Source organism: Xiphophorus maculatus, chromosome 20 (genome assembly GCF_002775205.1).
Source record: "Xiphophorus maculatus strain JP 163 A chromosome 20, X_maculatus-5.0-male, whole genome shotgun sequence".
Classification (NCBI taxonomy): Eukaryota; Metazoa; Chordata; class Actinopteri; order Cyprinodontiformes; family Poeciliidae; genus Xiphophorus; species Xiphophorus maculatus.
Genome location: NC_036462.1, coordinates 4791415 through 4849629, shown reverse-complemented (window position 1 = coordinate 4849629; position 58215 = coordinate 4791415). Strand labels below are relative to the sequence as shown.

At 39.5% G+C, this 58215-nt stretch overlaps 6 protein-coding genes and 1 long non-coding RNA gene across 7 annotated transcripts; 3 read left to right on the top strand and 4 right to left on the bottom strand.

Annotated features, from left to right (window-relative positions):
* Window positions 1-5768: 5768 nt before the first annotated feature.
* On the top strand, window positions 5769-8445 carry LOC102229378 (nuclear factor 7, brain-like). The gene is made up of 2 exons (XM_023353490.1): window positions 5769-5947; window positions 6040-8445. The coding sequence occupies exon 2, from the start codon at window positions 6057-6059 to the stop codon at window positions 7440-7442; it is 1386 nt and encodes a 461-aa protein (XP_023209258.1). The 5' UTR covers window positions 5769-5947; window positions 6040-6056; the 3' UTR covers window positions 7443-8445.
* A 170-nt stretch (window positions 8446-8615) lies between these two features.
* Window positions 8616-12204, bottom strand: LOC102227379. The gene is made up of 3 exons (XR_312852.3): window positions 12088-12204; window positions 9346-9454; window positions 8616-9276 (listed from the first exon to the last, which is right to left on the bottom strand). It is a non-coding gene; the product is annotated as an uncharacterized LOC102227379 (long non-coding RNA).
* A 1375-nt stretch (window positions 12205-13579) lies between these two features.
* On the top strand, window positions 13580-20709 carry eif6 (eukaryotic translation initiation factor 6). Its single transcript, XM_005813575.3, has 7 exons — window positions 13580-13656; window positions 13759-13932; window positions 15497-15582; window positions 15659-15834; window positions 17070-17246; window positions 17323-17507; window positions 20375-20709. The coding sequence occupies exons 2-7, from the start codon at window positions 13826-13828 to the stop codon at window positions 20382-20384; spliced, it is 741 nt and encodes a 246-aa protein (XP_005813632.1). The 5' UTR covers window positions 13580-13656; window positions 13759-13825; the 3' UTR covers window positions 20385-20709.
* A 365-nt stretch (window positions 20710-21074) lies between these two features.
* map1lc3a (microtubule associated protein 1 light chain 3 alpha) lies at window positions 21075-26312 on the bottom strand. Its single transcript, XM_005813576.2, has 4 exons — window positions 26158-26312; window positions 24727-24782; window positions 23103-23209; window positions 21075-22211 (listed from the first exon to the last, which is right to left on the bottom strand). The coding sequence occupies exons 1-4, from the start codon at window positions 26195-26197 to the stop codon at window positions 22049-22051; spliced, it is 366 nt and encodes a 121-aa protein (XP_005813633.1). The 5' UTR covers window positions 26198-26312; the 3' UTR covers window positions 21075-22048.
* A 392-nt stretch (window positions 26313-26704) lies between these two features.
* LOC102228081 (dynein light chain roadblock-type 1-like) lies at window positions 26705-30060 on the bottom strand. The gene is made up of 4 exons (XM_005813577.2): window positions 29817-30060; window positions 29528-29603; window positions 28298-28465; window positions 26705-28211 (listed from the first exon to the last, which is right to left on the bottom strand). The coding sequence occupies exons 1-4, from the start codon at window positions 29817-29819 to the stop codon at window positions 28168-28170; spliced, it is 291 nt and encodes a 96-aa protein (XP_005813634.1). The 5' UTR covers window positions 29820-30060; the 3' UTR covers window positions 26705-28167.
* Window positions 30061-30634: 574 nt separating this feature from the next.
* LOC102228332 (dynein light chain roadblock-type 1) lies at window positions 30635-34446 on the bottom strand. Its single transcript, XM_005813578.3, has 4 exons — window positions 34341-34446; window positions 31889-31964; window positions 31437-31604; window positions 30635-31078 (listed from the first exon to the last, which is right to left on the bottom strand). Exons 1-4 carry the CDS (start codon window positions 34341-34343, stop codon window positions 31035-31037), a joined length of 291 nt encoding a protein of 96 aa, XP_005813635.1. The 5' UTR covers window positions 34344-34446; the 3' UTR covers window positions 30635-31034.
* Window positions 34447-35968: 1522 nt separating this feature from the next.
* ippk (inositol-pentakisphosphate 2-kinase) lies at window positions 35969-56247 on the top strand. Its single transcript, XM_014474336.2, has 14 exons — window positions 35969-36203; window positions 43383-43442; window positions 44555-44650; window positions 45391-45457; window positions 45537-45655; window positions 46560-46649; window positions 47312-47370; window positions 47480-47552; window positions 47707-47859; window positions 47938-48058; window positions 49551-49686; window positions 49772-49874; window positions 52368-52459; window positions 53597-56247. The coding sequence occupies exons 1-14, from the start codon at window positions 36123-36125 to the stop codon at window positions 53835-53837; spliced, it is 1491 nt and encodes a 496-aa protein (XP_014329822.1). The 5' UTR covers window positions 35969-36122; the 3' UTR covers window positions 53838-56247.
* Window positions 56248-58215: the final 1968 nt, after the last annotated feature.

The following is a 58215-nucleotide window of genomic DNA, read 5'->3' as shown; positions in this document are numbered from 1 at the left end:
GCATCACTTAACCTATGTTGATGCTTCACTCACATCAGCATGCTGAATTCTTGAAAATAAAAGATTGAAAAGGAATAAAGTACCCTGTACCTTATAACATGACATAATGGAACAAACCACAAAAATAATTTTTATTTATTTATTTACTTTTTTATTTATTTAATGTATGTTTATTTATATATAACACTTTCTGCATGAGTTTATTTATAAAGCACATTTACAACAACCTCTGCTAACCAAAATGCTTCACAATCATTACAACTTCACAGGTACATAAATAAAAAAACGAAATAAAATTAAGATTGATAAAAATATTAATAAATAATAATTAAATTGGCAGCACAATACCAAGAAAATAATAATACAATAATAGAAATAAAAACCAAGATGTACTTAATTCCAATTGCAGCAATTACCCAAAAACGCAAATCAATTAATTATTAATTTTTCCCTGTTTTTTTTCTACACAATTTCCTGTTTGGATTTTGGACCCAGTTTTTTCCCAGTTTCATCTTTACGGGTTTATTTGGTTTTAAATTCATGAGTTGCTGAAGGCTTTTTTAAGTGTCAATGCAGGAGTTTGTTATTGATGCGCCATTTATTCACACTGCTGATTTATTCATTCTCCTCTGTTTGCTTTATGGTTCCTACATCTGCAGCTTCTAGTAATATTAACTTGCATTTAGCCATTAACCATTTGGTTTTGTATAAAACCAAATGCAGGTTTTTTTGTCCAAAGCTGCATTTCGTTTCTCTCTGGAAACAATAACAATAGTTCCAGATCTGGACTAAAAGAATCATTCCTGCATGTTAAAACCTCAACCAAACCATCAAACATGACAGGAAGTTGTTTTTCAATTTTAACTCACTGCCGATAAATTAAAAAAAACTTACTGGCAGGCTTTTATTGATAATACACATAATAGCATCTATAAAAAATGTAATTATTTCTAGCTAAACAATACGGTAGCTTCTACATTTATTACTTTATGTTTTGTGCTTTTTTGCTGATAAATAAGCTTCTGAATACACATAGACTTGATAACATTTGTGCCATTCTGCGTCTGCAAACTTCAGGAGGAATTTGATGATCAAAGCGTTCATGGATCCTGGAGCTGTTTGAACAGGAAGTAAAGGTGCTAGTGTGTTAGCATGTTAGCATGCAAGCGTCATCTCAATGAGAACAATTTTAATCCAAACGTTTGATTCTTTTTGGTGGTTTTCATTTAAAATGTTTGGCAATTTACGTCAGCAGCAGATTCTTTTTTTCACCTTTAAAATGATTCATTTTGACCGTGTTGCTGCTCCAGATGCAGCTGAGTTCCAGTTCTTTCCTGAAATCAGACACTCTCAGGGTGCTCTGGTGTTTTCTAACTCAGCTGGGGTTGCAGAGGCAGCGAATTTCAGAAAAGCAGATTTAAGGCGTTATGTAACGCCGCAGCATCACTGCAGTTTGAACTATAAGGCATGCTTTATTTAAACGCCCAAGCTGTTGATATAAATGGTGTTACCTCTCTGAGGTGATACACACTGAGGATAATTGGTCTCCCAGAGAGATTTTAGGAGTTCACTGCTTTCCATTTCTGGTTTGAAATCTCCACTAACAGTCCTGAACTTTGCTGTTTTCTTTGAGTCATAAAGAATTTTTACCTCAGAAAATGATCTGGTTCATCCCCCTTCATGAGAGGCTGTTAAACCCTGATCTGTTCTTCTTTCACCAACATCACTGCTCTGCTGGGATTTCAGGTATTCCAGCTTTTCTCAGCCTCTTTTGCTTCAGATCTGCTCAGAGTTCTGCAGAACCGTTTGACCAAACTAAGAAAAATCTGTTTTTTATTGGAAAAAACATGCAGTTTTTAGCTTTTCTTTGCTCTCTGAAGAGTCAGTGGGTGATGAAGGTTTTGAAGGAAATCAGAAATCATCTTTTTTTTTTCTTTGATTTGACACATTTTCAAAAATAAATCCAATATTCTAGTGTTGATCATCATTATTGATCCTTTTCAACTCCAAACCCAAAAAGTTACATAGAAGGCAAAAAAATATTTATTATATTTAGAAAAGTAGTCAAATCATAATGATGATGAACTATTAAAGAAAATTAAAAATAATTTTATAATAGCACAAGATTAATTATAAATTCAAGATGATTTGTAGCAGGGATTAAATTTCCTCACTATAAAATTTATTTATAACATGACATAGAATAATATTTCTATCTTTATTATTACTACTCAGTGTCTTAATTCAATTATCTGTTTTTATTCTGAATATTATGTGATTCAGTTTGTCGTAAAAATACTAGACATCTTTATTTTGCATTAATTTAGCCAAACTTATTACTACTTACGTGTTGCTTCCTGTTCTTTTTCTCTTCTGTCATCAGATTCAACTCTTAGCCTGCAGCCATCAGTCTAATGAATTCCAGCTAGCCTCATTAGCTCTTAGCTTGCTAGCCTTTCCAGCTAATGTTTACAACCTCCAAGGTTTCCAAAGACATTTTTGCCAAAATTAAACAAAATTTGTCATGAAAATGAAAATTTGTGCAGATATTTACATCAAACATCAGACATCTGAATTTTTTAGGCAGTTTAAATATTTGCAAGAAAGAAAAGTTTCTAATTTCTGGATTATGAATGTGTTCATAACTTTGTACAAGCTGCACAAATAGAAAAATACAAAATATTCATACCCCTTGAACTTTTTTCCCACTTTGGGCCTTTATAACAGCCACCAACTTCGATTTATTTTGTGGGCCACACAAAATGCTCCATAACAGTTTACATTAATTCATAGATAAAAATCTGAAAAGTGCAGCCTGTATCTGTTTTCAGTTAATCCTTTGTTGGCAGCAGCTCCAGCTGTACAAGAAAAAAGTCAGACTCTGGTCCCGATTCTTGATCTGGTGGTTTTCCAGTGTTCTCCTCACAACGCCTGACACGTTGTGGGAGCGTCGCTTCTGTTCCTGGTTGTGCAGAAAACTTTTTTTTTGTAGGTTTAAACTATATAAAGTGCAGCTTAAATTGCAGTGACCTTTAGAGTTGTGAGAGCTAAGATGACACTTTCCATAATGGCTAATAATAATAATAATAAACCTCATTGAGATCTACAATCGCTTTTTAAAGATGGACATGGCAAAATAGCATCACCGTTTTTTGGGGGGGTTAAATAATCGGCTGAGAAAAAATAAATATTCATTCATCTGATTCATGCTTTTTTATCTTTAGGCAGAAAATATTGGAGTTTGTACATATTTACTGAGATTTACAGAAAAGCAGATTACTGTGTATTTCAGCAAATGTCTGTTTGTGGAAAATAAAGAAAAGTACTTGAAGAAAATATTCTGTAGTGACTGCATTGTTCATGTAATGGACATAATAGAGAAAATATGTATAAATGAGATTTTTGTAAGTAGTATATAAGCTTTGTGGGTTTTTCAGGAAGAACTGGGCCAAATTGCTGGTTCTGGATGGTTGTATTGGGCAGATAACAGACACTCCCATGTGACCAGAGTCCAGTCATTTTGACCTCAGTCTCCTGACGTTCTGGAAAGTTCAACTCACAAAGCTGAAAGCAAATAGTTCAAAACAACAGCAAGCAACTGAAAAACTGATTATTTTCTAGATTTTACTCAGCTCATTCAGAGAAAACTATGATTTAATGCAATAAAAGCAAACATGGAAAGACATGGATTAACAAAAGGCTGCACAGATGTTTGCATGATTAAATTTTATTGCGGTGGGGGGCCTGCCACGTTGAGCGAGGAACCCGATACGACTGCTTGCAGTTCTAGTTTACTTGAACTTCTTTTCTTTTTGGAAATTGGAGAGGTACGCTTCGTTTGAATTTTTAGTTTACATGAAATGAACAAGATTAATATTTTCAAACAGAATGAGGATAAACTTTTTAAAAAGGTGCAAAAAGAGATTTACTAACAAAACAGATGTTCAAACTGAAAAGAGATCAAGTTTAATCATTAGTTGAATTATTTTTGTCAACTTCCTCCACAGTCAGTTTTTCTGATGAATGCAAGCTAATCTGCCGGAAAACCCAGAGTTGGTTTTTAACCTGTTGTTGCCTTTAGTTTTTATTCCTGTCTTTGATTATTAAGACGCAGAAAAACATTTCAGATGTTCAGACTTTTTACTGCTGATTCATCTGAAAAATTTAGAAAAATTCAGTTGAATTTTCTTAAAAAATATTTTTCTGTAAATAATGTTTGACGTTTGTTTGTTTCTTTAACAATGGATTGATTATAAAATAAAAATTAGCTAAACAAAATCTGATCTCAATTTTTGACTCAAAATAATGAAGCATTTTTGAAATCCTGTTTCATCTCAAGTTCTGTAAATACAAAAAATATGTTTTTGAAAATCTTTTTAGTATTATTTCTGTCATTTGCTGCATTTGTCAGATGAACAACCATGTTTCTGTTTCCAATTTATGGTTTATTTTTGAAGGATTTTATTCTGAACAATGAAAACGGTTTCTATCTCTCTTTGAGTTTGTTCGGCACCGATTCTGTACCGACACCACCATGTTCTAAAAAATGTCAATAAAAGACTTCATCACTTAAAATGAAAACCTGTGACTTTGGGTGACTGGATTTAGCTCCTCAATATGAAATAGTTTTACTTTTTTATTTTACCTGCTGAACGGTAACATGTTGTTTCAATATATCTACTCAGTAGGACCACTGTAGTCTTGACTTATTGTAATTAGAAAGGACAGTTAATGTTATTAAATTCTGACATAAACAACACAAAAGCTACAGCTAACAAAAAAATCTATAAAACCAGAACAAAATCATAACTTTAAAGTTCTGTTTAATTTCTTTAAAGGTGATTAAAAAGAAACAAAAACATTAAAATAAGTTAAGAAACTTGCTAAAATTCTGATAAAATCATAAAGAAAATGTGTAGACAAATAAGAAGAAGTGCTGTTACAGGGTTAGGAGTGTGTGACTATGTTATGGTTTTACATCTTGGTCTCCACCAGAGGCAGTTGACCCAGTAGCCAGAGATGTGAAGGGCGGAGCCAGCAGGTGTGTTCCTGATCACCTGTTGAACTTGTTCCAAGCCTCTATGCTCCCTGGCAGAACCATCGTCCCTCCAGCGTGTCCTGGTCTTTCTCTGAGTTTCCTCCCTGGAGGCGTCCATCCTAACCAGATGTTGATCCACCTTAAACTGGCTCTTCTGTGTGGAAGAGCAGTAGCTCTAGTCTGTCCTGGATGACCAAGCTCCAATCTGTAAGGGAGAGTCCAGCCACCCTGCAGAGGAAACTGCAATCATAAACTGTGGCTTTCAGCTCTCTATTCACCACAACACTCCAGTAAGGCGCCCTCTTTTCCCCACGCGCAGCACCAATCTGCCTGTTGGACTAAAAAATGAAAGTATTTTCTATATATCAAACTATTATTAGTGGTGTTTTCCACAGATCAAAATTCCTTGAACTATGTTGTTTTTTGGTGACTGAATGATGGCAACAACTTCTCAGAGGTTCTAACAGCTTATATGTATCAATTTCTGTAGCTTTTTGTTTTGTTTTAAATATTTATTGTTTTCATTTATAGATCAAGCCAACCAGCTCTATAATGAGAGATCACAAAAAAGTAAAAAGAATGGAATGAATGAGAATCCAGTTGACAAAGTTCAGTCACTTTATACCTCCATCTTTATTACAGGTTTATTCTGATCTGTGCAGAGAAAAATAAAACCTGTTAATCAGTGAGTTTTATGGCAGCTCAAAGGTTGAATTCTGGACTCTACATTAACACAACCTCAAACACACCTGAACTAAAGCAGGAATCAGTTTGTGATTGTTGGTTCCTGCAGAGAGACGATCAGATTCACCTTCAGACCAAACTAGCAGCTTCCTCTCAGTGAGTCCAGCTGCAGGACAGAAAAGTGGAAACCTCCAACTCTGCTGCTTCAAGCTGCTCACACTGGAGGTGAGTTGGACCAAGAACACTCAGAGTCACTTTGAGGGAAGTTAGTAGAGGAGGGAGGGAGCCGTGACTGACTGGATCTTCTGTGTTTTCAGCTTCACTCAGAGACAAAATGGCTTCCAGATCAGAGGAGGATCTCTGCTGTCCGGTCTGTAAAGACATCTTTAAGGATCCGGTTGTTCTGTCATGTAGCCACAGCTTCTGTAAGGAATGTCTGAAGAACTGGTGGAGAGAGAAACCAGCAAGAGAGTGTCCAGTTTGTAAGAGGAAATCTTCAAAGATGGAACCACCTTGTAATCTGGTTCTGGAGAGACTCTGTGAATCATTCCTACAACAGAAAGACCAAAAACTTTCAGAAAGTCTCTGCAGTCTGCACTCTGAGAAACTCAAACTCTTCTGTCTGAACCACCAACACCCAGTGTGTCTTGTATGCAGAGATTCAGAAAAACACATCAACCACAGATTCAGACCCATCGATGAAGCTGCTCAGCAACACAGAGAGAATCTGAAAACATCTCTGGAACTATTAAAGAAGAAACTGGAGCTGAAGAAGAAAGTTAAAGAGGAGTTTGATCAGACAGCAGAACACATGAAGGTCCAGGCCCGACACACAGAGAGGCAGATTGTTGAGCAGTTTAAGAAGCTTCATCAGTTCCTAGCAGAGGAAGAGGAGGCCAGGCTGGCTGCACTGAGGGAGGAAGAGGAGCAGAAGAGAGGGATGATGAAGGAGAAGATGGAGGCTCTGAGCAGAGAGATAGCAGCTCTTTCAGACACAGTCAGAGCCACAGAGGAGGAGCTGAGAGCTGAAGACGTCTCATTCCTGCACAACTACAAGGCTGCAGTGGAAAGAGTCCAGCGCTGCCCCCTGCTGGAGGATCCACAGCTGCCCTCAGGAGCGCTGATAGACCAGGCCAAACATCTGGGCAACCTGGCCTTCAACATCTGGAGCAACATGATGACCATGGTGTCTTACACCCCCATCGTCCTGGATCCAAACACGGCGAATCCGATATTAATCCTGTCTGAAGATCTGACTGGTGTGACTGTAGGACAGGAACAGCAGCTTCCTCATAATCCAGAGAGATTTGATCACTGGTGGTCTGTCCTGAGCTCTCAGGGTTTTAACTCAGGGAACCACCGCTGGGATGTTGATGTTGGAGACAGTAGAGCCTGGATGCTTGGTGTTTTACCACAGTCAGTCCAGAGGAAAGGAGAGATTCTGTCTGGACGGTTGGCTATACAGTTCTATAAGGGTAAATACATAGCACGTTCTCCAGCAGCTCCCCTCATAGATCTATCTGTCCAGAAAAATATCCAGAGGATCAGAGTGAATCTGGACTATGACAGAGGAAAGCTGTGGTTCACTGATCTAGATACTAACACACACATTCACATCTTCACACACACCTTCACTGACAGGATGTTTCCATACATCATCACTGCAGATAAAGTAAAAATCCTGCCGATGAAGATCTCAGTGGTCAAATACAAGCTATGATGTTCTCAGCATGAAGAACACAAAGTCTAATGAAACCTGATTGGTCAGGATGCAGGTGTGCTGATCCTGAACAGGTGAGGACAGTGGAAAGCTCTGCTGATGGAAACAAACTTAGATCCAAACATCCAGACTGATGGATGAAGTTTTGTTTTCTTAAAAGAAGAACTCTGCTTCCGCTCAGCTCTTTAGGTTTCATCAGGTTTAACTCTGGACTTTGATTAGGCCATTGCAGCACCTTGATTCTGCTCCCTCAGAGATACACTATATTGCCAAAAGTGATTCACATATAAGCTTCAGTGACATCCCATTCCTAATCCATAGGGTTCAATATGACACTGGTCCACCCTTCATCAGCTTCAGTCTACAAGGTTTAGGAGTGTTTATAGGGATTTTTGATCATTCTTCCAGAAGTGCATTTGTAAGGTCACTTACTGATGTTGGACGAGAAGGCCTGGCTCTCAGTCTCTAATTCATCCCAAAGAGTTCTATCGGGTTGAGGTCAGGACTCTTAGAAATTTTCACAATACACTTTTGTGATAATTTTGATATTTTTTATTCTTTACCTAAAAATTAAAAGCATTAATAAACTATTACTATAACTATTAAAAACTAGCAAACACACTCTAAAAACTAATTAATGCCAACTGAATTCTGCCACAGAGATACGTTGAGCTTGGTGAACCTACATCCCGTTTTCTGCCTCTGACAGGTTTTCCTCCAGGATTGTCCTGATTTAGCTCCATCCATCTTCCTACAGCATGATGCTGCCGCTACCATCATGCTGGTAGGGTAGTGTGTTCAGAGTGATGTTTAATTTTGCATGTAAATCAAACACGATAAAGGTAAAAGTGAAATGACATCTGGAGAAAATCAGATTTTCCTTGACTAACCCAGGAATATATATTTGTCAACCAGTACTTACTTTGATGGAGACATTTAAATTTACATTTAAATATGCACTCTGCATGTATTTCATGCACATGCTATGGAATGCATTGCCACCCGTTACCTTATGTTTTCTCATTTTTGACTGTTTTTCATGTTGGAAATCTATAAAATCAATAAAAATATTTACTATAAAGGTTTTCAATTTTTTTTATTTGTATTTTTATTCAAAGCAATATTTATTCAATAAATGCAAAGAATTTATTGATCCAATGTGAAACACTGTAAATCAACCTCAGAAATCCATTATTATCTTTTCATTTTAATCTTTATCATCAGAGCATCAGTTTAAATCCAGAGGAATCATCACCAGCTGTTGCATCTTTTCTGCTGAAGCTGCAGAGAAACTGAAGCATTTCAGTGGAAGCACGGATGAAGAACTCTGACTCGACCAAAACTTCTCCTGATCATTGATTAAAAAAAAAGAAAACTTAACAGCAGCAGCCATGTTTCTACCTTCAGCCATTAGAGCGCTGCTACAAATGTACAAATTCTGATTTCAGCTTTTGCAGGATCAAGCCTGATGCAGCGATGAAGGTAATCAGATTAATTTTCGAGAGATAATAAGAAGGTGACTCCATGAATCCTCCTCTATCCAACAGAACCTCAGGTTCTGACCTCATCATGCAACCTCTCTGCTCTTCCTGCAGTAAACTAACAGATCCAAAGCCATAAATGACACCTGGATGGTTTTTCAGCAGATTTATGATTAAACCTGGGAACTAAAGACCAAACTTCCTGAAGGTTTGCTTCTGGAATGTTTCACCCATCTTCTTCCAGTAGTCCCAGTCTGCACCAGTTCAATACCAGTTAGTGCACGAGATCATGAAGCACATGTTGTCCACCAGCCTGTTTCCGATCCTGCACTGGGGCAGCTCACCTGACAACTCTGAGGAGAAGAACAACATTAATTCATCAGAAATAAACGTCTGAATTTTTCACATTTCTCTGTTTCTACCTTCAGCAGATTCAGCATCCTCAGGCTTCTTATGTTCTTCAGCTCCTCCTCTTCGCTCCTCATCCTCCTTCTCATGACTCTGACCTCCTCCCATCGTCAATTTTCAGACCTGAGCAGAAAACCAGTTAATGCTTGGACTTTTATTCTGAAAATCCAGCAGATTGCTGCCCCCTACTGGAGCCACGAGTCACGCAGGTGACACAAGGAAGTCAAGAGTTAACTTCCTGTTTCCACCAACAGTTTGGTTTCCACTGCCATCCATCCCATAATAAGCTCTATGTAGCTGCCAAAACCAATTTTACATGAACTCAAACTGTTTTATTCTGACTGAAACACAGATTAGAAACTTTATGTAGAATATTTCATTAAAGTTAAATGCTCTGTGTGGGGGGGAGGGGTGTGTGTGTGTGTGTGTGTGTGTGTGTGTGTGTGTGTGTGTGTGTGTGTGTGTGTGTGTGTGGGTGGGTGTGGGTGTGTGTGTGTGTGTGCGTGCGTGCCTTGTCTTCATAAGTCACATATACTTGAAAATATTGTGTGTATCTCTGGGTCCCACAATTCACTTTGACATGAAATAACTGAGATATTATAGTCCCCATAAGTCACATAAAAATCTGATTTGATCAAAATTCTAGCTAAGATTTGTCCTATTTTTGTCATACGTCTTTATGTTTCATGAAAGCGCGTGTGTGTGTGTGTGTGTGTGTGTGTGTGTGTGTGTGTGTGTGTGTGTGTGTGTGTGTGCGTGTGCATGTGTGTGCGTGTGTGTGTAGGTGTGTGTGTAGGTGTGTGTGTAGGTGTAGGTGTGTGAACAGAGATGGACGGTGGGGATAGACAGGAAGTGGACAAGACGTCCTCTCCTCTCCTGGCTATCAGGTCGTCTTTGATCAGATCGGAGGAAGCAGATGATCGGGTCACCTTCCTCTTCTCAACACCGTCTCACAGTGGGAGGAAATGCATGCTGGGAAATTAAAATCACTCTTCCTCCCTCCCGAACAGAATTTTTATGCTCTGCTGTTAGCTGTATTTATATTTATGTTACAGTGGAAAAACTCAGAGAAGGTCACTAATCATTATCTCCAAGTCAAGTTTCTAAATAATCAACATTTTATCAGCAAATCTCCAACATCCAGGTCACCTCTGACCTTTAACCTTCACTGCAGAACATTCTCTCCTCCTTTCACGATGGATTAAACTGAACATCTTCTCTAACTTCAGAATTGCTTCAGTCATGACCTTCATCATCGTCCAGTCTCCTCCTCCTCCTCATTGTCTGATTAGATCAGATCGGTCTAAAAATAGCTCTATCCTCTCAGGTCCTGATGTTGTCTGTCCTCATCCATCCAGAACTGCACCATGTCTGAGACCCAGATTCAGCAGCAGGCTAGTTCTGCAAAACCACAGATGGCTGCCAGGTTTCGCTAAATGGGCAGTATCATGTAAAATCTACCTTTTTAGCTTTAAATTATGTCATAATGTTTTATCCCTCATCAAAAACCTACCCAGAGTGTTGACTTAATTATTTCCTACCCTTAAATCTCCTTTTCAACCATTCAGCTGGGCTAAATGCCTAGGTGGACCTAGCCCCGCCTTAGAGCCACAGCTCCTCCCACACTCAGCTCCTTCAGACTAGCCAGCAGCAATTAGCAAACACCTGGTGGAAACAAGCATTTGGTGAGCTCATTATAGGAGCTACTTCTTAGAGCAACGCTGGTGAAAACAATAAACGAGTAGCCATGTTGTGACAACTTCCTGAAGGTGGAGTTTCAGAAAGAGCAAGAGTTTTTAAAGAGACAGACCCAATTTCAAGGCATTAAATCACAAAGTCTAATTTTTTTAAGTCATATTCAGTATGTATAACAACTGCAGGTAACACAGTAACATGACTCTGCTATAAAATGGCACTGTATGCCTGGAAAACACATAATACTGCACATTTAAATATGTGCAGAGGGAAGAGATGAACAAGAAGAACCAGAAAACCCAACAGAAAAACAGGCGAGAGATGAAACCGACCCAAACCAAGTTGTTCTGATCCGAAAACAAAGTCAGAGAGAGTTTTAGGTAATAAAACCGAGGCAGAGGCACCCTGCAGGACATAATTTAGATTAATCATCTGTGAGCACTAATAATACTATTGATCTGGTGACAGACTGGTGACCCATCCAGGTGACCCCACCTGGCACCAGCAGCCCCCCCCCCCCCCCCCCCCCCCCCCCCCCCCGACAGCCCTCAGGGTGTGCAGAAAATGGATGGATGGTGACAGCAGTAAATGAACCCCATCCTGTTTGGACCTCCATATCTCAGCCATCCTTCCATCAGAGCCATCATTCAGAGTCAAACTGGGTCACAGGAACCTGGATTTTACCCGATCCAGTTACTATTCTAATCCAGTTTTTCCACAATCCCAGTTTAACTGGAGATTTTTCCAGATTTCCCCCTGAATGTTCAGTTAAGAGTGATGATGATGGTTCTGACCTGGCAGCAAGTCTGGGTTGTTTTTCATTCATGCATGTTTCAGTGGCTGCATGAAATCTAGAGAAATGCGGGACGGTTTGCCGGTTGGAATGACCTCTGACCTCTTCATCAGTGCAGCCAGCCTGAACTTGACAGCTAAACTAAACCTTAACTGCTTTATTCTGAGGCTGTTTATCTGTTCTCTAGTGCGGGTTGCCCCCGCTGCTGCCCCCTACAGGACAGCCGGATCTGGGATCTGATCTGGAACAGAAATGAACGTCTTCCCACCTAATCGGCGCCTGGGGATCCGGGGAGGTCCGTGTCTCTGTCTGACGGCGGTTCCGATCAGTTTCCGATGTTTCCAGGCAGAGAATCTGCTCCGACGTGTCAGCTGAGAGGGCGGCTGCAGAGATCCTAGAGTGAGAGGAAGCATCACTCCGAGGCGTATACTAACATCTCTAGGAGTCTGAGCCAGATGCGTTCAGAACCAGATGGACGATAAAGTCATTGCGATAAAGTAATATTGTTGTTTTGAGACCATTTTCAAGCAATATAATGGCATTGGCATAATATCAATAAACTTTAAATTCTAGTGATCATTTAATACTGAAACTGGGAGACATTTTAAATATCCAAAATAAATAAATAACAAAAACAAGAAATGAACAAAATTACTCTTAAAACGAAAAGAACAATGAAATCGTCTGTTGATTTAATGATTATTACGTGTCTGTCCCCCCGGTCAGCATTACTAGTCAGAGTGATGCCTCTTACGCTCTTCTACTGGTCTTTATTGCACCGAAGTGAAAAACAACAGGGCACCTTACGTCAGTGGAAGAGCCCTCTGTGATTGGCTGAGAGCGAGCAGCGTGAAGCTGGTTGCTATTCAACTTATTAAACAAGAGGAGCCGCTCTGATTGGATTTATGGATTCACTCACTGATTGTTTAGAAAATACAGTCTGGAAATGTGAGAGCAACACCTGCTGGAGACAAACAGGAGCACAGGAACCAATAAAGTAATTTTAAAGTGTGAATCAGTCAGGAACTGGAAAACCAACTGGACAAACAGATGACAGTTAGCAGATAAGCATCTGGAAAGTCTGATGTGGATGTAGTTTGGTTTCCATGGAGACCAGTGATAGAGGCATGCAGTAGAAGTGTGCAATCTGCATGTTTTGGTATCAATCTGATGCAAAGTAAGTGCAAAATCAATATATAAATTCAGTAGTTTATAACATGACAAACAGAGACAGTAGAAAAACAAAACAAATTTTTCCTAAAAAAAAAAAAAAGCAATATAAATATATAGAGAGTTTTAGATCAACTTAAAACAGATTTTTTTTCTTTGACAGATTTGAGAAATTACAATGTAAAAATAAAATTACATTTCAAGAAGGAATCTGAAACTAATCGGCCCAATGCTGACAATGACTTGGTATCGATGTTATCGCTACAATCCTGGAAAATGCATATAAAAAATAAAGAATATAAAAAATAATATAACAAATAACTAGAACAATATACATGTTTTAAAATAGAATAATTAAAATTACTTTACATTTGTAAGTGATGTAATGAAAGCAATAATGAAATTAATATATGCAAATTAAAAATACAAAACACAAGGATTCTCCGGAAACAAATGGGCAAAAATTACTCGGAAATAAAACTATAGATAAATAAAAAGGAGACAAATATGAAAATCTGAACCTTTAAAGAATAAAATAAAGAATATCTCTGTGTTTTATAACGGACATACCAAATATTTGACTCGTAGCACATAAATAGTTCGACGCACCATACGCGCTACGTCACTACGGGAACCCCGAAGCGGAAGTCAACACGTGGGGTTGAAGGTAGGAGCCGCCGCGAGCTAGCTTAAGGTTCATATTAGTTCCCAGAGCGCGTGAGGCTGCTGGATCACCTGATAATAACTTTAATTTCTGCTCCTGTTTAAGAAAAGAACGGTTTTGTTTCTCCTGGAGCTGAACGTTCTCCTTCTCCCTCCTCCTCCTCCTCTTCATCATGGCTGTCAGAGCCTCCTTCGAGAAGAACAACGAGATCGGCTGCTTCGCCAAACTCACCAACACCTACTGCCTCGTGGCCATCGGAGGCTCCGAAAACTTCTACAGGTGGGTCCCCACCTGCCGCGCACGCGCTTCGGTTCTGACAGCAGTCAAACATCTGGGCGAAGCGGCTAATCCCGGAGTTCTGACTGGGAGGCAACAACAGACTAGCACCAACCAGCAGCGGTACCAGGTGACCCAGCTGGGCTGAACCAGAGCAGAACCCAGTTCTTCGAGCTGTCTGGGTCAGAACTAGACTGGATCAGAACTCCTGCTAACATCCAGAACCTTTGGCCCCGTTCAAAACTATGATGAGAGGCTAACTAGCCTCATTCAATTCAGTTTGTTTACATAGCGTCAATTAATAAATGTCATCTCGATGCACTTGAGCAATAAAAGTTTGTATGCATGTGGTGACAGTGGAGAGGAAAACTGAACAAGGAGTACGGTACTCTCTCGTTCACCCAGGGCCTGGAGCTGGCCCCTGGGTGGGCCGGTCTCCTGCAACTTTTTATAAACTAATTATAAGTAACTGAATCTCTACTTCAACACACCTGAGTAAAATAATGAGGTCATTAGCAGGACTCTGACTGCACTTAGGAGGTGATTCAGCTGTTGGATTAAAGTGTGTTGGACCAGGGAGACGTCTAAGACACCACATTGCAGGACACCGGCCCTCGAGGACCAGGATTGCCCACCCCTGATCTGGTTGAAAGTAAAAAGTCCTCCAGGAAGGAATCACAGGCACATCAGAAAAGTAACTGAGAGAAAACAAAGGGTGAACAGCAAATTATGGAAATCGGAGAGTAGTAGAAGAAGAAAATGAGAAGTGGTCAGTTTGTCCTCCAGCAGATAAGCCACATAGACGGATCGGAGAATTGTTTTTCTGGACTGGATCTAAAATTAATAAATTCATTTCACAATAAAATTTATTTACTGTGAAAACAATAAAAGTGACAATTAAACTTCAAGTGAAACAGAACTATGACTCTTCAAAAACATCCAAATATGAGTTTTCAGGCATCTGGTTTTATGGTCTGATTTTTATTGCTAAACTGCAGACGGAAGCTGTATTTAATAATAATTTCTAACTTTTATTAATATTTATTGATTCATTGGAGAAAACAGTAAAAGTAACGATCTTGATGATGATGCTGGGTTTTATTAGAAGTTTTTTATGAAAAAAGTTCCGGTCCAGATCTGAGTTTTCCTGCAGGAGGAAATGGCTCTAACTGGACGATTCGGAAGCTCCTATTGGTCCAAAGAGCAGCCAATCAGAACTCATGGTGGTAGCTCTGCTAGTTTGCAAAATGGCTACAGCAAAAGTTTGGAGAAAACACCAGAGATGGCTAATTGTTCAATAATTAACGTTTTTAAAATGGTTTCTTGCATTGAGTATTCACTACTGAATCAGTGTTTAATCACAATAATATACGTTTTGAGTTCTTCACCTAAAAATTAACCTGAGTATAAAAAAATTAAAACTACTACTATAACTAATAAAAACTAGCAAACACTCTCTTATAAACTAATTATAAGTAACTGAATTAGAAAACAAAAAGTCAGAATGAAATAAAACTAAACTATAATGAAAACGTAGAACTGCTGTAACCCTGGTTTGTGTTTTCAGCGTGTTTGAAGGCGAGCTGTCAGAAACCATCCCCGTGGTTCACGCCTCCATCGCCGGATGTCGGATCATCGGCAGGATGTGTGTCGGTGAGTGGAGCCTCTTCCTCGTTACAGTTCCCTGGTCTGCTAACGAGCCTCTCCTCTTCCTCCTTGTCTTCATCAGGGAACCGCCATGGCCTGCTGGTGCCCAACAACACGACTGACCAGGAGCTGCAGCACATCAGGAACTCCCTGCCGGACGCCGTGCGGATCCAGCGGGTCGAGGAGCGGCTGTCTGCGCTGGGCAACGTGGTGGCCTGCAATGACTACGTGGCGCTGGTCCACCCGGACCTGGACCGGGTGAGAGCCGGTCCTCGGGAGTAGGGCTTGACAATATGACCACAAACCGTACCAAGATATAAGGGTTCTTATCAGTTAGGATCAATAATTATTGATTAGTTTTTGGTCTTAAATATCTGAATTGCTGCCAGACTGGTGACGTAATCTTTCCTGTTCCACAGTTTTCACTCCACACTGTTGGCTTTTATTTTTAAGCAGTTATGAGGCGAAACATGAAACTGCTGCTGCGCAACTTACTCAACAGGTTGTTGCTAGGTAAAGGGTGCTAGTTACCTAGCACCCTTTGGTGGCTAGGTAACCACAGAGTGAGTGAGAGAGTTAGTTGATTCCTCCAAACGCTAACCCTGCTTTGAGAGGGTTAGTGGCTAAAGTCTTTCCTCTGCCTACATTCCCCAGAATGCTGTGCAATTCTAGATCGGAGTTCACTGAAATTATACATAGTCCCCGTAAATCTGAACAGAAAGTTTTCAATGCCACTGAACCGCCATCTTGGTAGGCAAGCGCAGCATGAAGCGTAGATGAACCCAACAAAAAGAAACGTATTACCAATGTGCAAGAGAAAGACATAGCAATAAAAACTCTGCTGTATGTAGATCTGTCACAATAACAAATTCTTCTGGATGATCATTTGTCCCAGAAGTTAACATGGTCTCTTATTAGACCATGTTTAAATAAATATAATGGTAATGGCATAATAATGCAACAACCCATTCTCAAAACTTAATAAACTTTAAATTCTAATGAACATTGAACTCTGGAACTGGAAGACAATTTAAATACCCAAAATAAAATAAACAAAACAACCAAACAAATAAAATAAATTATTAAGTCTCTGTAAACAAAATTACCCTCAAATAAATGGCTAGTTGAGACCAAAGCACCAGGCTGAAGACTTTATCGTCCTGTTTTTGGTAGAAAGAGAAAAACGCTAAGTCATGCAAATGAAAGTTATTGATATTGTTGTATTTTATCATGTGATTGATTTATTGCTTATTGTGACAGGCCAAGCTGTATGAGAGAGAGAATGAGATTTAGTTACGGTTACCTACCAAGATGTCCTCCAGCTACAAAGTTCCCGGTAGTACGATGTCACATGAGAACTATGTATTGAATGTTATATCAGACGTATTATCTGTCGATATTGATCATGTTTCTATGGCAATATATATTTTTATTGATTTATTGCCCAGCCCTACTGATGAGTTACTCCTCCATGTTGTCCTCCTCTACCTCAGGAAACGGAGGAGATCCTGGCCGACACGCTGAAGGTGGAGGTGTTCCGTCAGACGGTGGCTGAGCAGGTTCTGGTCGGGTCCTACTGTGCCTTCAGCAACCAGGGCGGCCTGGTCCACCCCAAGACGTCCATCGAGGACCAGGATGAGCTGTCGTCCCTGCTGCAGGTCCCCCTGGTGGTGAGTCCCAGTCCGCTGGCCCGGTTCTGGGCTCAGTGGAACCAGAGCCGCTAGTAACAGTGGGTTTGGTGTGCAGGCCGGCACAGTGAACCGGGGCAGCGAGGTGATCGCGGCGGGGATGGTGGTCAACGACTGGTGCGCGTTCTGCGGCCTGGACACCACGAGCACGGAGCTGTCCGTCATCGAGAGCGTGTTCCGGCTCAGCGAGGCGGCGCAGGCGTCCGCCATCGCCACCAGCATGAGGGACTCGCTCATCGACAGGTCAGGCCATCCACACTTATCAGATTCTTGTTTTTAATATAGATCAACTTCGTGTTCCTTTTATTGCAATAAATCTCAGTAAAAACATTGAAGATTGGAGCAAAATGTTGAAGTTTAAACTTGGGACTTTAACATGTTAAAATTTTATGCAGAATTCTTGGCATTTTATATTTTCAGTCAACAATACAAAGTTACAACTTCAAAAAGTAGAAATACCGTCTTTTTTTTTCTCATATACCAACTTAGAACAGTTTGGGGGAGTAAGGGTAAAATAAAACACTGATATAAACATCTGTATTATTTAGACTGGAGTGTCCAAACGTTTTGCAACAAGAGTCACAACTCTGAAATTAAAAGCAGCTGCAGGCTGCAAATATAAATTAATTCATTTTGATATAAAAAAGCAAAACCAATTCTATTGTTTAAAAACATATTTTAAAACCTACTAATTTATAGATCATTTTTATATTCTAGGCTATAAGAACGCAATATAAATTCCTCTTTTTCTTTTAAAAACCTCTTATTTAGCAAAGTGTGGCCCAATTTTACTTTTGACTAAATATCAAAGTAAAATGAAAGGAAAAATGTGGTTTATAAAAGATGAATAGTTTGTGTTGTTTAAGTTTTTCATTTTAGGATTATTCAAATTTATCTGCCGTTTCTTCACTTTCATTTGTTTTAAGCCTTTCACCATCAGTGTGACGAAATAAAACTGTGCTATTCTTGAATTATGGACAAGGGCCACAGATAATGATTTTAAGGGCCATATTTTGGGGTGAGAAACACGCATACCAAAAAGCACAAATAGGCTGATTAATACAACATCTCTACAAAATCTGGCCCCATAAATGAATAAAAAATTTTCTTAAAATGGATGGAAAAGGTAATAGACCCTTTTCATAGTGACGTCAGACAATGGCCGCCATAACTCAAAACTGGGTATCTTTACTTCCGGTGTGATTTTGCCTTGGGAACCAAGCTGAAAACTTCCCGCATTCTCATAATCTTAAGGATATAATAAAAGGTAAGTTTAATAATAACAGCATTTAAGTGTTAGATAGCTGTTACTAATCATTGTAAAGTCACCATTCTCTATCTGTGTGTAAAATAAACAGCCTCCGATCGGAGAGTAAACCACCTAGCAGCAGCTTTAGCCACATTTAGGAAAAATATACTCTCTGTCAGCGCTGTAACGTTTAGAGGTTCACTTTCTGTGTTTTATAAAACAGTGTTTACGTGCTAGATAACCGTTAAGTTTAGAAAAAACAAGACAAAAGCCACAAATAACAGTTGGGCTTGACGATATTTCTGTTTTTCCAGCAACAAAATGCGCATCTCCATGCACTGTTCATGTTTCTGTCACTGCTAACTGTCACAGAGTCTCTCCCAAAGACGCAAAGAAGGAATAAAAATAAATACACAAGAAAATATTAATGTGCAATGATTTGGATAAATAACTTTAATCTGATTACTGGATTTGAAATACGAACTCGTTAGATTATTCGTTACCGAAAAAGTGGTCCGATTAAAGACATTACAAAGCAGCGGCGGCACCGGACATCTCTGCTTATAACAAACAAATCCCTATTTTATGGGATGAGTGGCAACTCCAGTCTATAATTTAATAATCTGATCAAGATTAGAGCCTAAAACGTTATAGTTCAAAAACAGTAAAAAGTTCTGGTTAAGGAACAGTTATGTCACGTAGTTAGCTAGCTAACAAAATTCACTAATGCTAAGCTAACGGTTACGCAAAACAAAAATACCTACCTTCATAGTCAAACAGGTATTGTTCGGTGAAGAATTTGTAGCCTTTGTCTAATTTAGATTTTTTTGTCAGAGAGAACTGGTTTGCAAATCGTGATATATCTTCAAATCTTATTTTAGGCAAATGTTTTAGAGACTGTGTAAACTCCATGCTCCGGTGATCTGTCTGATCAACATATGCTGTCAGATTTATACATCTCTCTCTCTCTCTCTCTCTCTATATATATATATATATATATATATATATATATATATATATATATATATATATGAAATAGACAACTTTATCATTACTTACTATGTACACCGGAACTAAGGATACACAGCTTCGAGCCAAAACGGAAGTTGTGTGACGTCATGTGAAAAGGGTCTATTGCTTGTATATCTTATTTACAATGTCTATCCAGTCTGAAAGTGTGGAAGCAGTAAACGTCTTGCAGGTTAATGTAAAAATTGTAAATAAATATTTATCAAAGAAAAAACAACACATGTCTGACTTCCGAATACATAAATACTTACAATGAAGAATATCTTCCCACGTATGAAGCATAAAGTCCATTTGGAGCCGTTTATTTTCTCTGCCTAAATTCTTGGTTCCCATGGTTACCAGAGAAGTTTACACCAAAGCTAGTTTGCTGCTAAGAGCTCTCACTCTGTCTTTTTTTTTGTTGCAAATACGACAGACAGTAACACAGATGTCACACTGTTATTAAATTTCAAATCTAAACTTTATCCATTCTTAGCATAAATTTAGTCATACAATTTGCTAACTATGAACTTATTTACATTGGACCAAATGCCAACACTTTTTCACCAATCTGATGGCTGGAGAACAGATTAAAATTTGTTGTTGTGTTCATATCTATTTAATCAATAATTTAGCGGCAAGATGTTTGAATTGAAAACGTTGCTTATTTTGTTGATTAAAATGCAACCTCCACATGCTGAAACTGTGATCTGCTCCACCTACATCCCAAACAGTCTGGCTACAGCTGAGGATCTCCTGTTTCCAGACTCAAACAGCCATGTTTTCTACTATAACCAGCTGGATTATTCTGGTTTATTCATATTTAAGTCTTTGATTTCCTGTTTCCCCTCAGCATGGCGTAAGAAGCTGCTGCCTCAGTTTGCTGCCATCACGAAGCTCCGCCCCCTAAAGCAGCTGGACCTCATTCAGAAACATCTCCGCCTTTTTTCAACCACATTAACCAGATCAGAGACGTTGGAGCCTCCAGTCAGGAGGAGGCCACCTTGATGAGCCGAGACTCATTCAGATGAATCGGTCTGCAGGTTTCTAAGCTGATTGGACCTGGATCCACTTTCTGATTCTGTCGGCTCTGCAGGAGGAACAAAGTGCAGAAAGCTGTGTTTCTGTCAGGAGACACTCAATATGTTGGATGTTTTATGTGTAAAATAAAACTGACTGCTCTCTTTTCGTCTGACTGAGTGTCCTTTATTGCATTTTAATCAAATGTTTTGGAAGAATGACTATAAACTGGCTTGTTTTCAGACTAAAGTTATTTTGGTTTTCTTGCATGAAACAATTTCATTTGAATAAAATTAATCCGTTTTCAAGCAAACACAGATTCATGCATTAAATTTTGTGCTAAAATTAATTGCACATTTCCAGCAAAAATTTGTCAATATTGGGCTTAGGTGATACTAACGCCCACCTGCAGGTGGCAGTATTTCTCTGCTCTAGGTTTTAAGTGATCCAAGACTGTCAAATTTGGTGGCGCCATCTGCTGACCATAGCAGGATCTGCAGTTTTGTGTAAAAATTAAACCTCCAAACATTACATAGCTTTCTATGTTTTTATTTATTTACTGGCAAACGCTCTGAGTCAACTCGCAGCAATGCATCTATGTACACCAGCTGAAAACAGCGACACCTGGTGGAAGCCTAGAGAAAAACACGGTGATACAGGTTGATTATATGACGCACACTTTGCTTTACATACATATGTTAATGTTTTTGGTTTGAAAAAAAAAACATCTAATAAAAACTTTAATAGTTAAAAGAAAACAATTATTTATGGCATAAAATCTGTTAACATTTCTATAAAAAAGTGAAAACATGCAGGGTTTGTAGTGCAGAACCAAACGTTTTCTATAAATTCCTGCTAAAGAAGGCAGACTGGGAGAAGTACAAAAAAAAATGATTACAAACAACCTAAAAGAAACGAGCCTCATTTTACTGATTTATGTGCAAAACAAAAAGCTCATTCAGTTCCTACATTAAACCGATTTCTCTGTTGAACGTTGTAGTGTTTCTACTGACCAGCAGGAGGCGCCGCCCTCCTGACCTCTAACAGTGGCTCCTTCTCCTCCTCCCTGAAGCTGCAGCGTCACTCTGCTCTGAACACTAGGAACTACGTCCGGCCCTGAATGCAGCGCGAGGCTTTCGCTGCTCCTGGGAATCTACGGCGCTAGAAGCTGGGATGTTGTGCTTACGGCTGAGTGAGGGCGGAAATATTGCACATCGGGGTCAAAGGTTAAGCTCCATGTTGGCTGTAAATAAAACTAAGAGTTCAGTTAAAAGGGGTTGAAATGAGCCAGAAATGCATGTTTAGTGTTTGAGACGACACCTTTACATTCTCTAACGTGATTGGTCAGTTTGTGGTCTTTCAAAATAAGAGCTCTCTGCCTGTGTGTGGAGAAACAGCAGAGCGCACTCTGCAGCCGTCTGCAGCTTGTGTTGAATGAACTGAATAAACTAAAGAGTCTGAAGGTGGAGAGGACATCCCATCCTCCTCGTCCTCCTCCTCTTCCTCCCTAGCAGCCGAAGGTCTCCTGCGAGGCGTACACCATGTAGAGGAAGCCGTCCTCGTCCCGCTCCTGCTCGTAGATCTCAGAGATGGGGGTGGACACGGACACCATGCTGTGCTGGTTGACCAGCAGGAAGAAGGCCTGGGTGGGGTTCAGCTGCAGCCGACGCCTGGCGGGGAGGAAGAGGAGGAGGAAGAGGTTGAACTTCATCACTTCATAATGATGCTAACTTCCTGCAGCTTCACAGTAAACAACCAGACTGAATCCAAACCTTCATTATTTAATGACAAAGCAATTTAAAGGCAGAAGACGCTGAAAATCCTGAGCAGGGAGTTGAAAAGTAAGGAAAGTATTTTTTAATAATCATCTTCAACTGTGACTCAGTAGCTGCGTTTCCAACTGTCATACAAGGGGCAGTATTCTGTGCTTTCCAGGTATTTTATAGAACAAGAAAGTAACTATGTTACCTAAAAATGCTGAATATAACAAATATATTAATATATATTCTTGATTTAGTGCCTTGAAATTAGACCTCTGTCACATTCAGAGGTGGAACAAATTTGGATTGTTTGGCAGTAAACAGATCATAGTTTGGACTTTCAAACTGCTTGAAAATAGTAAAAAAAAAGTCAGGTTGGGTTGGTGAGGTGTGAATGCTAAGCTAACTCTGGTCCTCTAAACCTTGATCTGGGTTCGGTTGAAGCGAACTCCAACCGCTAAAATCTGACGCCTCCATTTTTGTTTCCATTTAGTGAAGAAGGAAGTTGCGCTCAGCGTCTTCAGAGGTTTTTGTATCGTTTCCTTCAGTGGTTCTTGGTGCAGCGCCCCCACAGGTCAGGAGGGGAACAACTTTTTCAATTACTTTGAAATGTTCGACAGTGCAGTGACGTTTTCTCTACTTTCCGTTTTGCTATGCCGGAGTTCAGTGTTTTCATCATCAATCTTTAATTTCACTAAAGTAAATGAATCCATGTTTGACTAAAACAGTTTCTGTGCACCAGGACAATAAAAACCAGCTGAGTTTTAATCTCAGTGTTCTGGAGCAGCAGACGATGTTTACCTGATGATCTTCACCAGCTCACTCATGTTGACGTGATCAGGAACCAGGAACTTGGTCTTGTCCAGAACAGGAAGTTGTTTCTCCCCCTTGTACCGCTCGATGATCACCTACAGGGGGTGAACAGGAGCAGGAAAGATCCTGACAATTCAATCCATCCAGGCAAATATTCACAGCAACTTTAAATAACACTTCTTGCCCATCAGTAGAGATTATAAGAAAAGCTTCTGGTCTGAATTATAGAAGCAGTTTTTTGCTTATTAAATCTGTAAATAAAGAAAATAAATGTTCGTCATAAAATAAGGCAAAAAAAAAGTTTTTACCAAAGTTTTTTCTCCTTTAAATTGACAGATTTGATAAAATTTATCCTGTATAATTAACTGAAAACCAAATATGAGGATGACATTTTTTCAAATTACTCCTTAACCAAAAGGAGAGACTGGATCGATGGATTTACTTTTTTTTCCTCTCCACTGTCGCCACATGCGTGTTCAGTCAGAGGCACCGCTGTACCGTCAACGACTCAATACTCTGCTGGGTTCCAGTAGATAGGAACATTTTAATTGTAATAATTAATTAAACTTGAAATTTACTTATCTTTTTTCACCTCAAGACATTATTTGTGAATCATTGCTTAAGAAATATACATATCAATTTCTTTTTAAACAATAAATAATCTAAAACATCGATTAACATATGAAAGGCTCCGCCATTTCTGCTGGACTGAACATCAATACAGTGTAGGACTAATTAAACAATTAATAACTGGATGGAAAAAAGTGCTTAATAGGACATTTATTCACAGAAAGTGAACCAGGTGAAGCTAAACCTGCAACTAGAGGAGTTCTGGGTAGAACAGATTTACAGATAATTCCTTTTTTATCGCATAATCAAGTATCTATGTTACCTTCAGTTGTTATAAAAATACCAAATATAAAAAATATGATTTAAAAGAAATTTGATTTCGGAATTTAATGCCGTGAAATTGGGAGTCTGTCTCTTTAAGAAGCTCCTGCTCTTTCAGGAAGTCATCCCATCATGGCTCCTCTATTAACCCTTTAACGTTTTTACCAGCGTTGCTCTGAGCAGCAGCTCCTACAATGAGCTCAGCAGTTCCACCAGGTCTTTGCTGATTGCTCCTGGAGCTGCACCTCTAAGGCGGGGCTAGGTCCAACCGAGCGCTTTGCACAGCTGAATGGTTGCCATGGCAATTAAAGAAGTTCTCAAACATATATGAAAGAATCAAAGCAACACTGCAGGTCTGTTTTTGATGAGAAAATAACATAACATGATGTAAAGCTAAAAAAGTTGATTTTACACGATACTGCCCGTTTAAATGCTGAATGTTTTTATTTTTGTGCAGTTTTTGCTTCATTACTGCTCTGACTGTTTTGTTCTTTCAGTAAATGGACTTTTTATGGTCTATTTATGCCACTTAATGGTTTATTGATTACTAATTTAGTGTCAGCTCTACTTATGTCCTGCGTTTTCAGCCTAGCTTAAAATGAGGAGTTTGACTCCCTGCTGCTGAATCAGACGGATGCAAACGGACACTTCAAGGTTCTGTTCTGATTCCGATCAGACGGCCCGATTCAGGATCAATTCGAGAGGCGAGATGAGGACTTACGGGAATCTTGTTGGGATGCTGCTCCCGGATCTGCTGCACCTCTTTGCACCGATCGGCTGCGGATGGAAAGCAGGAGGGGTCAAACCGAGGTTCTGAGCCCAGTAGAACCATTAGAAACATTTCAGTCAGAACCAGCTGCTTCCTCCTCAGAACTCATCAAACCAGTCAGAAAAAACTTAATACCCAATGCCCCAAAAACACATCAGGCTAGGGTCAAAGGTCAGGAAAACTCTGGAATCTGAATGGGCTCTTTGTTCTGGTTCCACTGCAGTAGATTCAGGTGGGTCGGATCAGAACCATCAGATTAATATGAATAGACAATACATCTGATAGAATATTAAATAATTTCACTGAACTCAATTTCCCAGAACCGCAAAGCATTCTGGGAGATGTAGGCAGAGGAACCCTTCCCACTGCTTGATGGGATAAAATCAGGATAAATTCTGGGTTTATTTTCTAAATTATTAAAACCAGGATGAAAAATAACAAAAAGTGGAAAAATAAACAAGGAATTAAACTTAGAAATAAATTTTAAAAAAGATTGTTTAAATAAAACTAATAAAACTTGAATTAAGTGAAGAACAAAAAATCTGAATAAAATTGGGACCAAACTACATTAAACCGTAAAAGTGAACACACACATTAAACCGAGCCGTTCTGACCCGACCCGGTCTGTGGACGCTGCCAGGTCCAGTTTTAAACCCAGATGGGATCATTTAATTTTATCCCAGCAAGTAAACAAACCGCCTGGACTCTGGACCGGAACCTGGATCAGCTGTCCAGCCTCCATGTTCCTGTCAGCTGATAAAACAAAACAAAACACAAAAACAAATTAGCATCCTGAACACAGACACTGAGGCGGTTCTGCTGGGTTCTGAGTCCCGTTCAAGTCCGACTCTAAAACCAGAGTCTAGCTGACCTTTAACCCTTGCAGTTCCTCCGGTTCTGCTGTTTTCCTCTGGATCAGGCCCATTATGCAAGTATGAGAGTCTGGGCTCCTCCCAATCCGAACTGGGCCCCTCCACCAGAATCGGATTACAGCCGGACCACAGAACACGCGTGACGGGATCAAGTTTCAGCACATGTTTTTCCCCTCCCCAGTAAACACTGAGCGGAACCAGTGGTCCAGTTGTTTTAGCCTCTCTGGTTCTGGTGGTACCGCTGGGTCCGGGCCTGGTGTCATACTGACCCAGATGGCTGTTAGCCTTCAAACCGAACCTTAAAGCACCAGAACCCATTTATATTCTCTTGTGCTTTACGCTTAAAACGGTTCTGGTGGTTCATTTGGACCTCCGGGGGGGCTTTACGCTGAGTCCCCGCTCAGCCTGGAGCCTCTAACGGCCACAGCAACGCATCCCCCCCGGCCTCCAGGCTCCCACCACCGGGCTCGGGCCCGCCGGCCGGGCTCCGGGCTCCGGGCCGCCGTCTTACCGAAGGTCCTCCGCTGCTTGAAGGGTCTGTCGGACGGCATGGCTGCTGCAGATGGGTCCGAAAGAAGGGGCTGTAGCTCGGCGTCCGCTGCTCTCCGAGGTCCGTCTGCGGATCAGCGGCTGCTCCGGACAAACAAAGCCTGGAAAGTTGTGATGTCATCAGTGGCTCTTAAAGGGGACGTGCATCTTTTATTCCTGGAGGATGAGGTGAAGTCCAGCTGCTGCCCAAGCTTTTCTGGGGCCATAAAGTAGATTTTCACTTGGGGTCCCCAACCCAGTACATAGATCTCATGTCAAGTCACACTTATGTGAATTTGTAATTGACAGTTGCTATGACAACAACAAAGCCACAAGCTTAGAATTAGCTTTAGCCTCGTGTCTGTCTAACTTATAAACTATACAAGTACATTACATCTATTACTCAATTAGTTTTTGAGTACTCCACCCTCGTCTATGTAATACTAAGGTAAATGTCAGTGAAATTTACTGTAGTACCTACTGCGGAACTAGCAAAATTATCTTAGCTAATGTAGCTTTTATCTGCAAGCTAAGACAGATATGTAGCCTATATACACTTGCTCTGCCAGTCGGCAGAACCTTGTAATCCACACAAAAAGTTTGTGTGTCCTTTACAAATACTTTTAAACACTGATTGTTTCAGGCTGCGAAGCTCACCATTTGTGTGAACTATATCATGGTAGGAGATCAGAGGCAGCTTGACATATGACATATTTCCCTTATCCGTACAACATGGGTCAATCACAATAGCAGCCATTTTGTTCATGTTTTGTTCTTTTTCTCGCATATTGGTTAAGAGTGTTCACATATTTTCTTTTTGTTGGTCTGGAAGCCATGGGTCCGCTATGCTTTGTGCTATAGCAGAGCTTTAATTCCAGCTAGTGGTTCAGACTAATTGGAATTACATATAGATATGTTACACTTAACTGTTTACATCCAGAAACTTTGCAGACACTTTGCAAAACAAAGAGGATTCTTTTACTTCCCCTCCATAGATGAACGGCCACTGTAGAACAAACCCATTAACAAAATGAAACCTGGAGATTATTAATTTAGTGCAGCGCACCACAGCAAAGAGAAAAATAACGCAGAAAAACTTTTGACGATTAACTGAAAACCACTCTAAATAATAGAAATGCTAGACTGGACTTAGGTATATACAAAGAAAGTTCTGGAAGAACATCATCTGGGAGGCAAGCGGTTGCTCCACTATCTCATAGGCTCTTCAACCAACTTACATGTTTATGGCTGCAATTTACTTTTTTCCTTCCAAAAATCTCCAAGTTATGCAGTAGAATATGAGATTTTGTGTGGTGCATCTTATAGAACTATTGTCAGATTAATGATATCAATGGCTGTTGAAATATATCCAGTGATGCATAATGTCCAATTTACTGGATAACCAGTTATCTTTTTCTCTATATTTAAAGCTGATATTTATAAAATATATGACTAGATGTATTCTTGAGTTGTTACTTGATGTTCCAGTATTTATTTTACCTGCAAAGTTCTTCTACTCTAGAAAGACTGACTGGATACTCCTGAGATGCTCAGCATGTTTTTTTATCTGTCAGCCATCTTGGATTTGAGAAACGTTTGCTGCACATGCAGTGCATGGCCAGTAGTTGGCAGTGTATTACAAAAAACTCCAATATAAACAGAAGAGGATTAGAGTCTGAAAAGTTGCTAAATAGGAGCAAAGTGGATAAATGGGCAACAGTGCTTTTTTCGTCTTGACCACGCCCCTCAGTGTATCTTGGCTCCGCCCACATTACAGGAATTGTTCTAAATTTGTCTGGGGGTGGGGCTTAGTTACACTTAAAAATACAAATCCTCTGGGAGCAAAATTTATTAATCGCTGCAAAGCAAACTAGAACAAGAACCTGGGACAAACAAGATGTACCATCTTTAAAGAAACATTGAATATTGTTGGTGTGGATGATAAAATATAAACTTTCAATAAAGATTAAAGATTGAAAAAGAAGAAGCAACTTCAGGGTGCAGGCTTCTGGATCGCAACCATGAAATATTCCTTATCTGTGGAGAGAAAAGCCAGAACCCGGAGGTTAATTCCACAGATCCGGACCCAGTTCTGATGGCTCAGAATGGCGTCTGGACCTCACCTGCAGTGATGATGATCTCGTTCTTCTCAGTGCGGACCCGCAGGTAGGTGAAGTCGTCCGAGGGATCCATTTCCAGAAGCATCTTCTTGGCCTTCACCAGCAGGGGTTGGATCAACGCCACATACTGGACCGTGTGCTGGTCTTCCAGAGTGGACCTGATGGCGATTCCTGGTCAGATCAAATACTCACGCAATCAGATTACACACCATGAAATCACATGGCAATAAAAACCACTACTTGCTACATTTTAAATGTAAAAATTTAGACTTTTTTTCTTTGTCAATGTCTCTTTTAAAGAATTTTGACATTTTTCAGAGAATTCTGGATATTCTTCTCAGAATCCCAAATTTTGACTTTTTCACCCTAAAGTATAATTCCTCAAAATAAAACAATAGTTGTTCTTTTTCAGGGTTCTTATTTTAATCTCAGAATCCTGACTTTTTTTTAGTATCCCGACTTTTTAGGGAATTTCATCTTTTATTTAAAAAAAGAAGAAAGAAAAGAAGAATTCTGCCTTTTTTCAGAATTCTGACAGATTTCTGCTTTTATTTCTGGATTATTAACTGTTAACTATTTTTAGGATTATTAACTGTTTTTACATAACATTTTTCTAAGAATTCTGGCTTTTCTCCAGAATTTCATAGAATTCTAACATTTTCAAAAAGTCGGATTTTTTTCTTAAATGATTTTAATATTTTTTTCCTCAGAATTTTGCAATTCTTCAAACATCTGATTTCTGCTTCCAAAATCAGATGTCAAAATCCCCACAGGATTTTGACGTCACTCTCAGAATTGCGACATTTTTTCAAGCAATTCTGAGATTTTATTTTTTTAATTTTTTCAGTTAACCATCTCCTGTAGCTTTAATCATTCAAAAAGCTTTAGATTTCTGGGTATTAGGTCAGTGTTTTTCAAGTAGGGTGGAGGACTACATATATATTTTTAAACAAAATCCAATCAACTTTGATTGTCTTTTTCTACAGAATTTTGATTTTAATATCAGAATACTGACATTTTTCAAAGTATTCAGAATTTAAAGTTCTTTTTTTCAGTGGTCCCAATTATCTTATGGTATAAAGCACTTCAGATTTCTGACTTGAGTGGAAAGTCAGAAATGTTAAGTCATTGAATGCAGACCCTTTAATAAAGCATTGAATGGAAACCTCAAATCAGAAGTAATCATGAACTCAGCAGAGATAAACAATCATTAATTAAAACTATGAGTTTTACCCTCAGAATTAGCGATGATGACTCCTTCCACTCCTTTTTGAGCCTGGAGCCTCTTCACTATTTCATCAACTTCGGCCTTAAAAACGAGGAACAGTTGGCTTCGTTTAGCTCCGAAACCAACGCAACCTAAACACCGCTGCTCTTTAAACTGCTAACCAGCTGCTAGCTTCTCTCTGCTAGCCGAAGTTAGCATCCCGCTAACCTCCGAATATAAAGCAACACATTCAAACAGGAGGCGATAAAACCCTGAATTTTACAACAAAGAACACAGTGCGGTGTTCTGTCTTACCATTTTAACGTTTAGCTGGAGAAATCGGGAACAAAAGCGAATCTTCTGACATTTAACGGAACCGTTACTGACTGGAAACTATAAGGTTCGATCCCAACGGCTACTTTGGTGTGTTCACAGTCCTGGAGGCGAACCCGGAATTCTTAGCTTCCGTTCGTGATACTGTCATAAAACTCACTGATAAACATAAGAAAAACAGGAGTGGGTATTTATGGTATTGTCTATTATTATCATGGTTAAGTTGTTATCACGATAAGAATTTTAATTTATTTTCACAAAAAATTCCATATAATTGTCAACAACTCCCCACCTCAAAAATCTGCCTGTACTGTCAAGATTGTTACTTTTATTATTTTCTCCAATTTCTGTTCAATGAGACTACTGATAAACAAATAAATTTGAATATACAATTAAATGTAATTAAAAACCTTAATTAAAACTTTCTGTCCACCCCAAGTAAGAAATGTTAACAGGAAACCACAAGTTAAATGAAATATATTTGTAAAATGTCTGAAATAATTCACAAAACTATCGATTCATCGATGATCACTTAATTATTTTCCCCCTGTTGAACTTTAAGCTATTAAATTGTTAAAAAGTCAAATGTTTTCGGGATAAAAGTTTTATTTTCAGATGAGAAAATGTTTGGGAGGAGTCGAGGTGAAGTACAAAGTACCAACTGCCATACATGGTAGTGGCAACATCATTGCCACTATCGTGTGGGCTGTTTAAGAAATTATTTCAAATAATTTGAACTAATAAATCATTTGTATTTCTCTATTCTTTATTCTGATGAAAACAATGAACAGAGAAGCGAATGTAGTGCAGCTCACATGTTTAATACTTCAACATGTTTCTGGGACAGAACAATAAATAACCCAAAGTTTGCATCAAACTGAACCTCTGGAGTTCTAGACGTTCTGGTCCAAACTTATGTTTCCTACGTTGTGCACGTCTTCATATGTGAAATCAACACAAAGACAACAGCAGAGAACTTAGAAAACTAAGAGACGAGCTATCTGGAATGATCAAAAAAGGAAGTAGAGATCTGGACCATCTCACATCAGACGGATCCCCGATCGGTTCAGATTCATCCTTCATCAGTTCTTGTCCTTGTAAAACCAACACTGGGGTCTTCTCTTTCAGCAAAGCAAACAGAAAACAGTTTGGCTGTTTAAATTCAGACAGGAGATGAAGAGGAGAGGAGCAGCAGCAGCTTCAGGCTGAAGGGTTCTGGATGACGATCAGGAAATAGTCTTTATCTGAGGAGAAACAAGACAGAACCAGCGATCAGAATCGGATCGCCGCAGTGAGGCTGGAATCTATGGAGGACCAAACTGACATGAAAACATACAGTATGTATGATAAAAAGAATTATGTATATTTTTGTTTTTCGTTTTGCTTACACATGAATTTTTGTCAAGAAATGTATGTAACAATACATACATTTCTTGTCAAACGCATGTGAAAGAAAAAACAAAAACAAAATCTATATAATCCGGCTCAGAAATCCAGCTAGTGGTTCAGAAATCAGTTTTGGTCGTCCATACGAATCATCAGATACAGATGTTCAACCATGATTTTCTCCTAAAAGCAAATCTGAAGGACAAACTCTCTCACCTGGAGCGATCATGATCTCGTTCTTCTTGGAGCGAACCCGCAGGAAGGTGAGATCGTTCTGCGGGTCGATGTCTCTCAGCGTGCTCCTGGCCTTCATCACCAGCTGGTGGATCAAGGCCGAGTACTGCACCGTGCTCTGGTTGTCCAGGGTCGACTTGACGGGAATTCCTGGAAGGAACATTTGCAGGTCAAACATGTAATTAGATTACAGAGTCGTGCATCCAGTGAAGCATTTTAACGAGTCCAAGTTTGACTGAAATCTTGTTCTAAGATCATTTTAACTAGAAAACACAACATCTCAATCAATATATCAGAGATGTTCACAAAGCACTTCAAAACAGCTTATTAAACTGATTTAAACCATTTAGAAACCTGATAAAGTTTAATATTTATCTCTCTTAAATCGGTAATGTTCTACATTTGTTCTGCATTCTACCTTTAAAACGTTTTACCTTCAGAGTTAACAATGATGATTCCCTGAACTCCCTTCTGACTCTGGATCCTCTTCAGAGTTTCTTCAACTTCAGCCTGAAAATCAAAAACAGTAGGTGGTTTCATTTAACTCAGAAACAAAAGCAAGTCAAACACCACAGATCAGTAAATCCCCCTTTTTCTTCTAAGGGACATCAATAAACATATTTAAGAGGGACATTACTGTAATTATACAACAAATATACAATGTATGTTTCTAATAAAAATTAGTAATTAAGCAATTAAGCATGTGTGTGTGTGTGTGTGTGTGTGTGTGTGTGTGTGTGTGTGTGTGTGTGTGTGTGTGTGTGTGTGTGTGTGTGTGTGTGTGTGTGTGTGTGTGTGTGCGTGTGTGTGGAGAAGAGAAAAAGAAACCAGGAACTGATGATAAACACTAAACTTAGGCCCTGTTTACATGACAATAATCCAACAAAAATTAAATTTTTGTTTTGTTTCTGTTAACATATTTACATGAAGACATTCTAAACAACAAAAAAATCATAAAAAAATATGTTTAAACTATTTAGTCTTCCAAGGTGGAAATTTTTCTTTGACTCTAAAACGATAAAATAAAACTCTTTCATAGAATCACAATATCAACAATTTGTGCATCAAGTAAAATACTTTGGATGCTATAAGGTAAATGTTATCATTTAGTTTGGCTAAGAATAATTATTGCACTATCAATAAATCACTTCTAATAGATGTTCTATAGTTACCAGAGGAACACAATATGAGCTCAAAGTATTACCTACTATTTTACCTGCCATTGAAAGTTTTCTTAAAAGATTGTCTGTTAGTCTGCAGCTCATGTAACCAAATCAGCTGAAAAGATGAAAAATTAAAACACTTAACAGTTAAAACTTGAGATGAGTTAAAACTCAAGTTAAAATGTTAAGTTTTAACATTTTAACTCAACAACCTCTACCTAACTAGAGGTTGTACACAACCTCTGGTTGGGTAACCCCAAGATCACTGGGTCACATTTCTTAAAAATATAGCCAGTGTTTTCAGCAAAACTGAGCTGACTGTCCAGGAATGACCCGAGGTATTTAAAATTAGCCACAGTTTCAACAGGTTGGCCATTGAGTGAAACTAGAACCACTTTCAGGTCTTGTTTATGTCATTTAATTAGCTCTACTTCCTAAAGGATATGAAAATATATGGTGTTTTGTGAGGGACTTTATCTTTTACGGTTCCAGTAATGCCAGAATTAATAAAGACTTTGTGGTATTCTGATATGGTAATTTAATTATATTAGTTGTGTTACCACCCCCACGCCACTAGAGGCAGTAGCAGGCCTGAAAAGATGCAACTAAGGAGCAGATTTAAAATTACACAGACAGCTACGGAATTTGTTAATAACTGTGAGCTGCGCTGAAGTAAATAAAAGAGGGAAGTTCAAATACATGCGGCGAGTGAAAGTCCTTCCTAAAGGTAAAGATGTATCACAGATTTCAAAAGAAAATAAAAACAGAAGACCGCGGATAATATGGGAAATAGCGCCCCCTTCACTTCCGGAGTGTAATGGTCCTATTTCCAAATAAGGTATGAGACTGACAGTGGTCCGTCCCCGCCCCTTTATGTTTGCTGCAGGTCCTTCTCCGGACACTGAGGGAAAACACAAACTATGTGCGTCTGATTAGGGCGCAGTTTGTAAAAAAGTGGGATGACTTTGCTGAAACACGTTTTTTGAGCTTTCACGGTGTCCGCAGTTCTCTAGATAAGAGCGCTGAACAAGCACACGGGTATTTTGCCACCTGGGCGATGCGTAGCGGGGAAGAGACGCTGGAGGAACCGTATCTGAAGGGGAAACACGAATTGTAGTAACACCAGCATTGTCAGTAGTTTCTTATTCTTCTGAGGATTGTAGGAAGCAGATATGTTTTGCGTCATACTATGCATGAGCGAAGGATTCCCTGACAGAAAAGATCCATTTATTCTGTTTACAAGACAACGGACACCGGTACATTTTAGAACCATTGCACTCTGGAACCCGTTTTCAATCTGTACCGTTGTCAGAGAAAACATTCGGTGGTTTCATGTAAATGTACAGTAGAAACGCAACAAAACTCTTCAATTTTCACCAGAAATTGTTGTTGTGTAAACAGGGGCTAAAACAACAATGAAAACAACACAACTGTAAACAACCCCTTTCTGCTAACATTGCTACTACATATAGAAAATAAATATAAACAGTAATACTAAGAATAAAACATTCTCAACAATAAACCAAAGTCACTAAACAGTAAAAACAGTTAAATAATAAGAGATAAACATTTTCTGAACTCAGGCAACGCCCGGCTAGCTTCTCTCTGCTAGCCATAGTTAGCATCCTGTCAAACCTCCAAATATAAATCAATACATCCCCACACGTGGCGATAAAACCTGCTGATATTCATATAAATACTAAATCCAGGTGTTCTATCTTACCATTTCAACGTGTGTAGGGGGTAAATTGTGACAGAAACGGATCCTCTTTTAGAACAAAAGCTAACTGGAATTAGCGGAAGTTAATTCCAGTTGTTAGTAACTAGGAAAAAGCAACTTCCGGTCAACTACGTTAAGATTTTTTTACTTTCTATTTATTTTGTTTTCTTTATTATTACTATCTATAAAAAATTATGGTATAATAACATTTATGCTTTATTGAGAATGTGTTTGGATATGGCGAAATAAAATAGTTCGATTTTTTTCAGACAAATATTAACGCAATTGCAAATATTTTGAGAAACCAGTACTCTTCTGAAAATATATGTGTAAAAAGAAAAAGGTTGTGAAGAACACGAAATCCATTTAACACAACAAGAATGTACAATAAAGTTAGAAAAAACTATATAAAACATATCTAAAACAAAGTAAACTAATATTCTTCTTTTCCTTTCGACGTTTTTCCTTCAGGGGTCGCCTCAGCGAGTTATCCGTCTCCATATAAAACATTTGTTATTAATGATAGTCTTAAATTAAATTACCATCTGGGTATATGTGAAAATCTAAAAAAGGAAGAAAGAAACAGAAAGAGACAGACAGAGAGGAGGAAGGGAGAGAGAAAAAAAACTATACATATATATATATATTTCTTGACGAAAACTCATGTAAAGGAAAAACAATACATGTTTATATATACGTTTTCACATATATACACGCGAAATATATGCATCTGTAAAAGGACAAACTAAATATATATTTCTACTTTTATTTTTAATTATGTCAGTTGCATCCATCAAATTCAGAAGGTCGCGCGAGAACAGCACGTTTGAAAAAGTTCCTGTAAGTTCAGATTCATTATCATTACTAATGTCTATTTTAAATGTGTCATCTGAAAGTCGTATAGTGTTGGTATATGAAATTTATGAAGTTATATTTAGAATGACACAAACTCAGATTAAGATTAGGTTTATGTGGTTACCTGCTCATAAAGATATAGAAGGGAACGATATGGCAGATCATTTAGCTAAGATGTCTTTAAAACAAAATAGAATTATGGAAATAGCGTATTGTAAATCGGAAATAAAATCAATTATTAAGAGCAAAATTAAATCTGAATGGCAACAATTGTGGGAGGAAGGAACTAAAGGTTGTAATTTACTTTATATACAAAAGAAAGTAGGGAATATGGAAATAATAGGAGAAAATCGAAAAGAACAAGTAGTAATGACAAGATTGTGGCTCAGACATACGTGATTAAATAAAACTTTACATTTGATAGGTAAACATCCAACAGGTTGTGAGCTTGGTATGGATATGGAAACAGAGTAGAACATGTAATAATTCATTGTGGAAAAATATACAGTAAGTAGAGAGAAGCTAAAACAAGAAATTAGGAAATATGATATAGAGACATTAAAACTTAATAAGATATTAATTAAACATAAAATAGAAAAAACAATTATTAAATTTTTGAAGGAAACAGGATTATATATAAGAATTTAGAAGGGAGATACTCTGGTCCACACTCCAGCATAGTAGATGGCGATAAGACATCCTAACGTTAGATGTCACCCGCCAGTAAAAATCAGAAAGAAGAAGAAGAAAAACAGCACGTCAGAGGCGTGTTCGGAGAGGAACCGGGGGTTCTGAGAGGGACGGACTTTGACAGAACACCGGGTGTCAATCTGTCGGTCCGCCGCTAGCAGCCAGCAGGGTCCGGGCTTTGCACCGTCCTGATTCCTTGTGTGGTGTGTGTCGGGAGTTCGGTCGGCTCTCCGCGGTGTGATGGAACTGGACAGAATGGATGAAAATGACTGGAAATACCACGGAGAAGGAAACAAGAGCCTGGTGGTCTCCCATGTTCAGGTAAATAGGCTAACGGTGCTGAAGTTAGCGTCTGATACGAAGCTTTTTTTTAAAAGGGCTAGTTCACTGTTTAGGGAACCTGGAGCATCCGGTCTGCAACAAAATCCAAAGCAACTAGTTTGACCAAAGCTGAGAAAAGTATCCTGCATTGATTATAGCTTCATCTAAGCAACGTTTACTATCTCAAACTTAATTTTGATTGTTGAAATTTCTATAAAAAGTGATTTCAGAGTCTTCAGAACTGCCTTACATAGAACCTCCAAACTTAAGACTAAGTACATTTGGTCTGGGAATAAATATTGTTTAGAATTTTTCTACACTGCTTGGGAAGTATGAAATTGCTTTAAATTTGATTGAGTCTCGAAAAAGAGAATAATCTTAGAGAATTAAATCTCCAGGTTTAATTCTCTAACACCTGACATAAAAAGCAAAATTCAGAATTACTTTAAGAAAATACTTAAAGTTATTTTCTATATTTCAAACATGAGCTCAGTTATTGTTTAAGTTAACATTGCAGACGTTTTAGTAAACTTGACATTTTAGTCCTTTTTTATGTGTAGCTTTTTCTATGTTGTTCTAATACAAAACTCAGTATTACTAAACATCATGTTACATTGACAGACATAAACCCTCCAATTAAAACTTTAATATTCTTGGAAACTGTATTAAATAGTTGCTGTTGCCTTTTCAGATTTGACATCTACTGTTCCATCTCGAAAACACATCCGTGTTGATTCTGGACTCATGTTTCATGAAAACAAACATACTTAAATTTGTCCTTTTATCATATTTCACAAGTAGATTATATGTTTTATAAATGAGATTTTTTTTGACAGATCATCAGTTCTTATGTTTATGCAAGAATCTGGATTAACTGCAGATTAATTCAGTTCAGGTATTAACTGTTAAAGTATTCACCAAAAACAATTTATGTAATTATCTACATACCAAAAACATACATACCTAAAAAGGACAAAAATAAAACTTTTAATGTTTTATTTTGGTCCTCCAAATAATCTAAAACGAAATTCAGTCCTGGTATGATTTTTCTTTAGTATTTCAGACTTTTGAAAGTTTAGGGTCTTTAAAAGTTGTGGACTAGCCCTTTACGGAAGCTTCGAATCGAAGGCTAACTTCACCCTCGTCCGCTGTAACGGTTGAAGCTAGTTAAGTCATGTAAACAGCTTCTTACAACGGAATAACAACACTTTTATTTATTTTATTACATCACAATCTTGTTTAAATGTGTCAGCGGGCAGATTAATTGAGAGTTTGACGTATTTTAGATTAAAAAACCAAAGTATCGGGGTTGTTGGGAAGCTAAGGGACTTAGCATCAGTGTTTCCATCAGCTGCTGATGGAAATGATTTAATAGGCCTGTTCTTACTTTTATCTGACATTAAAACCGACATTTATTTCCCAATAGAGTGTTTTTATGGTTTGGTTCTTGTGTGTCTGAGCAGTCGGAACCGTTCAGAGACTGACCATGTTGTTGAGCAATAAGCGCAGAAGACTATGAGTCATATCAGAACTGGACCTGAATCATTGGGAACCGGTTTGGTCTGTCTACTGTTGTTCAGATGAAGGACCTTATCACGGTCAGAAGGGTTTAAAAGTTACAGACATGCTCTGGGATTAACTGACAGTTGATGGTGTCTAAATTAAAATAAAAAAAGAAGTGCCTGCTGGTTCTGGCCCATTTGGTTTAGAAGGCGAAGTGAGCTGTTCAGATCCCTCTGTTCCTCTTTTTTTGAACAATGTTTTGCATTTAAACATGTTATGTTTAGTAACCCATTAAACTCTGTAGTAAAATTGGGCTCAGCAGGAATAATAGTCTGCTTTTTACATTTTTCACATCTTTTGTTTCTGAAGTTCAAACAGGTTGAATTGGATCATCTTTAATCCCGCTCTGAAGCTGATTGAAGTTCATTCTGGTTTCAAACAGACACTGCGGTTCTACTTCTGTTTTAACTGACAGGAAATATGTTCCTGCTGAAAGCCTCTAACCGTTGTTGTCTCGAGGAAATGTTTGGGACACGTTCATGAAAACGTGTTCCTAACCTTCGATGCATTCCCTGTCAAACGCACGTATGAGGAAAAGAGAAAAACAAAACATATATTTCTGCTTTATTTTTAATTATGTCAGTTTTGAACCTAGTTTTCAGACAAACATAAAAAAAGAATAAACTACAATTCTATAAATCTCCTTACCAATATAATATCTTCATGTAGCATTTAGCATTCATTATATCTTCTATCATTTATCGGGATAAAAAATTTAACTGTAGTTATAAAATTCAGTTAATTATGTTAATTTTACTACACAGTTTTTGCATTGAGAGTATCAATAAATTTGAAAATATGATTAATTGCGGTTAATGTAATCAGTTTAGTGACACAAATAAAACTTTATGTAACTAGGGGCCAATGAAGCATATTACAATATTTGTGTTTTTGGAGCTATGAATGCTCCATATGCCACCTAAGGTTACCTAAAAAAGTAACAATAAAAAAAGTTCTTATTGTTGCTTTTATCGTTATCACAATAGAATACAAAAATATGATAAACATTAAATTCATAATATTGTTTATGTTCATAAAAATCCCCAAATATCACTGCAACTCATGTGATATGGGCCACTGAGTTTCATGTAACAATGTTGGCAAAATATGTATTTATTAAAAAAAATTTTAATAAAATTCTTTTGCCCCTCTCAACAAACTGGCGCCCTGCTGATGTAATCCCGTTCTACCCTGTGGCCCAACTGGACCCTGTGGTTGTCAGGGGAAACGGTCCTGTGTGCTTTGGATGTTTCTCTCCTGCAGCTCACTTCAGAAAACATCTGAAACATGCAAAGCGTTGTGCCTGAGGACCCAGTGAGGGAACGCTGCTCTAACATGAGCTGCGTTTCTCACGCCTGTTTGAAACCAGGCGGCCATTTGTTTCTAAAACAAATGGACCGACAGCCGGCTGCTTTCATTGAACTCAGACCTGAGGAACCTGACAACTAACATTCTCTGTTTCTGGCTTTAAAAGGCCAGAATTAGACCTTAATTTGCATTTAGTTAGGTGTTCATATATATGGAGGATCAAAACTGACATAAGTAAAAATAAAAGCAGAAATATATTTATTTTTCTTATACATATGTTTCCATCAAGATATATATATATATATATATATATATATATATATATATATATATATATATATATATATATATATATATATATATATATATATATATATTTCGGCTTTTATTTTTAATGATGACAATTTTGGTCCTCCTCTAACCTGTTAGAAGTTAATTAAAAACATTAATAAATAAATTAATAATTATAATAAATGCATAACCACAGTTGAAGAATTGAAGTTAGTTAAAAAAATATGTCGCAAAACATAATAATAGTAAATAAAAACAATCAAATTAAAGAAGTGAAGTTGTAAAGTTTAAAAATATATAAGTAGCAAAGGATAATAACAAAAATTAGTAAATATAAACAATAACATCAAAATAGAAGTAAAGTTATTAACGTAAAAAAAAAACAGAAATAAAATTAAACAAAATAAATGAGTGTATTTGTTAGAAATGTAAAAAGAAATAATAATAATGATGAAATAAAATGATATTAAAAGATGAAATGAAATAAAAGAAGAAGTGGAGTTGTGAAAGTGGGATGTGAGCCCGTTAGGCCCGGGTTTGAAGTTACCACTAGTTCCTGAGAAAGGAAGTTGGGGCCGGGTGGCTCGGTGTGAAACTACGTCCCAGCAGATGGTTTTAGCTTCATATTGGAGAGTTTCTCTGTTTTTGTTTTTTACGCCAGGTGAATCTCACCTGGAGTCAGGTTTCTTTATGCTGTGTTGCTGGTGATTAATGTGAGAACAAGGAGTTCAGGAAGAGAAAGTTTGCGTTTATCTGGATTTACCTGGCTGTCTCTAAACTGATTGGACCTCCAACTATGTTGCTTACTGGTTTCCAGTAGGGTTAAACTGGGATGTTTGTTCTGGGAACATTTTCCTAGCAGGTTTCTGGTGGTGTTGAATCCTCATCCAGCCCCAAGCTGCAGCTCCAGGTTTTCCCATGACACTCCCAGGTGTTGTGAAATCGGGTCTTTGTGTGTAAAACTGGCGTACATGTCAGAACCTGCCTGAGGATCCGCCTGGAAATGCTCCATCACGGCGCTCCGGATGGGATTATATCAGACATGCCTTCTGCTGCTGGTGTTTTTCCACTATGTTTATCACCAACATTTGACCTTATAGACCTGACATGATGAACAAATACCAGACCTTTCACCTGCACGGTTACCTTCAGTTTTCTGACAAACCGCATCTCAATGTATCTGGGTTAACAAACCCTGAGTAGAAGGCAGATACTCTGAGTAAACCTACATACCTGCATATTTTTCGGCAATGGAATTTAGTCCTGGACAATAAGTCAATAACAAGATATATTGCAATAGAAAACACGATCGGTATCAATGGACTCATCACTGAACTTTGATTCAGAACCGCACAGCATCCTGGGAGATGTAGGCAGAGGCTTTATCCGTTCATCCTCTCTCAATCAAGGTTGGTGTGGAATCAACCAACTCACTCACTCTTTGGTTACCTAGCAACAACTCGTTGAGTAACTCTCGCAGCAGCAGTTTCATGTTTTGCCAATGTGCCTCATAACTGCTTAAAAATAAACAACTGCATGTTGTGAAAATTGTGGATAAAACCGGAAAGGTCAGACCATCAGTTTGGCAGATATTTAAAACCAGTAAGCTAATCAATAATTATAAATCAACTGATATAAAACCCTTCTATTGTGATACGTTTTTCAGCCATACTGTCGAATGGAGTTAGACATTTTAATTACACCACAAGGAGAATATCAAAACATATTTAAGAAGAAAAGCTGTTTGCTTAGCATAGCAGGGACTAAGTAAAGGGGTGAGTTTGATTAGCAGACATTTATTTATATACTCAGTGCTATGCCTGTTTAACGTCTAAAAAAAAGCTAAATCAGCTTTCATTTAGTTTGTTGAACTTGGCTAATTGTAAAAATCAACCTCCAAACCGATGCTACCTGTTCTGCCGGATTTGCCTCCTGCACTGCGCTGAGCTCAAAGCTAAGCTGCACTTCAGACCAGGTGGTGGTGGTACCACACTAATAAATTATTTCTTGATCCTCCAGAAAAACAGAAAAATACATAGGAGAGCGGAGAAGTTAGTTAAATGTCTGTAGTTTGGAGCAAAAGTTGTGCCAGACTTTTCGTTGTCCGTCATTTTAACTAACAGTGTCAAAAAAAAATAATGTCATTTATTTTTACCCATAAATTCTTAAAATCCTAATGACATTTAATTGCATTACGCTGTCATTCTATTTAAGCAGCTTTCTACAAGCTGAACAGATAATCCACCTCCTGCTACCATCAAGCTGAAATCATGACATTTTTTCTCCTGTTTTTAGCGTTTATCATCTGGGTTGTGCGACTGATGGGAGCGGAACGGTGTCGCATTTATCGTGTATTTCAATGCTCATCAAATGCGAAACAATCTGTATTTCTCCATTTATGATTTGCCTTAAAAAGAAGAGCTGTTCTAAATAAAATAAATTTGTTTTCATAAGTTATTGTGTGACGTATAAGTACCAACTTGTTGACGTGGCATTGGTGTCAGCAAGTACCTAAACTCAAGCACTGTTCACATCTGGTTGGTGTTTTTAAAAAACAAATGAGGAAGTCAAAGCTGTGATGAAAAGGAACAACGCAGCTGAGCTGCTAACCTGTCAGCAGGTTAGGACATTATTCTGTGCTAAGACTTAATTATGTATTCAAGTCACGCAGGATGCTGTTACCCAGAGGGCAGTTTTTGTTGGAAAAATGCCTAAAACTCTCTGGCTGGGCTGATTTCCTTGTTATGTTTGAAATAAAATATTATAATGGGATTTTTAAAATTGTTCAAATGGTGACAAAGACCAATAGTGACTGACCGTCTACAGCGGACATCATCAGTCCAGAGTAACTTAACCCTTTGGGAGGCTGCTGTCCATGGTGCTGGACAGTCAGGCTCTCTCTGTTAAACTTTATGATTTATTAACAATAATGATCTTTATTGTCCACAAATGCATGTGGAAATTTGCCTTTGGCTTCGCATGGTGGTGAAAAATATTACAAAATAAAAAGTATCACAGCAGAATCACAAACCAGCAATGGACACAATATCACGTCTGAATAACGGTCAACAACTCAGGAACATTATTGCTTTTAGGATGAATGAGTTCTTATAGATGTTCTTGGTTGCACTTATTGTTTTATAACACTAAATTACCCAAATAGGAAATGACTCAGTCACTCAAAATTTGTTGAGCCTCTTTTTCTTGTTTGTTAATTATTTTGTTGTGTTTTTCAGTAACTGTTAAGTTTCTAATCCTGGTGAGTGACAACAAATAAGGGACATTGCTCCTGATAGTCCGGTAGATTTGGTTTGATTTGGGACCAAAGGTGCAACATCTGCTCCATTTCCAGCTGCTGTGGTTCTCTTTCTCTCTGCTCTGAGTCAAATCAGCCAAACCCTTTGAGCAACCTCTTCCCCTCCTCGCCTGCGGAGGCGCTGCATCAAATGCAGAAATTGGAGTGGCGTCAGATTTTAGCGGTAGGAGGATTTTTTTTTTTCCCACGACTCATTTCTTCTTCTAGCTCTAGGCTAGCACATTTGTCTTGGTTGTCTTCTTACTCAGAATGCCTTGCACTGTAGTCCACTTCCTGCTTTTGGTCCAGTTGGTGCTCAAATATGCATTCAAATCAAATCAAAGTTCACTTCAACCAAACCCAGAGCTTGAATTTGTTTAGAGGCATCAGTCACAAGTTAGAGTCCCGGCCCTATGACCTTTGCCCCCTGACCTTTGTCAATCTCTCCCACCCCACTTTCCTGTCTGACAACTGTCAAATAAAGGCCACTAGAGCTGACAAAACCCAAATCAGCCCGGCTCAACATCCAGAAACAGAACCCAACCAGAACCAGATCAGTACTGTCTTCTTTCTGCTGCAGGGAGGCTGAAAGATTATCTGTAGTAAAATAAATCAGGCTCATTGCGTTTAGAAGAACGGTTCTGCTGCTTCAGGCTGGTTCTGCTGATGAGAGTCGGACTCTTATGTTTGAATCCTAACTGGACTTCTCTCTGTTCCTGCAGCACTGCAGAGTTTTACGTCTCCTCAAGTATCCAGCAGAAGACTCCGAGAACCCTCCTCAGGTAAAGCTGCTGTTTGTTCTTCTGATCAGAACCACTTTGTTCTGGAAAGTTCTGATTTGTTCATGTTGTTCCAAAATGCTAGATCTGTCTCTGTTGTACAGATCAGAATCAGAACAAACTTCTCTGGTTTCATGTCAGAATCAACAAAATATTTCTGTTAGCTAAAAGCCTCAAACATAAGAGAAAATGTCAGAGATTATTTTATTCTGAAGTTTACATACAAAATGATTACTGTTTCATTAACTAATGAGGGAAAGCCTAGAGGATGATGTCACGGCTTTGGAAACTTCTGATTGGTTAACTGAGACATATAAGTTATTGGAGACTCACCTCCAGTTTCTAGATGCTTGAAAGAGCCTCATTCATCTGTTCAAAGTATGATAGCAAAGAAAGACATGATGCGAATGTCCAACCATCATACCGATCAGGAAGAGACTGGTTCTGATCCAAAATGGGCTGCTCAGCGAGTAAGAAGCCATTACTCCAAAAGAAACATAAGAAAACAGTTTGCTGATGACCTCCCTTCATGCAAAATTGACACTTTTAATGCAACCTTGCATTAAAATGGTCATTATTTACCAAAAAGCACTTCTTGACAAAAATAATAGATATTCATAGAGTCCTTCATGTTGATAATATAAGATCTTTTATTTGTCATTATGTATCAAGAACTTAACAAAACTGGAGATGACTTGAGTTTTTTCACTCTTTTGCACATTCCTTCAAATAAAGTGACACCAAAATTTTTTACGATAAATAATAAACTATATGATGAATGCCCATCCCTGGCTCGCTGGTTCTGACTGTGTTCTGACCCGCAGAACCAGAACATTCAGTTGAAACGGAAACAGTTTTCAGTTCCAGTTTCTCTGCCGCTGCATCTGCAGTTCAGTGTTTCTTCTTCTTCTTATCCTTTATTTGCATGAAGCCCGGCGCTGATTTTACTTTCATCAGACCTCATTTCCCTTCATTATCCTTCTCATGTTCTGCCGGACCCGCCTGGTGTCGGCTGGAGCGCCGTTTGCGGGTGAGGTCACCGGGGGACAGGTGGCTCTGCCCCCTGGTGGACGGTTTGACGCCAGTGCTGACAGCAGGCTCTTGTTGTGTTGCAGACGGCGGAGCAGGCCTTCAGGCAGATCCAGAACATCGTGGACTTCACCTCCAATGTCATAAGCTGCCTGCTGGGGGAAAAGTTTGTCCACAGTGGGGTACTACGCACAATTTTTACAAATCTTCAATTATATTAAAAAAAAGAAAAGACATAAAAAGCCTCTAATTTCACAGTGAAAACTGATTTAACTGTCATTATTTTTGGAAGAGTCCACAGAGTCCTGTTTAGATAACTTTTGTTAGATAACTTTTGTTATCAAACAGATAACAAAAGTTATCTGTTTAGAGAGACAGAGCAGATCATCCGGCTGGTTATGGTTCAGATCTGTGGGTGTGTTCAAGGTGGGGCACAGGGGCCATTTGTGGTCCGTGGGCTGATTTTCTGCAGCCCCTTGTAAGCAGTTAGAAAATGTGCATATTTGATTTTCCTGAGCCAGGAGGGTCAAAAATGCATCATCTATTGTGTTTAATCTGGTAATATTACGACTTTATCCTCCTAATATTACTTTTTCTTCTCCTAAAATTACAACTTTATTCTCTTAGATTTATGACTTTATTCTCCTAAAATTATGATTTTATTCTTAAAGTTACGACTTTATTCTGGCAATATTATGATTTTACTCTGTTAATTTAAAGATATATCCTAGTCTTGGCCTAATACTCTGTTGTATTTTTGACCATTGAGGCTTTCAGCCTGAATAATTTTGACTCACATGGTAAAAAGTTTGTACACCCTGACTGGAGACATCAAGCTGCTCAGTGATGCTGCAAATCAGATTTATGTGGAAGTTCAGTTTGATGTTGAACTTGAAGTGTTGTGTCTTTATTTGGTCTGCAGGAAGTGGTCAGACTGCCGCTGGAGTTCGTTCGACAGTTATCCATCAAGATTCAGCATCAGAGGCCAGGTGAGACCTCAGAACCCGACGGGGGCCCGTTTGGACCCTGATCAGGAATCTGAACCCGCACTCTGTGTTTCTGTTTCAGCGTGGCGCTGTGATAAAGTCATGGACATCTACAGCGGCTGCGCTCTGTGTCTGCCCAACCTGACGTCTCCGACCCTTCACCAGCCCACGCCGACCCCGCCCCTCTGCATCGAGATCAAGGTGCGACTCGCCGCCATGCTTCCCTCAGAGTGACGCTCTGTGGGTCGGAGCGTCATTCAGCAGCTAAACAGAAACAAAACTTAAGTTATTATCTTTGGACGAACGATCTAGAGTCATCTTAAGTTATTACAGCTGGAAACCAGCAATCAGGCTGACCTCTGACCTGAACCTTCAGAGCCACATAAAGACTGTTCCAAAGTTGGCCTTCTATCACCTGAAGAACATTTCCAGGATCAGAGGACGAATGTCTCAGCATTAGGGAAACTCATCCAGGTGTTTATCTTTAGTCACATTGATTACTGCAGCAGCGTCTTCACAGGTCTGACTAAAATGTCAGTCCTTCAGCTGCAGCTGATCCAGAACGCTGCTGCTGGTGTTCTGACTAAAACCAGGAACATAGAGCATATCACCCAGTTCTAAAGTCCTTCTACTTACAGACTTTAAAATACTGTTAGTAGGGCGTGCCGTGGTGGCGTAGTGGTTAGCGCGACCCATATTTGGAGGCTTGAGTCCTCGACGCGGCCGTCACGGGTTCGACTCCTGGACCTGACAATATTTGCCGCATGTCTTCCTCCCTCTCCTTCCCAGTTTCCTGTCAGCCCACTGTTATATAAGGGACACTAGAGCCCACAAAAGACCCCCTGGAGGGGTAAAAAAAATACTGTTAGTAGTTTATAAGCTACTGAATGGCTTTAATATCTGCTGCTGTTGGGTCAACCTTCCAGACCTCTCAGGTCTTCTGGTTCTGGTTCTGCTCTACTGCTGACACTTGACTAAATTTAATGCTTCATTTGTTGACTGTATGTTGTTTTTATGACTTAGTATTTTTGTGTTTTTTTGATGTAAAGCACTTTGAACTGACAAAATGGGCTCTACAAATAAATTTGATTGATTCTGTTTTCAGCCTAAATGTGGCTTCCTGCCGTCCCCCAAACACGTCAGCAAGGACATCAAGACCAGAGTGTGTCGTTACTGCATGCACCAGCACTACAAGGTAGAGCCTGCAGGACACACACACACCCCGACACACACACAGACAGACACACACACACTCTGATGTTTGATCCGCCTCGGCCTGTGGTGAATCAACGCCTCTGTTCTGAGACATGCAGAATGCAAAGCTGTATCACTCTGATCTAAAAACAAAAGCTGCTCTGTTTGTTTCTGAGCTGGTTCCTCTGAGGAAAGCTCCAGAAGAATGGAAACATGTTTCTCCTGTCAGATGGAGAACGTCCTCAGATCATCTTTCATTCTGCTCTGATGGATAGAAAATCCCCCTGACTGAAGTCAGACAGGTTTTACTGCGTCGTCCTCAATAAACCACAAGACCTGTGCTGAAAGGATGCTGAAATCTAGTGGTAAAGATGCAAATAACAACCAGCTGAGCATCAGAACATTTTAATCTGATGTTGAAGATAAAATGACTGAGTTTAGTTTAAAAGGTTTATTAGAGTTAAAAACAAAAGAAGAAGCAATTATCCACTTATCAGAGTTCTGAAAAAATGAAAAACTAAATAATGTCCAGGAGCCCAGGACAGATGTTTCAGCTAAAGAGCAGAGCAGAACCAGGTCACTGGACCAGTAGGACCAGTTAGAGTTCTGTTCTGGTTCTGGTTTCTCACCAGCATCTCTGCTGTTTTGGTCTCACCTGTTCAGGTGGCCAACGGGAAGTGGAAGAGACGCAGCCTGTACTGTCCCCTGGACCTGTTCTCAGGGTGAGTTCACTGACGATGCATTCGCTGTCCCATGGGTTTTCAGGGAACCGTCCCGTCTTTTTGTTCTGCATTCTGTCGCAGTCTGATTTCTTCTTCTTCTTTTGTGCAGAAACAAACAGAGAATGCACTTCGCCATCAGACACCTGATAGAAGAACCTCAGAATAACCTCAAAGTATTTAAGGTATGAAGCCAAACTTTGTTCCTCTGATGTTCCTGGTCCTTCGTGTTTTAATAAATCATGTTTTAAGCTGTTTTCTTCTATTGTTTCCAGCTAACTTTACTGATTGTGTTTTGTTTTTATTCCAACTGGACTAACAGCTGGTTCTGGGTTTCAGGGTGGTCAGTGTATCTACAGCAGTAAGGAGGGTAGTGACGAGTCGCCTGACACAAACTCTCTGCTGCATCACCTCAGACCTTACTTCCTGCGTGGAAACAACCGCGTCAACGGTCACGTGACCACCAAAGCCGTCCTAAACGACTTCATACAGGTGAAGCAGCGGTCCAGTATGGCTCTGCCTGAAGCTGCTGGTGTTGGTCTGCATTAACAGCTGGGTTTGTGTCTGAAGGTCTTGGGGAACGCCCTGCTGAGCGCCGCAGGAGGAGATGGAGGTCAGGTGACCGACAGGACAGGAGAGGGGCGGAGCTTCTGCGAGGCCAGTCTGTTTAACAAGGAGCGGATTCGCCACGGTCAGTTTGTTCTCAAACATCATCAGAACTTGTTCCTTTAAAGCTGCAGAGTGTAACATTTCTAAAAAAATATTTTTTACATATTTGTTAAATTTATCTCCTCCACCCCCCTACTTACCATCTGAACAAATGCACCAAAACCAACCAATCAGAGCCCAGAGGCGGGTCTTAGCGTTGTCAATCATCCTTAAGAAGCAATTCACTGCTACAGGAAAATTGTTTATCCACCGTCATCGGTGGCCATGCTAACTAGTCCTTAGCATTCACAACAGGTCATGCTAGCTGCAGAGAATGAGCAGCGCTGCACAACATTGTGATTGACAGCCTTAGACTGTCAATCAGAGTCTCCAGGCTCTGATTGGTTGTTTCTAGTTGGCACTGGGAGAACTGGGAGAAGGCAGAGGAGTCTGATTTTATCACATATTATCTGTTTCATACGATAAATTACTAAAAAATAATTTATTTATTAAAGTCACAGACTGCAGCTTCAAGCAGATTATTTTTATTGTTTTGGTTTTTCTGAACTTTAAATTTTAAACAGAATCAATATGATCACAAGATAAAATCAACATTGATCAAACCAACAGTTAACATAGGAAACAATGTGTGATCTGTAAGAGTTGATGCATACATTTCAGAAATGCATTATATGGGTCAGCGTTGCCATGGCAATACGTGGAGGCACCTGTTATTTTTCATCTCTGATCTTCTGTCAAGATTATGGCAGAGCAAAGCTCAGCGTTAACCCAAACGATATGCATATCAAAACATGCAGCTCAGACTTGAGATGTGTGCATTCACTTCTACCAGCGTTTTGAGTTACCATGGTGATGTAAACAGCCAATAATGCTCCCAAAATGTCTAACAGGAATGGATTTAGTCTGGTAGCGAGGCGATCATCAGGGCTTTGCTGTGTCATCTTGCTTTCACCTAGAAGCAAAGTTTTACTTTTTATTTGTAGAGAAATCTGTGTTCTGTTCAAAGGTGAAGGTGAATTTTCTTTATCTGCTGTGGATTTTCCAAATTTATTATTAAAGCAACACAAACGTACCTGTCAGAATGGAAACAACAGAGTGGAAGAAGAGTTTGGGTTTTTTTGACAGGGAATCCAGTTTTTTAACACGCAGTTAGTAACAGTTATGTTAAATAATTTATTATTAATGAAATAATTTATGAAGTTAGTTTCTTTAGTTAATTGGGGCACCATCAGATTACCTGGAATCACTAGGTAAACATGTTAGTATAGACCTAATGCACATTGGGACTAGCTCAACCACAAAACCTTTGGTTCTGGTCCGAGCCGTTTCAAACAGGAGTTTAGTTCAGATTTTAGTTTGGTTCTTCCAAAGGTTTTGGTTCTGCAGCATCTTTCAGGTCCTGATGTTACAGATAAAACAGAGGAGCAGACTTTCTGATGAAATTCTCTGGAACTGGACCTGAAACCAGAACCATTTCCAGGTTGATTTAATGAACCTGTCTCTCTGTGATGCAGGATCTCAAGGTTTACCCACCAACAACATTTTGTCCAGAATCCTTCAGACTCAAATGTTGGACTCGTTGGACATCGAAGGACTTTATCCTCTGTACTGCCGAGTGGAGCAACACCTGCAGGACTTCCCCAAGGACAGGTAGAACCCGGCCAACCAGAACCAGAAGGAAAACCTGTCCCTACAGATAGACCTGGACTCTTACATCTCTGTCTGTCTGCATCAGGACCGGCCTCCAGATAGACGGACCGTACGACCAGAACTTCTTGGAGAAAGTGCAGAAATGTTTGATGGAGGACGACGACTCTGTGGAGTACGCTGCTGCTAAGGTCAGATGGTTACCAGTTCTCCCAGTAACACAGACACACTGGAACAATTTACTCTTTATTTTCACACTTGAAGCCAACTTCCAGTTTTGCTCTTTAAACAAAGATGAACAACAATGTTCTAAACCCAGAATGTTTCCATGATGATGAGAAGCAGAGATGAAGTCAGACAGAAACTCTTTATTGATGCTGGACAGATTTTAAGTGTCAAACACTCCAGCACTAACAGTTTTATCCTCCAGATCAATGTTCTAGGTTTTTCTATAGATTTTCTCCAAACCACAGGAGAAACTAAATGCGAAACTAAATGCTTTCATTCAACTAAAGATCTGCTGAGACGATAGAATGAAAACCTCAGAGTTTTTTTCTGCAGTGTTTATTGGTCTGCTCTGATCGATAAGATTTTATTAAGGAATATTGTAATTATAATGTTTATTATGATGATTCTTCCATCAAATAAACTGGGTTTTTGGAGAACATGCTTGAACACTCACCAAACATGACGGTCACATCAGGCCTGCGTGAAATTTACGTATTTTAAGGTCATTGCAAAACTCGCAATAGAAATGGCTCAACAGCGCCACCTGGCAACATTCAAAACACCCTGCGTATTGACCTTAGTTGTAGAGGCATGAACATCACAACACTTCTACAATTTCCCAAGATGTACAGAGATGTCTCTGACAGCCATGTTTTACACCCAACACAGAGAAAATACTGAAGATTATCCTGTTTCATCCTGTTTGTGATCTCAGACTGAAACTGTATTCACTAACTGTTGATAATCACACATAATGTGTGCCTACAGGAAGTACTCGCCAATCCTTCGACCTACAAGACCCGACCTGTCTTAAAGCCAAACTTTTAAGACATGCTGCTGGACTCGAATTGAGTCTATTTGGAAGATTTGTCAAATGCGCCCCCTAGTGGACGGGAGCGGGAAAGTGTTTATGATAGGTGGTGGTAGCCATGGGGCCGGAGCGGCGCAGAGCTGCTGTATGAAGTTGCTTGCAGCTTTAATTTGAACTTAAGTTCTTCATACTGAGAACATCAGAGCTGCTGTTTCATCATTCAGATATTCATTTGCAGGATTTTTACTATATTATCAGTGGAGATGAATGGAAGCATCTTGTCGTTCTGTCGTTCTCTGTCAGAGAACGACAGCTCTCCTCCGTCCCAGTCCAGATTCACTCTGACCCTCTGGAGTCTTTTCTGGACAGAAAGGAATATGAGAGGAGCTGATGGAGTACATGCTGAGTATTTACTTTCATATAACCCGATACCCAACCAGCCAAATGCTCTGTCTCCATTCCTCTGGACAGACTCTGCTGACACACCAAGTTCCCAGTCTTCATTGTGTCCAACCTCAACATCCCAGCTGTGGTTCCCTGAATTAAAACCCTCAGAGCTCAGAACAGAACGCCACAAGTCATTAAACCTCTCTGGATTATAAGGAAGCTGTTCCTCTCCATAAATCAAGCCGGTCAGATCTTCAGACAGTTGGAGTCCTGGATTAGCAGTGTTTGGGTCCAGAACCAGAGGAGTGTAGGTCACCATGGTCTTCATGTTGCCCAGAGGTTTGGCCTGGTCTATGAGAGCTCCTGAGGTCAGCACCAGGTTACAGGGAGGATCTTTGGTGAACGATGTGGTCTTACAAACTGGACACTCTCTTGCTGGTTTCTCTCTCCACCAGTTCTTCAGACATTCCTTACAGAAGCTGTGGCTACATGACAGAACAACCGGATCCGTAAAGACGTCCTGACAGACCGGGCAGCAGAGATCCTCCTCTGATCTGGAAGCCATTTTGTCTCTGAGTGAAGCTGAAAACACAGAAGGTCCAGTCAGTCACGGCTCCCTCCCTCCTCTACTAACTTCCCTCAAAGTGACTCTGAGTGTTCTTGGTCCAACTCACCTCCAGTGTGAGCAGCTTGAAGCAGCAGAGTCTCTCTGCACAAACCAAAAGTCACAAGATGCTTCCTGCTTTGGTTCAGGTGTGTCAGGTGGTAGGCGGAGCTTAAATCTGATGAACTTGTGATGTTCCTTGTATTTGAGGCGTGCTTCACTCCAGAGTCTAGAATTCAACCTTTGATCAGAGCAGAAACTGCAATAAAGACAGTAGAATAAACTGATTTGTCATCTTGCTTCTCATTTAGGAATAATCAGCTGACCTCAGCAAAGTTCACATCTAAAGTAACATTGTTTTTTTCTGCTTAAGGTTCTATTTAGTTTTTAGATCGGTGGCCGGTTTTAGTTTCTGATAAATAACCGATGACACCATCAACCTGCTGTTCAATCTTGTAAAAATTAGTAAGAACCAATTGGTTTTATGTCCTAGTTAATAAAGTAACTTAATCACATTTGTAAGTCATCAGTACTTAGACCCACTCTGTCTGTTCCTGAAGTAAAACTCAGACACTCAGGATACAGATAGTTTTTCTCAGGTTTTCTGTTGCTTTTCAGTCAGTTTTAATCCAGTTCTGTTATTTTTCTCTGCAGGTCCATCAGTACCGGATCGCCATGACAGCTAAGGACTGCTCCATCATGGTTACACTGGTTCCCAGTAGTGAGGAAGAGGACGATGATGAAGAGTAAGACCTTAGTCTGTCTGTTAAATCAAAGCTGAGGCGTTTAGTCTGTAGCCTGAATGTTCTCTGATTTATTCATTCTAATGATGAAGATTGATCTGAGTGATTTTATTCATTCACAGAATGAACACAAACTTATGTCCAACACAACTGGTCTTTAGCTACTGGAATACAGATAGTTTAGTTGATTAGGAGTGCAACAATTCAGTTCAGTGCTTTAGTGTCACGATTCAATTTTTTTTTTTAATACACATAAAACAATTTTGTCCACGACTTGGCATGAAAGCTAAAGTTATTCCAAACGGCAGATCTGAATGATGATGGTGGAGGAGCTTCCATATCAGGTATAGTAGAGGCAGTAGCCATGTTGCAGCTAGTTAGCCTCTCACTAGCCTGAATGCTCAGTGGATCTGCGCTCGATAATGCAGCCTAGGTGGAGTAGTTGAACCCAGAGCCATTGAGCCTTCAACACAGAGCGCATCTTCTTGATCAAATAATTTTTAAAAATTTGTATAGTGCTTACCGAACCAAGAGCATTGTACTGAACTGTTCATAACAGATATAAGTATTGTTGCACCTCAAGTAAAACACATCTATATTTATTTTTATATAGACCCGTTGCAGAACCGGGTCTATATAATAGCAAGGGAGATGGAAGTTAGTCAGTTATGCTAAAAAAAAAAGGTCAGTTATGCTAGCTTTACTCTGACCACTTTAACATATGAAGGTTCTGTTCGTGTTTCGATTGAGTAAAAAAAAAAAACCAGACCAACTCAGACTGATCAGTAGAGCAGGTGTTTAAATGAGCTAATCAACCACCACTGTGATAGTTTAGCTACTGCTGCGGCAAATTAGCCACCACAGCGATCTCTTATTAATAATCGCAAAATAAACAGCATGGAAACATAAAACTGCAACGTGTGTTTTTGTACCGTAGCCGACTCAGACGGCGAGAAAAAAGAAAATAGTTTTGGGTTGTTTATCAGGGCTTTTCTGCGTTACTTTTCCTTCGCTGTGGCGCACTGCACTAAATTATTAATTCCTACATCTCCCGGTTTCATTTATAACGGTTTTACCGCGTTGTGGTGGCTATAGACGGCAAGTTAAAGCATCGTCATTAACCCTCCTCTTCCTCCACAGCCTCTCCTCCCAGAAGCGTCTCAGGGACTTCAGACCTCAGGCCTTCTCCTCCTCCGTCTCCGTCCTGGATCTAGACCCCAAGCCGCTGGACAGCGTCCCCCGCCAGCTGCGTCTGGACCAGAAGATCGTCTCCTGTTACCTGAGGACGGGCGGTACCTTGCCCAACAGCTCCCTGCCGCCGCTGCCCAGCATCCTGGCAGCGGAGAGGGAGGAGCGGGCGCTGCGTTTCCAGGCTGTGTGAACGGACCGGTTCTGAGGTCAACAGATCACCGCCCAGAGAGCAGTTCGACCGGAACCCAGCACCGGTTCTGTCTTACTTAACCACAAACTCGCAGCTTCACTCTGACCTCTCCTGAAGCTGTTGTCATAGCAACGGGCTCTGATGCTCTGAGGTCGTCATCATCAAACACTGTCAGCAGGCGTCTGCTGAAACACTTTAAAAGGTCAAATTAAAGGGTCTGTTGACCCCGACCAGAACCAGCAGAACCTCCTGGGTCGGTTGATTCTGGTCGGTGTATCCGGGCTCCAACAGAGCTGGGACAGAACCTCTGATGTTTCCACTGATAACAGGAAGGAATTTACTGTCAGGCAGCAACAGGACAGCCTTTTACTGGGTCCAGCTTCGGGTTGAGCCAGAACCTCCCAGCGACTGAGGAGAGCGGGTTTGGTTCTGTTTGTGCCGTACCGGACCGGACCGCTCACTAGAGCCAGAACAGATTTCAGTCTGTACGTTAAACAAACAGCAGCATTCAAAGGTTCTGATCCGGTCCCTGTTCTTTCCTCTTATCCGGTTCCTTCCTCTCTCTGTTCTGGTTCTGCAAGTCTTCCAGACGATTCTTTTGGACTTTGGCTGATATTCAGTCCTTTTCAGTCCAACAGAACCTGGAGGACCTTATGGAGGTTCTGGAGAACCGCTGATCCAAACAGAGAAGAAGTAGTGAGGAAATGAGGACCGTTTGGATATCAGAAGGTTCTGAGGTCCGATTTCTGGACTGAAAGCTGCTCCAGAGTCCAACCGAACCCCTTCAGAATCGTTCTAGAACTCAGAGCGTTCGGCTGACCTGGACTCTGCTGTGAAGGTCCGATCTGACCTCTGACCTGCTGGTTTCTGTTCCAAACATGGCTGGTGCCGGTTCTGGAGGACGGTGATGGTGCGTTTGTTGAGGAAGCTAACTCTGTTACAGGTTGCGTTCCCCTGCAGCCCGACCCGTTGGGTTCTGCTGGACCGCCGGCAGCGGCTTCAGAGAAACCGCTGACCTGTGACCTCGGCCCCTGTCGAAGGCGCTCTCTTTTTGCCAATCAGTAGCAGTGTGTCCTCACTGGAAACGCTCACTGATCACTGGATGTGCCCTGTCTGAACGGTGCCGCAGACTGGAAACGTTCCAGTTCAACTGGGAGGATTTTCAGGTTACAGCTCATAAACTGTACAATGTTGATAAAGTCGATCTGATGATGAAGCTGAGACGCTCCAAAGGTTTACAAACTCCTGTGAACATATCCACTTCCTGTGAGGCAAAAGCCGACTTTATTCACCTTTAATGTGACGTTTATCCTGAAAGACTCACCTGGAACACAAACTAACTGCTTAGTGGGGAAAACAGAACCAATAAATCTGTAACAACCCAGTCAAGTTTACACACCCTCCAACTAGCAGGTTCTGGTCCAGTTCTAGCATTCGGGTGAATCTGATGAACCTGAAGTAAAGTTCAGCTGGGATCTTCCTCACATCTGCTCATGTTCCACAGGGTCTGACGGTTTAAAGGTATCAGTCAGGAGAAGGGCACAGCACACTGATCTGCTAGAAAACTGAAGGATTTTATTTTCCATCATCTCCGAGACACCAAACATCCAGTCAGAACATTTAATGAATGATTTTATGGGAGGAAAATTACATAGTTTTAGAACGGCCTAGTTAAAGTCCAGACTGAAAATCAATGAGCTGAAGAGGCAAGTGAAGAATAGACTGGAGAACTTTTATAAAGCAGGCAGAATGACTCCCTGAAACCAAGACGGTTATGTTGAGGATGTGAAAACGTATTCATGCAGGTTTTCCAGGATAAATGTCACATTAAATGTTTCCAGAACTTTCACCGCTCGACGTCTCGCCACTACAGGAAGTGACTTTAACAGGGGTGTGAAAACTTTACAGCCCTGCTTTTAGAAAAGATGACTATTTCTGAAAACTAACAAACGATGATAGCAAAGGGGAACGTTCAGGTTGTTTAATACAAAAAGAAAAAATAAATGTTAAAAATAAATGACATATGAACAGTTTTAGTGAGATTTTTATGTTAAGAAATTAAAAAATATTTTAAACGTTCAGAAAATTGGATAAAAATGTGAAATCTGAAGATTTTTAGTTACATTTAGCTTCAGTTTCCTGTTGAAATTGTTAAAAATCTGAGCTGGAACCTGATTGGCCGGCTGCCTGAGCGCCTCCATTCGCTGAGGGTCATAGGTCATCAGCTCTGCGATTCCTGCAGACTGGAAATCAAAGCAACAGAAATTCTGAGGATGTAAAGGCCAAACAGCTGTCTGGTGTTTTCTACTGAAATCATTTTATTTTTGTAGATTTGAACCAACAAGCTCCGCTGGTTCTGCCGTCACAGTCACGCTCTTTGTATCAGAATAAACATTTGTACCGGACCGAACCGAACCCTGGTCTGTCTGCTCTCTGTGTGTTTGTCTGGTTCAGGGTCAGCAGCGCCCCCTGCACGCTGACTGGGGAACTGCTGTATATAAACCGCTTCACTAAGGTCAAATTTTCAGATTTCTATGTTTAATCTTGAGCAGAGTTGGGTTGTGACCGGTTACAATTACTTGAGTAAAAAAATGCACTTTGAGTTTTTTCCACTTTTTATTTGAGTAAAATGTCTGAATTTTCCAGCCACTTTGAGTAACTTCACTGACTAAAGAACAAATATGTTTTAACCAAAAATTCACCAGGTACAGACACATGCAGCTTTTGTTAAAGTTTCATAATTTTTTTATTGAGAGAAATTGCTTTAGAAAACATTTATTTTGCCGGATTATTTTTTGTTACATATATGGATTATTTTCATTTTCGTAATTAAAATATCAAAAGTTCCACTTAACTTTATATTTTGGTCCATCTGATTATGTAATATGTTAAATATTAAATGATTAATAATTTGAGCAGTTACTTGGGATTTGAGTAGGACTTTACCAGATACTATTTTACTCTGGAGTCATTTTTTGGGTGGATACGTTTTACTTTTACTTAAGATTACCACTACTTCAACACATGTTTACTCAAGTACAATTTCTGGATACTCTGTCCACTTCTGATTAAAACACAACCGTTCTTGCATGTTTGTGTTACCCCGCACAGCCGTTTTGGAAATGTGGCATCAAGCGTTTCTTTCCCGTTTTCACCAGATTTCCGATTGTAAAGTAGTTTACTGCCCCCTATCTTTCAGGAGAATACTGCAACAATCTGCGCGTCAAGCATAAACTAACGCTTCCTGTCAAAAGAGCAACTGTAACTCAGCCTTTAATCTGAAGACGCTGATCTCATTAGAATCATCGATGATCCATGATGTTTGCTCCAATCTGATCCACCCTTCAGCAGCAAAGCAGTGGAGGTCAGGGGTCAAACAAAGAGAAGACAGAATGGATAATGAATGTTGATACTTTATTATAAACACTTTTTTGTGTGTGTTTGATTTCTGGATGGAAGCTATCCTCCACCCCATGTAAAATATGCTACAGCTGCACAGATTGATTTTATTTACTGACCTGCTCATACAGCAGTGCTGTAATCATACCATTTCACAGGTAGGCAGTAGACACTGCAAGTTCTATTTTTGTCAGCAGGTGGGATTTTAGTTACATTCACTTAATTACATTTACTTGAGTAACTTTTTCTGAGGAAAAAATACTTTTAGGAGTATTTTTAGGAGGAGTACGCTATACTTTATTATTTGAGTTATTTTATTATGAAGTATTGCTACTCTTACTTGAGTAAAATTTCGGGATTCTCAATCCACTGAGTAAATTCACTGAATGAAGAACAAACATGTTTTAACCAAAATTTCAACAGATACAGACACAAACGGGTGTTCTAACTATCTGTGCTACCCATAAACCTGCCCTACCCTAACACAACACGCTGTAGTTTTCGGTTTGTAAACATGACGACAGCAGTTGTCATGTTTAGTGTAAAACAGCAGTTTTAGACGCGTAGCACAAATAGAAAGATATGGCTATCTATCTGTGCTACGGTAGGAAAATCTGACGAGGTAGCACCGATAGAACACCGGATCGCCATGACAGCTAATCAATCAATCATCAAATCAAATTGTATTTGTATAGCACATTTCAGCAGCAAGGCATTTCAAAGTGCTTTACATCATAACAAACACACACACAAAAAACACAAAGTCATGCAACATAGACTCAAGAATCAATACATAACATTAAGTCAAATGCCATCATTAAATTCGTAGTTGATTAAGTTTCAAATGCAATTCTAAGCAGGTGGATTTTTAGTCAAGATATAAAGGAAGTCAGTGTTTCAGTTGTTTTACAGTTTTCTGGAAGTTTGTTCCAAGTTTGTGGTGCATAGATGCTGAATACTGCTTCTCCTCATTTGGTTC

Coding starts and splice junctions, on each gene's coding strand:
- eif6 (XM_005813575.3), top strand. CDS start 13,826: ATGGCTGTCAGAGCCTCCTTCGAGAAGAACAACGAGATCGGCTGCTTC. Junction 15,835..17,069: donor TCCACCCGGACCTGGACCGG/GTGAGAGCCGGT, acceptor CCTCTACCTCAG/GAAACGGAGGAGATCCTGGC. Junction 17,247..17,322: donor TGCTGCAGGTCCCCCTGGTG/GTGAGTCCCAGT, acceptor TTTGGTGTGCAG/GCCGGCACAGTGAACCGGGG.
- LOC102229378 (XM_023353490.1), top strand. CDS start 6,057: ATGGCTTCCAGATCAGAGGAGGATCTCTGCTGTCCGGTCTGTAAAGAC.
- LOC102228332 (XM_005813578.3), bottom strand. Junction 31,605..31,888: donor CATCATTGTTAACTCTGAAG/GTAAAACGTTTT, acceptor TGTTCCTTCCAG/GAATTCCCGTCAAGTCGACC. Junction 31,079..31,436: donor CGAGATCATGATCGCTCCAG/GTGAGAGAGTTT, acceptor GTTTCTCCTCAG/ATAAAGACTATTTCCTGATC.
- LOC102228081 (XM_005813577.2), bottom strand. Junction 28,466..29,527: donor CATCATCGCTAATTCTGAGG/GTAAAACTCATA, acceptor TGATCTGACCAG/GAATCGCCATCAGGTCCACT. Junction 28,212..28,297: donor CGAGATCATCATCACTGCAG/GTGAGGTCCAGA, acceptor TTCTCTCCACAG/ATAAGGAATATTTCATGGTT.
- map1lc3a (XM_005813576.2), bottom strand. CDS start 26,197: ATGCCGTCCGACAGACCCTTCAAGCAGCGGAGGACCTTCG. Junction 24,783..26,157: donor CAAGCAGCGGAGGACCTTCG/GTAAGACGGCGG, acceptor TTCCATCCGCAG/CCGATCGGTGCAAAGAGGTG. Junction 22,212..23,102: donor GAGCTGGTGAAGATCATCAG/GTAAACATCGTC, acceptor CCTCCCCGCCAG/GCGTCGGCTGCAGCTGAACC.
- ippk (XM_014474336.2), top strand. CDS start 36,123: ATGGAACTGGACAGAATGGATGAAAATGACTGGAAATACCACGGAGAA. Junction 43,443..44,554: donor ACTCCGAGAACCCTCCTCAG/GTAAAGCTGCTG, acceptor GTTGTGTTGCAG/ACGGCGGAGCAGGCCTTCAG. Junction 48,059..49,550: donor CAAGGAGCGGATTCGCCACG/GTCAGTTTGTTC, acceptor TCTGTGATGCAG/GATCTCAAGGTTTACCCACC.